Consider the following 54988-nt stretch of genomic DNA (forward strand, 5'->3'; position numbering starts at 1 on the left):
AGGAACTCAAGTTATGACTTGAGCCCATATAAATAAGTGCGATGCTTGTCATGTGACCCTCCTTTGTAGATACTTTTACACTGAGTCGGGCAGGTTCAATATCCAAGTCATCCTTGTCAAGCAAGGTGAGTGAAGCCACGTTTACGTGTAGCATTCTCCCTTGGAGTCTTTGTTTTGCTTTGTCTTTTCTTGCCTTAGATTCCTCTTGAGGTTGTTTGATCTTTTCCTTGACTAGCTCTTTTTTTTTTATTTTACTCTTGTGTGAGCATTTCCTGGGTCAGGGGTCCATAATATTTCTTAAGTTTGCTTCCGTTTGATATACCCTTCCATTTCCACTCCTTTGATAGTTTCAATTCGGACTGGCCCCCCCTTGAGGGGTAATTTCGGACACTCTAAAAGGCCCTAACCCTCTGTATTTTATTTTCTTTTTCTTGGTGCTTCCCACACCATACATGAGGATGAGGTTCCCTGTTTCCAGTTCTTTGCATTTCAGGTTATGGTCAAACCAACGTTTTCTCCGTAGTTTTTCGACCATAAGCCTATGTGATGTAATCAGCCGGGTTTCATCGAGTTTCTCCAAGTCAACCAACCTCTCGGCTTATGCATTTTTAGTGAACCTTTTTTGCATGAAAAATCGTAGGCTTAGAACTAAAAATTCCATAGGCATTACCGCATCAATGCCATAAGCTAGACGAAATGGAGAGTATCCCGTTGCTACCTAATATGATGTACGATAGGCCCATAGTGATGCCATCACCTTGTGTTCCCAATCCGTACGACAGGATTCTAGGGTTTTAGTCAAGATAGCACATAAAATCTTGTTTGTGCTCTCTACTTATCCATTTGCTTGTGGATAATAAGGTGATGATTTGCGGTGTACTAGAAGGAATCTTATAAGTAATTGTTCTATCACCTTGGCCGTAGTCCAAGAATCGTCTCTTTTAGAGGCTCTCGCCTCTTCCCACTTAGTGAAATAATATGTAACCACAATCACATAACGGATACGCTACTAGACTAATGGGTCCAATACAATCAATACCCCATTTCTCAAAGGGCTGTCTCACAATCACAGGGGTGTGTAGCATCCTATCCTTTTGTTGTAGAATAGCAAATCGTCGACATTCCTCACATCTCTTTACAAATTCTATGGTGTCCTTGAATAAAGTAGGCCACCACAGTCCCGCTTGAAGCAATTTCTCCTGCAAAATGTCCTTCGGCTATTCTTGTGTGTGCTTCTTCTAAGATCGTGACAAACTCATCTTCTCGCACACATCTCTTGAGGATATTGTCCGTGCCTAGCTTATATAATTCTCCAGTAGTCAATTGATAAGGTGTAGCCAAGTTAATAAGCCAACGCATCTTATCTTTGTTGTTTGAGGGGTCGATCTTGTGGGAACCCCCATGAGCTAGATAGTCGGATATTTCCTCACTCCACTCAAGCACCATGTCAAGTTTGAATAGACAAGCATCTAGAAGGTCATCTCGTCAATGCATGTTGCCGATTCTCCATTAGGAATTCTAGACATATGGTCTGCCAAAACATGTTGTGTTCCTTTTTTCACCATGATCGCAAAGTCAAATTCTAGGAGTAGAAGCAACCATCGTGTGATTCTTCCTATGGTGCAAGGCTTATTCACCAGATATAATAGGTCTTGATGGTCAGTAGGTAATGTCTGTATTTCTTTATAGCATAAACCATGGCCAACCCTTCACGCTCAGTGATGGTGTAGTTTATCTCTGCATCATTCAGTCGTCGCTCGCGAGCGATGATTAGTAAAGCAAACTGGGTAATCCAATTTGAATTCCCTAGGTTGCGCCAATACGCATCCTATAGTAGCAAAGTTTGATGCATCGATGTGCACATGGAATACAAGATTCCAATCGAGTGGGATTGATGCACTAGCCAGTGCATTCTTCAACTTATCATAGGCCTCTTGGTATTCCTTATTCCATTCAAGACAATGAGTAGTCTCTACAATGGCCTGTCAATTCCAGCATAGAATATGATGAGGCATCGATAATACCCACCAACGTGGCCTATAAACCAATGTACACCTTTGTAGTTGGTTGGCGGGGGTAATTCCAAGATCAATTTTACCTTGCACTCATCAATGGAAATACCATTTTCAGACACAATGTGCCCTAAGATTACACCATGCTTGACCCATAATTGACACTTTAAAGGGTTTAAGGATATACGATATAATCGACATCTTTCAAACACCTTCCTCAAGCAAGCCAAATGCTCAGTCCAGCATGAGTGTGCACACAGATTGTCAATGAATACCTCCAACCACTTTTGCAAGTAGTCTTTGAAGGTCATACACATCAGTCATTGGAAAGTTGTTAGGGCATTGGTGAGACCAAAAGGCATAATCTTATAAGCATATGTCCCCCACATCGTATTGAAAACTGTCTTGTGATGGTGTTCTAGTGGTATGGACACCTGATTATAACCTGAAAACCCATCTAAGAAGCTGTAGGCTTCTTCACATGTTTGCTACCTGTTTTAATACATGTTTTGTATATGGCAGCAGGTAGTGGTCTTTTCTGGTGGTTGCATTGACCTTTTTGAGATCAACACAGACTCTCAATTTTTCATTTTTATTTGGGACAATTACAATTAGTGAAAGCCAATCTGTGTGCTCAATTTCATAAATGAAATCCGCAATAATGAGTTTATCAATTTTCTCCTTTACAATTGCTGCATATTTTGAATTCATTTCATACGGTTTTTTCCTGGATGGTCTCGATCCTTCCATCGGAATAGTGTGTTAAACCACCTCGGGTGGTACACCCTTCATTTCCGTGTATTTCCAAGCAAAATAGTCCTTGAATTCTTTTAAGAGAGTAATGACCTCTTCTTCTCCAGCCATAGTTAAGTCTTTAGCAATGTATACAGGTTTGGTATCCTTCCTTGGCTTTGCAATATCAACCTCCTTAACTTCAGCTGGACCATTGTAAGACATGGATTGGCCATCTTCCTTTACTCTTTCAGCCGTTAATTGGACCATCTTTCGTTCATCAATGGTGTATGTTTTGGAATGGTCTGCACTGGCTTGTCCTCCTCATCTTTCATCTCTGAGCCATCGCATTATTTGCCTCACGCTCGGCTTCAGCTAGAGCCTTATTTCGTTTTCTACGTCCTGCCTTAGTGAGTTTAGGCATTTTCAGCTCTTTTGGCATAGCCTTTTTCTCTTGTTTTCCTTCCAGGGTTATCTTAACTCCTTACCCCAATTCTTAGAAAACTCCTCGTGCACCTTAGTGACCTCAAGATATCTTAGCTACTAGGCATCCGTGGGCTTGCTTCGTAATACGGCATTTCATCAAGCGATATACCTCTTTTGTTTATGCCATCTCCTGAGGTGTTGGGTGTTGTTGTGGCCTTGCAACCCAGACCCCTCTATGTTGGAGGCTTCATCCTCAGTTTTCTCTTGTCTTGGTTTGCACATCTACCATGCGCACTGAGGTGGTAGGAATGCTTCCCGATTCAATGGATTGGGTTCCTCTGGGGGGCAACACATCTATAGTGGCAAGCATATGCATCCAATTTTCACTAAAATCCAAAGGTGGAAGCGACACATACATTGCGGCCTCTTCCTCTTCCCCCGTGAATTCTCCTCAAGTTGGCAGACTTGTAAGGATGTGGTTTACTCAATGGTGATTGAATCATTTCCAAACAATTGCCCTTCCATGGGGTGTGCCTTCCATGTATGTAGATTGATTTTCAAAATCTACGAATCCTTTCAAGCATACACCTAATCTAACACCCAATCATGCACCAATTTGGCTTCTCTCATAAAGGGTCTGCCCAAGATAATGTCATATGAATCCGGCTAGCACAAAAAATCCATTATTACAAGAAATGTATGATGGTGTACGTTTTGAAATGGTCTGGTGCTGAGAGTAGGTCCGGTTTATCTTCATCCTCATTTTTTGTTTAAGCCATTGCCTTTCTAACCTTGCGCTTGGCTTCAGCCAATGGCTTCAGCCAGCAGAGCCTTGTTCTGTTTTAGACACCCTGCTTTAGTAAGTTTAGGCGCTTCTGACTCTTGAGGCCTCTTGTTTACCTCCCAGGGATATCTTACTCAACTCTTCACCCCAATTCTTAGAAAACTCCTCGTGCACCTTAGTGGCTCTGAGATATCTCAACCCCCACTAGGCGTCTGTGGGTTTACTTCGTAACAAGGCATTTCATCGAGCAATATACCTCTATTGTTTTCACCATCTTCTGAGAGGCGTTGAACACTGGTGCAGCCTTGTGATCCAGTCCCTTCTGTGCTACTGGAGACTTCATCCTCCGTATCTTCTTCCTTTGGTTGCACATTTAACATGCACAACGAGGTAGTAGGAACATTCCTTAATTCAACATATTGGGTTCCTCTGGGTTGCAACACATCTATAGTGGCAAACACATGCATCCAGTTTTCACATAAATTTGGAGGTGGAAGCGATGCATACATTGCAACCTCTTCCTCTTCTCTTGAACTCTCTACCATGGTTTGGCAGACTTGTAAGGATGTAGTTCGCTCGATGGGGTCACCGAGTCATTGCCAAACAATTGCCCTTCCATTGGATATACCTTCCACATTTGTAGATCAATTTTTAGTATTTGAGAGTCCTTTCGAACATACACGTGATCTAATGCCCAATCATGTACCAATTTGGATTCCCTCATGAAAGGTTTGCCCAAGATGATGTCGTATGAACCAGTTGGCGCAGAAAGTCCATCATAAGAAATGTATGACAGTAGCGAAACGAAAAAAGCTTAAGTCTTACGTTTTTCAATAGTCCCATACGTCTTGAAGATGTTATGTCTGTCATTTTAACAATTAGATCTGCTCTTTCCAAATTTGGTTTACCCCAGTTTTTCGAACATCGTTTCGTAATGATGCTCACCCCCGCTCCTCCATCCCCTTTGTCCCCTTGTTTTTCTCGTGCTCGTGTCCAGACATTTAGTGGCATGATCTTACATGGTTGCACACTTATGGTCCTGATAGTAGCATAGTTAGAAGTAGAAGCAGAACCACTAGCATAATATGGATAGTCTTTCATCGAATGATCAACCCCACACTTAACACAAGTAAATGTTGGCATGTCATTAAGCTGTGCTGCCATTCGCTGAGCTTGGTGCGTATGAACCACATTCTTATTAGGACAGACTATTATTCAATGAGGTCCACCACAACCAAAACACTGTAGTGGCCCCCTTCTCATTTATGTCTGTCTTTCCATTGTACCATGGTTTGGAACACTGGTACGGGTGTAATATTCTATAAAACATAAAACTCTGATGTAACCTCCGCGGCCTCCTCATAGTAATCATTATTGATATTTCTACCTCACACATGACTTCACCCTTGTCCAAGGTCTCCTCAATCAACACTTGATTGATTTTAGCCTGTGGTGGTTGTGGTGGTAGAACAAAAAAGCAGTCAGAGGAGGTAGCGGAGGGAAATCAGAAGAGTCAGAGGAGGGGAGTCACCGAGAGAGAGAGAGAGAGAGAGAGAGAGAGAGAGAGAGAGAGAGAGAGAGAGAGAGAGAGATTGCATTGTCACGTATAGAACCCGTGAGAGAGGAAGAGAGATTTACCATAAGTCTAAGAGAGGGAAGCTAGATTTACCACTGAATTTACCATAAGTCTAAGAGAGATAGAGAGAGGAGGGAAGCTAGATTTACCACTGAATTTGAGAGACAGAGAAGATAGATGTACCAGTGAAAATGAGTCTGCCACCACAAAGGACTCAGAAAGAGGGAGCAGAAGAGAGAAATCCACCTGTTATGGCTCACCCTAACCCTCCTTGAAACACATCCAAAAAGAGATTACCTGGTGAACCGCAACTGTCGTGAGGATCTTTCCAATGGCTGAGCTCGTAACCCTTAAGGTCTCCAAGCTCTACAACTCCTTGAGAAGCAATTCCACCGCGTCTCCCACCGCGAGCGTTGTCACACCGCCATGTTGCAATACGGGTCCTCGTCCCTCCTCTCACCTCACTTCACTCGCACACACTCACTAGCGTGCATTAGGGCGAGAGATTAGCAAGAGGATTAGCAAGAGCAAGACTCAATTGCACAATGGGAGAGTATCTTGTATTATGAGAGAAATTCACTTATATACATGGCCATAAGTGTTCACACTCACTTAAACTGTGGCCGGCTGGGCACTTTAGGCTCATAAAAGGCCTAATGCTGTTACAATGACTACTCTCATAATATATCCATGAAGTACATCACTTAGGACTTCATCCTAACTTGCTACCACACGCTCTTGAAGCGAGAATCCCCACCATAAATACTCCGTCACACCATTACGGGCACCCATCCAAGCTATAGTTTTGGACACTATTACTTCATATCTTGAATGTATGACACTTTGGTGTATCTACCGTGACTCCTTGATGTAAGATAATGGTGGTAGCTCTTGTTAATCCCAGAATTGGATTAACATCCCCCCTTCCTAATGGCGATTGCATCCTCGTGATCGCGTTGAAGACCTTTATGTGGAGAGAATAAACAAGCTTTGGTGATGTCTTTGATGTTCAATGGTCTTTGTTCCTCCGAAAGAAATAAGAAAATCTAGTTACTGAATGAAGAGGTTAGTGGTGTATTGGTAATTCCTATAACGGGGTGGTGGGTTGGGGTTTTTTGCGAATGATTGTATTTTTTTAAATATATTTAAGTGAGTCCCCATTTTTTGGGCTCAATCGGCAAGGTTACATGTGATATTTGTTAGTGGGGATACTAAGAGATGTTAATAAGGGGAGAGAAGAGAGAAAAGGATCCGGAGGAGCGTAGACTTAATCATCAGAAAACGAGATGGTGATTTTCAGTGCCTCGTTGGCTTTTCATGATGTCCCTTTGTGTGGCAGGCTTCTTGTCAAATGTTGTTGAGTAGGACCTGATCCTGTCTTTTTTTATCCATGTGCTTTTTATGTTTTTATGTATATTTAAGTGCTCTTATGAAGCAGATTTACATGAAGTACAAGAATTGAGTCATATAGACTCTTATTGAATTGCTCTCTGTTGAAGTAGCCACTTGTTGGTGAGGATTGAAAGAATTACGTCGACTTGCGAGGCTAATATAGAGATCTTCACTAGGGATTGAAAATCATTGAGTTGTGAAGATGGTGGCATCATTTGGAGAGGTTTGTAATTTGAAGGAAAATTTTAGGCGATGGGTTGTACCATTGACTAGGCTTTCGCCCACCATGGCCCCCCATCCAGAGATGTACCTGGAAGTTGTCGATGGTGAGGCTTTGGTGTAAATGTTTTCCAGTGCATGAGTATGGATATGTACTCATGGAGCAGCTGCTACATTAATTTAGACAAAAGAATAATAAGCAATAAGCTTAACAAATATATAGTAGCTATTGCGTGATATGGCTTAATTCGGTGAAGTTGCAGATTTTGATCCCGAGGGTTTTTTAATTATTATTTTATTTTATGGGTCATGTAGGTCATGATTTGCAAGCAAGAGCTTCTTGTGTGCTCATTTCTCACTTCCAGAGGGATGACAAGAGCATTGTTATTTTGTTCTTGATGTGCTCCTCGTAAGTCTCCGTATTTGATCTTGAATTTGTTTTTGAAATGATGTTGAGATAGTAGGGAAGACTGCTGATTGTTTGCTTGAACAAACAAGCTTTTGCATTGGTGCTGAATCCACGAGAGTGATTGAGTGATTTGCTTGCTGTTTCTTGGGCCTCAATTCTTGTTGAACTTTAGGTGAAGTTGTTGGGGTTGAAGTCGGTGATGAGATTTTCTTCACAATGTTAGAATTTGGCAACCATATGATGGAATTACCATCATAGTATCCTTGTTGTTGACGTACATGCACAGACACCCATCTTTGACGAACACTGTAATTTGGTGGCTGATGTGCTTGGTGTTGAGGCTTTCTTCTTTGTGCAAGCTTAAGGGACTTTGTGATGCACTTGGGGACCCAAGCTTTGGTATTTCTTTGGTAGTACCCTTGTGCTTGCAGCAGTGTTTTTGGTACCCACACTTGTTGCATTGGTGGAGTTTTTTAAGGAACTCACATAGGCTTTTGTGGGGGACGATGTTGTGGAGTACTTTTCTTTTTCCTTGGCTTTCGAGTGCTGTGTTGAGGAAGAGGTTTTGACTGTCGAGGCACCCAAATTTGATTGGCACCTTCATAGTAGCCTTGAGCTACAAGTAGCTACTTCTCCACCCACATTTTGATACTATTAAGATATCTTGATTGTGGTTGTCGTGGTGGAGTTTTATTTTGGGTTCGTGTGGAAGGTTTGGGGCCCTCCTTGACTTTGACTGGTGCTGAGGCTACAGGTTTGGGGCCCTCCTTGACTTTGACTAGTGCTAAGGCTACATGTTTGAGACTCATTGGCATTGTTGATGATGAGGTTAGAGTCTCTTGTGGATTGGCTATCGATGACGAGGCCTTTGAGCATGTGGTTGTCTCCTTTGGTGAGGTCTGTCGATAAAGATTAATAAAATCCAGGGCCTTTCCTTTGAGTTCCCTATTATAGATAGATGGTTTGGCTGTGGGAACTTCTTCAAGAATAGATGCTAATTGCGAGGTTCTGGCATTGAACTTTGTAGGTGAGGATGGGTTTGAAGGAGTAGAGGCTTATCGGAGTTGGTTGTTAAAGCAGATGGTAGGTCATTGTGTAGAGGGGCTTTTGTGGAAGAGGCTTGTATCCTTTTACGTTCAGCATCATAGATATCCATTAAAGTCGGATCCTCTTCCTGGTAGTATGGTATTATCAACTTTTTGTCATTGACCATCATGATAACTCTATCGCTACTAGCAAAGCACAGTGGTGCTTGGGCAGCAAAACTGTCCATTTATGCCCCAAGATCAAATCTGCTTCCAACACATAACCACAAAAAAATTACAAGTAAGGGGGTTAGTTTCAATATACATTGTATGTTCAAAGTACCCCAAACATGGCATGTTCAAGTCTTGTGTACAGTGTATTCTTTTAGGATGTGTCGTGAGTGTTGGTTGACCTAACAAATCCCATAGCTCAAGAGTCATGAAATTGTGTTCTCGTGTTGGATAAAGTTGTGCTTGAGTTGTGGTGATTTTATTTGAAATGTCCAGGTCAACCAGAATCCTAGGAATCTTCTCTGTAAGATATGTTGGAAGTTCCAGATCATGCAAGGTTTCTTCCATGGATTCATCTCTTGAATACAACAATTTACCTATCCAAGTTCCACCAAGGATGACATCATACTCAAGGGAATCTAGGGTAACATGGAATGTAAATTCCATATCGCCATTGATTGTTTGAGTAGTGTATCTAAAGTAACCTGGAACTTCAATGTTTTGTCCATTGGCTCCTCTTGTAAGACTATTGCTTGCAGGGATGAGTTTAGGCTGTCCCAATGACACCCAAGTGTCTATTGTCATGATGTTATGACTAGCTCAAGGGCTAATCAATGCGTGTTTGCGCTTAACATTATTGTCTGTGTAGGGAAATCCAACCATGCCATGATAGAATCTTCCAAAGGAACCATGGATATTACGGTTATTGACTCGGTTTCAGATCCCGTTTCTGTTTCATATTCTCATTCACTTTCATCCTCTGTTTGGGTCTCAACTTTTTCAAGAGTACCCAATACGTACACTGGCACACTTGTCCCTCTGACAATTCTTAATGAGGGTTGTTTTGAAACTTGCGAATCTTCACAATCCTGTTTTATGGAGTTTGTTATGTCCTTGTATAACTCAGGAGGATGAGCCATTAAAGGTGCAAGTGCTGATGTGATGCTAGCTTTATCATGAGAGAAGAGCATTCCTCCAAATGAGGTTTTGAGAGACTATTTTAATCTTGTAAGGGAATTATTGAATTCCTCACGTGCTTTCTCAGGCCTATAGTTTGTACAATCTATTTCAAATGACTCTTTTGTAGAGAGTATGTCTTCCTCTTGAAAGGGGAAACGGTACTCCTCTAGGCTTTGTATCATGGTTGCACTTTTAGGATTGGCATTATGAGGCTCAATCACAACCGGTGACCCTATAAGACATTCAACCAAGCTAAGCATGCTCTCTTGAGCTTGCTTTTTGCATTCTGCATATGTCATGTGATTATCATTATCCATTTGGGGTGGTTGGGTGGGTTCTAGTTTCTTGATTAGTCTATGTGGTGCATTGAGCGAAGAGTAAGAACTTGTTTCATCCTCACTTAGCGATGTACTAGAACTTGTTTCATTCTCTGAATTTCTTTGGTTTGTCAGTTTTTCATTATGTTTACCCATGCGACGAGATCGAATTTTCTTTTGGGTTTTTGTATCCTGTGTCGTACTTATGGGTGTTGTAGTTTGTGTTGTGTCTTTTGAGGTGGATGCTTCTGTATCATGTATAGCTTTTGTCTCTTTTGTGTTTATGTCCCCTTTTGGGTTTATGGCCTCTACAGACTCCTTTTCTTTGTCTTTTAACTCGACCTTGGTTTCAATAGTTTTTTGTCCCTTGTCTTTCTTGGTTTTAGAAGGTTTTACTCCTTCTTTTGGGTTCTATTTTGAAGCATGTTCTTCTACCCATGTTGAGGTGTTATCTTTTACATTCTTTTTGACTGTTTCTCGTGCCTTGACTTGTAAGCGTGTAAGAACATTCAAGGGCACCATGAACAATTGCCCGTTTTATACACTTAAGATGTTAAGAGTTGTATTTTGTGAGACAAGTTGCATTGAAGCAACTCGTCTTGGGCAATCTTGGACACATCGTTCACACATTGGTCGCAAGGTGTCAATGACTATGGACATGGAAGTACTCCAAACTGTGTAGTATGCCACCTTGTGAGGTCTACGACAATAGAAACACTGAAGTGTTCAATTAACTACCTCCTGAGCAGTTTCTACCCTTTGGACTGTTTCTGTTTGGTGCACGGGAGATGGAGGTTTTGAGTCTCTAGTGTGGATGAAGTGAGACACTTTTTAGTATCATGGTCAAAGGTTTTACAATATATGTAGTATAGAAGGATAGGTGCCTTGTATGCACAATGAGGATTGGGATGGTCGTAGTAGTGATTGCATTCGACACACAAGGCATTCCGCTCCTCACTTTTAGAGGCATTAAGGATGTCTGGGTTTGAAGGTTTTCATCCTCTCTTAGAGATGTTTGATGTAAGGTTTCAAGCAAGGCTGCATAAAATTCGAGAATGTCAATTCCAAGATCGATCTTTTTTTTGCCATTGCTTTACTTGGTTTAGATGAGGAACACCTCGTAGCATGATCATCTTCTAGCATATTGTCATCTAAACGTAATAACATACAAAGGTCGGTCCATAGTGTGAACTCAACTTATGAGCTGGCACTATAACTATGCCATAACTCTAGTACACCAAAGTGGCTATTACACAACTTGTAAAAACCATTAGCGGCATATCACCCATAATCTCACCAACCATGCTAGTGGCATAAATGTGGAGCTTTCATCTTGGCATGCCACCCATATTCACACTAGTTAATTTTTTATATCTCAACAAAATGACACGCTATTGAGTGTAGAAATATTATTAGCAGAAATGTAGAAATCAATGACAATAATGACAAATGCTATCAAAGCTATTGATGATGAACTCAAAGATACGATGTCATGCCAGCCTTGTGCACACCCATAAATGCTGCTGCTAAAGTGCTGAAAACCCAAAATTAAATAAAGATAATTTGAACTTAAACTCCCTTGGGATGTTTGCAGAAAACTTAAAACATGCAAAGGAGCCTTGAAATACCTGAATACATGTCAAAACTTTATTAACATAGGTTACAAAACACTATAGGATATACCTTCTCTAACTAAGAGGATAACTCAATCTAAGACAATCAAAAGAGCACCTTCAGGAGGAAATAGGGGGTGAGGGCCAAGAGAACCTGCTCTGATACCAATTGTTAAAGTGGAGATAAAGGTAGTAACAAACACAAGATGGAGCAAGAACGGGAAGGAAGTCACTTACACACACTCATAAGAGTGCATACACACGCTTGGGGGAGCAAAGTACCCCAGCCCATTATTAGCTTATGTCCACACATCACTACCATAATGGCCACATAACTAATGTAAGTCTTAATCTAATTATATAAGTCACTAAGGAGGGGGAAAGTGCTTGGCCCATTATTAGCCTACATCCACACATCACTAATTTAAGTCTTAATCTAATAATAGAAGTCATCACTAAGGAGGGGAAAAGTGCCTAACCCATTATTAGCCTACATCAACACATCACTACCATAATGGCTACACAACTAATATAACTCTCAATCTAATATAGGTCTCAAAGCTAATATAAAAATAAAATCCTTGAGCTATAGAATGATTATATAGATAGGTTAAAAATGCCTCATTGTCATGTGCATACACATGGACATGCTTAATCTCAGGCTAATCCCTAATTTAAAATAGATAAAAATTAGGATTAGGGCACCAACCAGGCTTAGACAAGCTCAAGAAAGGCTTAGTTTGGACACAAATAAAGTCATCCAAGCTTTTTCAAAGATTTACCTTAGGTTGGTGGTGATTATATAGGTTTCAGTGTCCATTGAAGCATCGACAGTAGAGTCGGCCAGTTTATTAAATGTGCCAAGAGCCTATAAAAGGCATTGTCTTGTGCATTGTAAATTATCTCTCTCCCCTATGGAGATTGGTCATTAGATAGTCTTTTGGGGTTGCTAAGGTAGCCAAATTGATGTATCTTTTTATACATCTCCCCTATGGAGACTCGTCATTAGATAGACTTTTGGGGTTGCTAAGGCATGCAGATTGATGTAACTTTTTGTGCTATATGAATATATTGAATATACATCCATCTCTCTCTGTCTATTCGTGTCCATGCTAATTGTTCTTGCATAAATGGTTCCGATGCAATTCTTAGGGCTGAAAGAAGACTAACCAGAGTTCAAAATGGTATTAGAGCATTAGGCTTAGCTATGTTAAGTGCTATTGTTAGTGTCCCACAAGAAGTGCAGAAGTCCACAGAGAGAAACATAACATCATGTGTCAAGACTGCTAAAAACTAGTTGGTGTCAGGCAAGTGTCAGGCAAACCCAAGGGGAGGGTTTCATGAGAGTTGGTAGCATGTTAGGGCTGCCCCAGAAGCTGATGAAGCACTCCAAGGGATGAAGTTCATCCAAGGGGAGGGTTTCATGAGAGTTGATATGCCAGTTAGGGCTACCCCTGAAGCTATTATATGGAGTACTTCAAGGGATGAAGTTCATCCAAGGAGTGGAGCCAAGGGTGCCTGGATCAGTTATATAAGAAGAAGGATTCATGTTTGTGTCATTATAAGTCTCTTCAAGATATACATAGTCTAATACATTATAATCATTTTCTACACCTTGACAAGGTCCACTTTCGTCCACTGTATTTACCTTTTGAGAATCCCACCTCTATCTCAATTGGTATGTTTGGTTTATCTTTAATTAAATTATCATCAATATCAACATAAACACCACTCATCTTATTTGCACCCAACATAAACACCACTCATCTTATTTGCACCCAATGAGGATGTTCCTACTTCAAGGTCTATATATTGGTCACCATCTTTGATTTTAGAGTAATTTATAGGTTTCTTTCGTGCACTTTGTTACAAAGGTTCCACATATTTCAAGGTATCCCAGTACGAAAATGAATCGTCCGAGTCTTCATCCATCTCCTTTTCATAAGGGGAACTTGTCCCACCTCTGTAACATGCGCTTCTCAAATAATATATGTACTATCACATACTTATTTGATAGGGGAGACTCCAAAACATAATATTCATTCCCTTCCACATCCCAATGTGTTGAGGCTTACACCTCCAATGAATTTTCTCCTTGAATAATTGCATTAAGGTAAACAAACTTATGCAAAGGGGGAAGAAGGTTATGTAGAAAATGAGAGCTTACAATGACTCTTCCATCTCTAAAATGAACATCCTTGAATATGGAGGTCCCTACAATCGTCCATTCAATCCTTGCAGTTGTAGCCATTCCCTGGAGGAAGATGGAAAACTTTGAATGTAAACATGTAAACTCAGAGAAAGGACTATAGGAAACTTTGGAGGAAGGTGTTTCACTAGAGAGTACTACTCAAAAAACAACGAAGATGGATTGGATTGTCAAAATATTACTTGATACCAACCATTGAAAATGAGCATATTTTTTTAAACAAAAGGCTTCACGTTGTCACTATACAAAAATACATTTAATTCAGAGCTACATTTATATATATGAATATATGAGATTAAATTCAAAACTAAACATATACATATATATCTATATTGCATATACATATATATATATATATATATATATATATATATATATATATATATATATGAGGTAATATATATGTAGCCTTTACCATTTATTACAATTCAAATGAATATATTCTAACATTTAGTGCAAAGATGGCTAGCAAGAGAGAATTCCTATGTATTTATATATATGAATATAGGAGGTATATACTCCCGAGGTTTTATTTAGAACTCCACACACACACACACACACACACACACACACACACACACACACACACATATAATGTATATATGTACATATTAGGTTACATATATGTTTAGTTTAAATATATATATATAGCATATAGTATCAATAAATTCAAACATGCCTTCACCATTATATATTCCATCATTCATACATAAGATATCTGAAGGTGGGAATTCTAGTGCATTTATATCTAAAAATATATACAGTGCACTTAAATCTGGGCCGGCAAGGATTGAGAAGGAAATTGTCATAATCTTGATAGATGTTATGACAAAGTTAGATTTTTTGTTTGCCATAATCTTGATAGATGTTATGATTGCAACACCCTTTTATACTGTGTCAAAGAAGCGGATGGAAGTATGTCTAACATGTATGTATGGATGGTTACAAAGATGCCTAGAAAAGCTAAGCAGCCATTGTACAATGTGAATGCCTTGCATTTCTCTCTATATATGTCAAATATATGAATGAAAGTTGATTTCTTACATTTATTGTATATTATTTTTAGGTTCAAAGAGTTATGGGTTACGTTCTAGTTGATCTAGTAGAACTACAAGTGAAAGAATGTACTTCCAAGAGGAACAAAAGCATTGATACATATGTTATGGCTTCCATTGTTTGTCCTGCATTGATGAATGTCAATCCATCATCTCAGATAGTTAATGAGGCTCATGTTGAGCGATTAATAGAAGAGCAGGACAATGTTATCAGAGAGAGAAAATAATGTTGAGGGTACGGAAGAGCAGGGTGAGACCATTGAGCAAGGGAGACACGAGGTCCAAGATGGACAAGCACAAGACGCAGATGCTCATTCATGGGTCCTAGGGAAAGAGATTCACATTCATCTCTTGCAAGACACAATGCAAAAATTTAGATTGAAGCAGAGTACAAAGCCTCCTCTGATTCCATTGTGTAGGCTAGTTTCTAATAAGGCTATTCAAACGGCCTCTTGCCAAGTGGAGACCTTGAGGAGGAATTTTGTATCGAATGGTTATACCTTGGATAGTACCTTTTTTTGGTTTCCCTATAAAAACCAAATGAGGATGACATGCTAGTCTCACTGACATCAATCTACAAGGATGGGGACCAACATGGATTGTTTTGAATGTAGCTTTTGAGAATGAAATCAATGATGAGTTTACAAAATCTTGGCTGACTTTATCTTGTCCACACTAAGCCTTTCCTTAGCCTATCTGGGCTTATCTAGTGCCCTAACACTAATGTTTATTTGTTGTAAAATTAGGAATTAGCCTAGGATTAAGCATGTCCATGTGCATGCACATGACATCCCCTTCTACTAAACTTGATGATGGGATTCCAACCTTTGACCTTGGATGATTGCCATCATCTCTTGTATCCACATATGGTCTCCCATACTTGTCATCCTTTCCTTCTTGGCAACCTTTTCACTAAAAAACCTTCCCTTAGGTCTCTGAATCCACTCCAAATCTGATGTAAAGATCTATAAATCTATTCCACTTTGTTCACTTTGCCTTCTTGCCCTATCCAAACATGGTGGGTGAGAAGGCCATGTAGGTGAAAACAATATCCCATCAATGGATATATGGTTGAGTTTGTGGGAAGTGTGGGTTGCTCATTAGGGAATCTGATGTCTGTGGTATAAGTCACGACCTTCTTTGATTACATTGAATTTGTAGTTATTTTGTGCTAATATTTTTTTTTTTGTAGGTTGCAAAGAGTCCGTTAGAAGAGGCATGCACTCCAATGGCAAATCTAGCCAAGAACATGCATGCAAGTTGGCTCATTTTGCAGCAGGTTACAAGAGTAAGATTACTTTATATGATGCATGTATATCAAATATGGCAAATGCATTGCTACAAAGTGCAAAGCAACATGCATATATGACGGGGAAGCATATTGGGGATAGTTCTAGTTTAGAAACCTTGATAAATATAAAATCTTCAAGGACCATACCCACACCACCTTAGGTTGCATCAATAGTACACAAAGAAATTACAGGGACACCAATGTTTGAAGGTGAATGGCCGCTTCATGGAGACAAAGAAACTATGCAAAGAAAGCGATGCAAGTCCACAAGAATTGATCTAGATAGTATCTCATACCAACCAAGATATGTGATGGGAAATAGAGAACGTAAGCAAAGAGGACAACCAAGGAAAATCAATTTTCAGTCTCCAAATGAAGGGCAAGCTTCAAACCATGGCACGGCTTCATCAAAACAACTTGAAAGAGAGGGTGCAAGAGAGAGACCACCCAATTCTAAAGACAAAGTTCACAAAACTTGGTGGGCAATTCGAAGAACCCTGCTTAACTCCAATGTGAAAAGTTTTGGCCTAGTAGACGGCAAAGTAAAATGTAGCAGATGCATTCAAAATTGTGCAAGAGGGGTACCAGCTCCTTGCTTCTTCTTTGAAAGGTGTCACCCAAAATGAGGAGGTCCAAAATCACAAACGATGTGGTTTTATAATGATGACATCACTCATACATGGCATGTGGATCAAACATTGCAACAAAAAAAAAAAAGCTCGCATGAGAAATCTCGTGGTAAAAATTTCCCCTTTTGTAGGTGGTTCTATAAGCCCATAAAGGGGATGAGAGCGTCTTCTCCCAATCCATCCTCAATGCTTCGATTTCCTTTGTAAAGCATAGTGCATAAGACCTTGTTAGTGCTTTCAGCTTGTCCTTTTTTTTTGTGGTGGATAGTAGGGGAAGACTTGTGATACACTTTTTCTCAGAGACACTCCACTACGTCACTTAAGAAATTATTCCCTTGGTTCACTAATTAGCTCCAAAAGACATCCAAATCTAGTGATGATGTGCTCATAAATGAACTTAGCTGTCATTCCTACATCAAATTTTACTATCGCCTTAGCCTCAACCCACTTGGTCACATAATAAGTAGCCATGATGATGTGGCTCCCACAAAGTTAATGCCCTATTTGGCGAAAGGTTGTTAGCCTAGGAAATAACCCACCAATTAATCTTATATCCTTAGCTTAAGGGTAGTTTAGGAATAGTATTCTAATAGTCACATATCGTTCTAATTCTCAAAGCCGGTAACTATATAACCACTTCCAAGAGCTCATTATAATCTTGAATGAATGAAGAACGGATAATTAATTATCTAAGCATTGAGAAATATATAGTCTATTTTTCGTCTTCTCATTATCTGTGCAATGTCATCTATAGTATGTATTAATCAACTGTTTGTTGTTTGATTCTACTATCATGTTTAATGTTAAATCTTCTTCTGATGTGTCAATTTATCTGCCACACTTTTGGCAATCTTACTTAATCGATTTCCTACCCATGCTCTGGCTATATGATCTAATCATTATGCCATTGCTGCATGGAGTTGGCATGGGTGGATTCTCTAACCTCGTTGATTAAGTGGTAGATCATTTGTTGTTTGTTACACGTAGTCCCTCCATCCGTCTTTCTTCTCCTTTAGATCAGGATGGAGTCTGTCATTTAGTTCTGCATGTCGATGTGTTTTCTTTATGTGAAGAGGTTTCACCTAGTCCACACACCGATGCCTTTCTGCACCACTTCTAGAAGGATAAGACCTGTTCGCAGGTCTTGGAGAAATTTCCCCATATAGAATAGAAGAACTTGCCAGTGGAAGACTATGTGGCCAAATTTCATACTCTGTAGAGTCGGGTCAATCCCACTACGGTCGGCTTTTGGAGGCCCTCATGGGAGGATGGTTTGTCTGGGATCTATGGAAGAAGTTGAAACCTACAATGGCATCTGTGGATCTTATAATCAACGAGTTTGATGGGTTGTTGGAAGTTTCTCAAAGATTAGAGCGTAGTTTAGGGAAGAGTTCCACTTATTAAAAGAAGGGGGTGGTTCGGTTTTCCACTTCATAGTTTTTGAATTAAGAATGGACTTGTTCTTGATCATTGGTGATTGGGCTTGACGGCTCGTCCTCTTTCTTGACTCTCCCTTCCTTTATGGCCTTGTTTCATTTTCTCCATCCCCATTCCAAACTTAGAAGTTTTTTGGAGTCCATCAAAACTGCATCATAAGAGTAGTCATGAGAGCTAGCACTTCAGCGATCTTGAGATCTATTTTCATGGCATTTACACTAGGTCTTTTCATTAGATCCTTCTAGCTAGAGCAAAATTCCTCAGTTGACTTCAAGGCTTCCACAAATTGTAAGTATAGTTCTTCCCCCTTAAGTTTTGGTGGGTTTTTGGCTCTAATTTTTGTTGGTTTCTTAGCTCTCTTAAGTAGATCTTCTCTTTTTTCAAGGAATTCTCTGCGAGAAGGGCTTGTGTCCTAGGCGACACTTCTTCATCTTCACTCTTAGAGGAGCTACTTGGTACAAGATTTACACTTAAGCCCGTGATTGATGTAGTTTTTAGATCTTTGGAAGACATTCCCTCATTCTTTATTCCTCCTTCCTTGGTGGAATCAGTGTCTCTATTTTTGGAGAAGCACTGGGATCACAATCCTAAGTGGGATTATGTCTCTACCCATGAATGGTCTCCCAAGAACCATGTCGTAGTTGGTGGGCCTTTCAACGTTGATAATAGAAAATGTATACTCATAGGTCAGGCCACACGATGTTACCTCCACATCCTTTAGGATTCCCATAGGGATTCCTAAATTTTCATCAACTAGCTTGAGGACTATTTTTGCCCTTTTAAGGGGCTTACTTCCCCATTTTTTCCACATGTCTTCTTTTGTTACAATGCTCACTCCTACTTCCCTATCAAGGATCGCAGTGGTGGTCACTCCTCCCAATTTGATTAGAATGGTAGCATGCATATCATCCCCCATCAAGGATCATAGTGGTGGTCACTAATCTTGAATGTCCATCATGGGTTATCTATTTTAGTTTGGTATGTTCCCTAAATTTTCCTGATAGGTTTAAGCTTCTCTTTCATCCATTGACGAACTTTATCCCAAGTTTCTAGCTTGCATGCCAAGTATTCGGCCATGGTTATAGTGATTGGGGCTGAGAGGATTTATCTCAAGGCTCCCATTTCTCCTTTCAATGCAGGCCTTAAAGATGGCACATTTGCAACTGTCATCAACTCCTCATCCGCAGCAGCCAAGTAAGAAGGTGTAGTCGGTAATGAGCTAAATTTAGATTTACATGGCACCCATGTCCATTTTAAAGGAAGTCTCTCAATGTATCCTCCCATTAGGGATTCTCTGAGAGCATATTTGCCTCTCTTGATCAAGCCTCTCTTTTATGATGTGCTCATGGAGCAATCTTATGTTCTATGTTTTCGTAAGATCTTGGAGTTCTTCCAATGTCTTTGTTTCATTTTTGAGCTCTTCATAAGGCTCTAACATTTCTATAGCCAATTCTTGTTCCTTACTTGAGACACTCCCCTCATGTGATTCCTCTCTAATAGGCTCTAAAAAATGGGTGGGAACATGAAAATTGGTCCCAATGGCCCTTCTATTTTTGGTTGGTCTACTGCACCAACTCTTGCGTGCCATTCAACCTTGAGATTTCCTCTCTCGTATTAGAGTAAGCTTGTAACTTTTTGAGAAGGGGTTCTTTTAATCCTCTGAATTTCTTTCCATGGCTTTCTTGGCAATTTTAAGAAGCACGTCCTTTCGGTCCATTATGATTGATCCTTTCACAATCTCCTTGAGCTAGTGCTCTAGTCTCTAAGGGAGTGGTTACCCTTGTTCTCTCGAGAAGTGTTACCTCTCTTCGGATGGTACTATTTTCCCTCATCCTTTGTTCTTTGATTGGGTCCAATGAAGAAGAAATCCAAAAGTTGGTGTCCTATATAGAATGAGAATTCTTACTCCTCCTCCATTGGACTATCTCTTCTTGAAGTGATTTCCTCATGAGAGTTTTTCACTTCCTGTTGCCATATATATAGGCAGTGATGTGTGTGAACACACTTAGGACCGCTGGTGCACTTTTTCCCTCTTTAGGAGGTTTTTTCCCCCGGCTTGTATATACGCCCCCATCATTCTAGGGCTAACTTATCTTTTGTACATTGACACAATCTAATACATTGTGTGTTGTGTGCATTCTTGCTTCTTCTTCTCCAAGCTTTGTGTGCTTTCCTGCAACCCTAATTCCAACAATTGGTATCAGAGCAGGCATCGGCTCCCAGGGCTACGCCGCCAGAGCACCCTCCGACTCACGTTCTCCGATTGAGGTGAGCTTTCACGAGCGCTTGCAGGTCCCTCAGATCATAGTTTAAATTTAAGCTTAAAAGTAGATCTTCTATCATATTTTCATTACAAGGTTTTATTCTTTTAGAAAAATTGAAAATTATCAGTAAAAGCAGCGAAGCTATGGTAAATTTTTCTGAAAAAAATATATATCTTATTTTTATGCATAATACTAAAAGAGGAACTCCTACCATATTGTACGTTTAGAAATGTAAAGCAAAAAGAAAGATTTTACCATATTTAGGAAAGAATACTTTTTTTGTATTTATGCATAATTATTTAATTAAGAAAAAGAGAAATTGGTGATAAATTTATGCATAAGAATTTTTAAATGATAAAAGAGGAATTCTCATGACATTTGGAATTCAATCATTTAAATGCAAAAAGAGGAATTTTTGACATATTCAAAACAATGGATATTTTTATTTAATTTAAAAGATGAATTTTTGATAATTTTATTTTATGCATAAGAATTTTTAAATGATAAAAGAGGAATTTCCATGACATTTGGAATTCAATCATTTAAATGCAAAAAGAGGAATCTCTCTACACACAACAGTGGTAAGTTTTACATTAACTATGGAGTGTGTATGGCTCAGACGCCTTTTGGCAGATCTTGGTATTGGATAGCGATTCTCCACCTCCGTCTTCACTAACAGCTAGAGTGCATTGGTAGTTTTGCAAGGAACCCACTGTTTCATGCTCACACAAAGCACATTGAGGTGCATTATCATTATGTAAGGGAGAGGCTCATTAAAGGAAAGATTAGCCTGGCTTATGTCTCTACACACGACAATGTGACAAATATGTACGAAGGCTCTCTTATGTGAGAAGCTAAAAGCTTTGGACTTATTGCCATTTGGGGATCGATAAGCCACATGATCCTTATACATTTTCACATCATCACCCGTAGTAGGGGTATTTGTAGCTACTCATATGGTAGTGATGTGTGTACATAGGCTATAATGGGCCAGGGTGGCTTTTCCCTCTGTTAGATGTTTTTTTACCCCGAGCATGTGTATATACTCTTACGAGTGAGTGTGTAAGTGACCTTATCATGTCATTTCAATTGTAATTGTGCTTCTCTGTATTCCTGCTTGTTTGTTGCATGTGTGTGTGTATGTGTGTGTGTGTGTTGATACCTTTGTCTCCACTCCAATAATTTCAAGAAAATTTGGGATAAATAATAATAATGGAAATTCATCATGTCGATGTGTTTTTCCTTCATGCTTGAAGGTGATCTCAACTTTAATATTCTTCAAGAAATGGGTGAGCAAGGAAAGTGAGAAATCTCTCTAGCTGATTGTGATCTTCTTAGCTCTCTCAAAGCACCATGTATGCAATTCAAGTCTCCCAAAGTCATTTTTAGAGATTTTTAAAAAATATATTTATCTTTAATAAACCTTACTTAACCATTTTTATATAAGTAGTACAGAGTTAGACAAAAGTACATCAAAGAAAGTTGAGGAGATAATAAAATGTTATGATTATGGAGCAAGTGACTTGATTACTCACTGTCACGGGACCCATTTAATCTTCTTGAAGAAATAAATCAAGAACTCATAAATTATATCAAAAATAAAACAAAGGCTTTGAATTGAATTGAAAAATCAAATCACATATGCATAATACAAAGTAAGAAAGAAAGAATAACATCACCATCAACACAAGGCTGGGTGCAATCTCCCCCCCAACTTGAGTGGCTTCTTCTCGCGTGGGTATTTGTGATATATTCCAAAAGTAGGCTTTGAGCCAAAAATAGAGTACACATCCATATTTGGACTTTTCCATTTAATTAGCCTTTGTCCTCAAGCCTTCTAAGGTTTGCACAATTTTCTAATACAATAATCTAACTTGTGCACATATGCACATTACAAAATAAATTAACTAGTACTTGCACGCACACTGTACAATAAATTGATGCATGCGCACACACACACACATCACAATGATGTCAAAATAATATCAAACGCCATCATACGGCCACAAAATATTGTGAATATAATAATGAGATCTGTCCACACACCACACGGCTCAATCCACCATCCGTGCAACACCTAAATCGGTACCCTCACATTGTGCAACACCTAAGTTGGTACCCTTGCACACCTCATCACCTAAACTCATAAACATAAACCACGTTAGTAACAATCAATTGACATCGCATCAATCAATCCTAACGCGTTCATGAGAAATAGGCATCATAAAAAAAAAATATAAATCAAATACCAAAATGTCACCAAATACACATGGGAGTCCACCCGCACATGGAAATCCATCCATTAATGACTAGTAAAAATCCTCGGGCGTCCCCGTCAAATAATAAATGAACATGACTATCATCCATCAAATAACATGGATCATAACACTCACACAAGTACCAAGGCTTATAATAGTGTAACATATTTTGACATGTTATGCAACTATATAAATGACCAATAGATTCCAACTCTTGTATTTTAATGGTTTGCACATACACTATGATAGGATGAAGGGACATGTGGTCCTTATATATAGTTGTCATAAGCTGTGACTACACAACCCTAAAACTTATGTGTGGGTCACATTTATAACCCAACTTAATGTACTTTTTTGAACTACAATGTATGAGAGTCCTTCACAAATTTTATCATATTAACCTTACCCTATGAATAATACCATTCCTTCCCCATGATTCAATATATTTGGTCTTTTGTAAAGCTACCTCCATATTAATACTTATAATCCCTCCATAATAATACTTATAATTTGGCCTTTTGTAAAGCTACCTCCATAATAATACTCACACTCATCTCTCTTAACATAATACTGAATTGTCATTATCTTCAATAGCACATAAAGCTACCTTGCTTTAAAAAATGAGGTGTGTTTGCCCAATAAATCATCTAGCCTTGAATAGAGTGAGGCTAGCCTAAAGCTATGCCTTAGTCAAATGTTCATGTTGCGATATCTACTTTTTCATACATTATAGTAGGTCAAAAATAATTGATGAAAAGAGTGATCAACTAACTAGAGGAGATGCATTAGCTCATCCTTAACTAAAATAAAGAGAAAAGAACAATGCACCTCAAGAGAAGAATCACACATAAAGAAAGTGCAAGCATGGAGATTTTACATTCTTTATGTTGAGAGAATCTTGAGCAAGCAAAGAAGTGTGACCTAGTAATGGCTTTCAATTGAAGGATGTTCACAACATTATGTTTCCTTAAAGGACAAGTTGTACAAAGATACTTAAAACTTTAAAAATGACATTAATGATGACATAGATTTCTAACTTTTTTGTTATGGGGATAGATTTCCATCTAAACAAAGTCCACATAATTGAGAACAAATATGAAACTAATAAACCTTTCAAAGGCTATTGAAGGCATGTATATGTGTCACAAAATTAATGTGTTGTGTGTATATAAAGTTGAAAACTAATTATTTATTCTTGTTTGGGCAATTTCTACATGTCTTCCAACATGGATTGTTGAAGCTTTGAATTTTTTTTAAATGTAACTCTTACAAGTTTCATAACCACCTTTTCCATTATGAAAAAGACTCAAACTCAAAGTGTTCATGATGAGGGTAACTCTTAATACATATGGCCTAAGATGCATTCTCTTGGTCTCCCCCCTTTCCCTTCCCCCTCCCCCCTAAATCTCTCTCTCTCTCTCTCTCTCTCTCTCTCTCTCTCTCTCTCTCTCTCTCTCTCTCACACACACACACACACACACACAACAACAACAACAACAACAACAACAAAATCTAATTCCTTATCCTCCTAAACAAGTAGAGCTTATCATCAAAAGTAGAGAAACCCAATCAAATGTTGTGTATTTTAATTAAGGCTAGAGCTCTTTTTCTTGCCCTTTTTGTTGAAAGTTAGAGAGGGTTATTCCTTTTACTATAAGTATATGTCAGCCTTTCTAATCACCAACTTTCAAACACTCATATAGTCATTAGATGACCTAAGTGATCCTAAAGGTGCTCCTTGTAGAAGCAAGAATATCCGTGTACCCCAAGTCTCTTTATGTGGGTTTCCTTTTCAAGATTTAAGAGCTAATAACATACATCACTAATTTTTAAATAATTTACAATACTAGTAGGAAAAATAGTCAAGGTTTGCCAATTATAAGTATGATGACCTTCTTGATTTTTCCTTCAAAACATTGCATGGAGTTTTAACAAAAGAGTATCAAAGGGGCTCAATTTATCAAAAACAAACTACCACTAGTGAGTATGGACAAGGTAATGAGATATCCTTAGCTACCATTAAAAACCTTAGATCTATGTCAAAGTAATTTTAACTCAAGGAATAAATGATGCTAATCATTTATTTGAGTTAGATTCTTTTCTATCCTTCACTAGTACAAGTAACTAAAGTATCATAGTAGTAAACAATCAATGTAAATTTCTTTTACATTGTCTTGCACTATTTAATTTATCATAAGGAAATGTAATTGAAGTATCATAGTAGCAAACCATTGCCTCATACTCTTTAATTTACCATGAACATGCACACACACACACACACACACATAAGTGGTTCATCTCTCAAGCCATCCCTAGTGTATAGCATTAGTATTTACTTTGTTTATAAACCATGTTTTATATGTCTGATACCTTACAATATTTATCCATCATCGGTTGGAAATGGAAGATATAAAAAAGAATGATAGGTACTTTGAGTCAAAAGTCCTAGTGTATCAAACTTTGTCATCATTAAATCCCACTTTGAAATCCACTTGTCTAATGATGTGTTATAGCCCTATATAACATGAAAGCCAATAAGTAAATATATTTAAAATAAAATACATTCAACAAGGTACATTATGCACTTGCACTCATGCACAGAGAGAGAGAGAGAGAGAGAGAGAGAGAGAGAGAGAGAGAGAGAGAGAAAGGAAAGTGACTTTTTGAAATGTCAATAAAATTTATATAAAAGTGCATGCACTTCGTGAGGCTTTGACCATTAGACTAGAAGAGAGGTGTGTGATCTTGGTTTGTGACTTTTAAGGGGTTGAGAAGTTTTTTCAATAAGGGATGTAAGACTCGAGGTGTTTAAATTTCTTCTTTAAAATGTTATGTAAAATAACGATGTGCTCGACTTATGTGAGAACATTAATCATGGCAATGTTGGCATGTTATCTCTATTAACAATGATTGAGCAGCTTGGTGAATTCTTGTTACCACCACACAAGTGTTGTTTGGGGAAGAAGGGGGATAGAAAGAGAGAACATAAGCTTTAGTTGTGAGAGAGTTAAGCGTGATAACATTCTCTATGTGCTACGCGACAGGAGAAATGTGAGATAGTCAAATGACACTCTCCATGTGCTACGCATATCCTCTCTTTCATTGGTGAAAAATGCATCCCTTCTTTAGAAGACTTGACTAGTTTGTAGTAGACTGCATGCCCACTAGAGAGATGTAACGCTTTGGAACTTTGTTCTTTAAAAAAGGGTATCCTTCAAGGAGGAGTTATGACATTTGGTAGGTGAAGAAGATGGCATGTACTCTTGATGAGATGAGTTTGAGTTGTGTGTGTGTGTGTGTGTGTGTGTGTGTGTGTGTGAGAGAGAGAGAGAGAGAGAGAGAGAGAGAGAGAGAGAGACGGAGACGGAGTCGCTTAACGTCAACTTTATTGATCTAGAGAGAGAGAGAGAGAGAGGACATGGAGGTTAGTCGTGCTTTTGGTTGGGGCCAGGGTAATGAAGGGTAAGGACTATGGAGATGGGGAATGTGTACCTAGGTTGCTCACAACTTACAAGTGTCTTCATTGAACATGAACACAAAAACGGATCGAGTGAAGGAGAGATAGAGAGAGAGGAAAGAGACAAGTTCAAAAAGAGTGGAGCTTTTTGATAAGGACATGCATCAACTCATCTCGTGAAAAGATTGAAGGAGAGGAACTTGGCAATAACAACCACGAGAGTGTACGATGGTTGAAAAGGTCTCTATACCCCCACCCGTCTTTTTTGTAGGTGCCAAAATCTCATTTAAATTAAAGCAAAAAAGGGAGTGTATATAAGAAGATTAAAAGCCACGTGTATAATTAAAGCGAAAAAGGGAATGTATATTACATAAGAGGATTAGAGCCACGTGTCCCACTTGATGCAACGAGCTTCCATGTCAGCCTACATCAAACGACGCGCATTGTCCACGTGTCCTGGATGATAATCCAGCTGGCGCTCTAGGTGTGTTGCCATGTCACCTCCACGTGTCTAGCATGATAATCCAGGTGGCGCGCCAAAGGGGTGGCGTAGTTCTAGCCATCATACACGATGGTGGTGGTGGTGGTGGTGGTGGGGGGCGTTGATTATTATATGATGCGGATGTCATTGAAGGCAAAAACGGCCCCCAACTTCCAAGTGGCAAGGGCCAAGGGGAGCGTTGATGAACTGAACTCAAGTCCAGTGAACTGGTTTTTACGAGCACAAAAAGTCCATGCCCATGGTTTGCCAGTGCTGTCAACTTCTTTCGTATTCGTATATTTCTGGACGGTGAGAGATATACGTAGAGAGTATATAATAGAGACTCGAGAGGTAGGGGAAATGCTTTTCTTCAATAATATGGCCGACAGCTAGGTGGGCACAAAACAGGTATTTTAAATAATAGTTATCCATAAAAGTATATTGGCATAGTACATTGTAGGGTGTGGTAAAATCGGAAAATAGTTCGTAAATTAATAAATAACTCGTAGACTGGAGGACCTAGGCTAGGTGAGTGACGATTCTGTTTGTATCGTAATATGGGGGCTTGCTTCTTCGAAGGTTGCGAAGGTGGGCCCCGGAAAATCTCGCCGGCTCACAGTAACGGCGCCGCGCACGCTTTCCCGGCAAAAAGAAAATGTGATCACAGGGATCATTCCCACGCGCTGCGAATCACGATCTCAGGCGTCTGAGCTGCAGGCGGGGTGTGCTGCCGATCACGCTAGCGGGATGCAGGCAGCGGGTACCACATGTTGACGCGGAGCAAGCGGCGAGTCATACGAGGACTGTACGATGCCACGCAAGACGGGCATTGTGTAGGGACGTAGCGTAAATGGAAAAGAGTGTCCCGTGAGGGGTGAGGGCGAGGGTGACGGGGCAATTTCATGCGGATCATGGGCGAGCTGTGGACGCGGGGCCCGCCTGGGGCAAGCCGTGTTTAAAACGGCAGATAATGTAAGAGCGGTGAATGCGCCGGCGGCCGGCCCATATATATACATAATACAAGGCCTAAATCTGAAAGGGCGTATGGAGTGGGCACTGGGAAGGTTGGTTTGGTCCGACTTTTCTTGAAGCCTGAAAGGGAAAGGAGGAGGAGGGGTGGGTCCCGCTTTGCATGCGCTTTGGATAGTATTTTGTGCGAGCATTGGAAGTACTCTCGTCAGCTAGTATTAAATTATTTGATCGTTTTCAGAAAATACTTTTCTTCGAATTCTTTATAAAATTGTCTTTCGTCTGGTTGGTTGGAAGCTCGGAAATTTTCGGACGCACGGGTAGATGCTGCTGCTGAGTCAGTACCGCGGTGTGGGCCCGGAGAGCGCCGCGCCCTATTGCCCGGTCACTCATTGGGATGTCTAACCGGCAGTTGCCAGTTACCAGGTTGCCAATCATGATCTTTATTCTATTTTTCCACATTTGGGGTCGCTCTTATTTTTTTTTCTCTATTTATTTTATTTTCCCCCCTTCTATGTTGTTGTTTGCCTTTTGCCTTCTCACGCTGTCCCGTCCGAACCGCCTACCAACCCACTTTTCTCTCTCTACCACTATCTCTGCCTAAACTCAAACGGCACGCCTAAACAGCCAACAACATGGGCCAGTAGTGTCTCTCACGAGGCCCAATTTTTGCCCCCTTCTTTCAATGCTCTGTGTGTGCAATCCTTGCGTGCTCTTTGTCGAATCATCCTCCTCCCCAATATACTCTTCACCCCTTCATCTTGCCTTCTCCATCTCTCTTCATCAGATCCCCTCCTCTCTCCTCACAGTCTATGGCGACTGAGTTCTCTCTTCTTGGCCTGCGCCTGGATTTCCTCTTTTCTACTTTCTCCCCCTCTTGGTTACAGATTCTTCACCGCTGCAGTGGGCAAACCTAACACAATAGCAAAACAAAAGCAGAGCAGATCCAACTATAAACCTGCACAAGAAGAAGCCACCTACAAGAGGGTTAACTTCTCTGTGAGCGCGCTCTCGCGCGCGCGCGCGCGTGTGTGTGTGTGAGAGAGAGAGAGAGAGAGAGAGAGAGAGGCCCGGCGCTCCACAACAATGGAGTACATGGAAATCCCCACCATCCCCAAGACCGTGCTGGACAACCTGCTGGCCACCATGGCTAGTCCGGCGCCCTTCAAAGAGCCTGCCCCCGTCAGAAGCAACAACGGATACAGGCCTTTACACGTGCCGCTCTTTCACAGTGCGCCCAAGCAGCAACCGCCGCCGCCGCTGCCTGCCGGGCACCCCAAGGGCTCGGGCACGTCTCTACCACCTCTTCCAGGTACCACACCACCACTCTCTGCATCCAGCTTTATAGTTTTCTATTGAACTTGGATAGTTTGTAGAAAATCGAAATTGGATTTTACCTTTTTTCTGCCTTGAATGTGATGTTTTCATTTCACGTTTAGTATCATTATCTGGACAGCATTTCGGTGCTATTATAATTTGGGATTCGCATTAGCATCTTGTAGTTACCCAATTTTTGGGTTGCTGGTTGATTCCGTCTGTACTGCTTTGCTGTAGGTGGGGTTCATAGAAGAGATTCATCATTTCCACCCTTTACAAGCCCTCCCGAGAGCCCTCTTATGGATCTTCCTGACGCCTCACCAGCTGGGCCTCTGAAGAGTTCGGGACCAGTGCCTCTTGCCAATGTAAAGGACAAGCCGAAGCGTGTGAGAAAGAGCAGGGCTGGCGCCACTCCCAGGAAGAGAGCTAATCCTGATCCTCTTGCTGTGAATTCAGATGCAAACCCTGTCGGAGCAGCCACCTCACAACCTCAAGCTGTACGCCCACCCCCTCCGCCTAAGCGCAAGCGGCCCAATGCCAAGGCAATTGGCAATGGTGGTGAGACCCTTATTGCATGGTTACCATTTGTACACATATTATCCTAGTTTTCAAGGCTGACTTTGACAACTCATGAACGGCTCAATTTTACAGAGAATGCAGAGAAGGCACCCCCTAGGAAACGCATCCGGAACAAAGGGAAAGCTAAAGAGGGGCATACCCTGTCATCGTCAACTAATGAACCAGCTTTCAGTCGGTCGGACCCCACTTCCTCTAAGGGTATTTTAGGTAAGCAGATTCATAGATTTAATTGTGCATTTTCAAATATATGTGCATTTTCCAACATGTGATTCGGTGTCTCTTGTAGGTATATATGGAATAGATGCCAAAACATTGGATTTGACACGATATATGAAAGACATTTCATTAGAAGGTCTAATGTCGGGTGATTTCAATGTGGGTATTTTCCCCCGCAAGCAGGATCTTCCGCCCAGTAGCATTGTCGACAACTCATTTGGAATGCAAGTCAGCTCGATACTACAAAATCTGGCTCGGCCTTCCAATGCAGATCCCCCCCCTCAGCCAAGACCCACTTCTTTTTTTGCAAAACCAGTGGAGAGCAAACCTCAAAAGTTCATGCTAGACCTCGAGTCTACTCCACTTGATGAGAACGAAGAGAGCCTTTGTGGTGCATTGCATGATAGCAAAGTCAAGGTATACCCAATTTATATCATCTTACATGGAGCCGATTCTCGCATATCCGACAGATTCTTTTGTGAATTGCATTTGTCTTTGAGTGTGTCAGCTCTAAATGTACTCTCTTAATCGTGCTTGCAGCCCCTCTCTTATGGGTCTGATACACCTTTCTCACAAAGCAGAAATCCACAGGAAGCATCATCTCTCTTCCCAGTTAAGAGCTTCCCTGTGATCCCTCCTGCAGAGTTTTGGAGTATGTTACAGCTTCATCCAAGTGAGCCTTTGGACTCTTTGCTAACCCAAGCAGCAGCTTCTTTAGAAAGCAGAATCTCTCCCCTTGAGACAGGGGCCAGGGCCCGAACTTGCGATAACAAGACCGGCAGTCTTCCTCCTTTTCTTTTCTCCTTCAAATCTGGTCAAGCACCTCAAGAGAGTGCATGTGATAGATTCACAAGTTCCAGAATAAATCACTGGTTTAGGGCTGGATCAGAGAAATGGGAGTCATCCGAGGCTGGGCTCGATCATGTAGTCAGAGCCTCTCAAGGGATTAGATTTCCGTTCAAATTGGATTTTGAGAAAAGTCCTCTGCCAAAGCCTGTGGAGAAACTAGGGCAGAAGGAGGGTCTGTTTGACATAGATTTGAACAAACAGTCACCGGAGGCAGTAGCTGCAGAATCTATGGCACATTCCTTCCGCATCATTCCATCCAAGTCTGAAATAGCTAACGAATCACCCTTGGTTGTTCAAGCAAGGATTGAGATAGATGGTGGTGGTGGTGGTGGTGGTGGTGGGTCCCAATCTGAGTGTGGGAAACAGCAACAGGTTGACACTGCCACTTCCATCAAACAGGCAGAGACTACATGTCCTGATGTCGACCAGGTGATGGATGATCAGGTCATGAACTGTGAATCACAGAAGAATCCAAGCTCACCACAAAAAAAAGTGAGTAAAGGAGGACAGAGTCAAGAGTTTGAGTCTTTGTCGGTGTGTGATAATAAAGAGGAATGGTGCTCTGAGCCACTGAAAGTTGCCCCCACAAATGATTCGAGCAGCTTGCCTCTCTTGTCAGTGCAGGCTGGTCATGACATTCAAGAGACACGGAGCGGTATGTTTTTTCCATCCCACTTGAATCCTTGTCTTCCCCCTTTTCCCTCCTGTGCCCCCCCCCCCTCTCTCTCTCTCTCTCTCTCTCTCTCTAAGAGTGGGGGTGTGGTAAGTGTGTGTAGTCCATTATTATCGTACATTTACCAAATTGTTGGTTTTTCTATCATTTTCTTTTACAGATGTCCCATCCTCTCCTGGAGTACAAGCTACCGCTCGTCTCCTTTGCAAAATGGCTAGCTCATCAAGCCCATTCTATGTTGAGATGGATGAGGAATGGGGACAGGTTACCACATTGTGCAATGACGATTCCGTTCAACGACCTGCTAAAGCCACAAGAATTGTAGGCCCCATTGAAACGGATGTAAGAGCTCACAAATATCCTGCTGCTCATGAGAATTGGGATGAAGAACGATCATCTAAGGTTCAGAACAGGAATGGGAAAGAAAGAACCTTATCTAGTCAGATGGTTAGCGCCTGTACATCGGTAGGCGACAAGGCCACTGGTTTGATTCAAAGCCTTGAGCCCTGGGCTTCTACACCTCCCAGAAATGCACCTAAGAGTGTTGCTAGTCACATGTCTGGCAGCCAGTCTTCTGAGTCAGATAGAAGCCCTAATTGTGGTGTCAGGGAGCATACTAGCAATGAAGTACATGGAAAAGCCATTAGGATGGAGACACATCAGCAGTTAGCAGCTGCTGCATCAAGCAAGATTTTAAATCCCCACATCAAAAAAGAAGGTAAGGGTAGCCACACAGGAGTATCGAAAACAAGTTTTTTATATACAACCCCAACCAAGGGCACATCAGTCTTTCTTCAGAGAAAGACTCCAATGATTTGTGAAACAAAACAGTCGGTACATGGGGAGGGACTTGCAAAGCTGAGTCGCCCGCGCTCAAATTGTGGCAAAAGCTACCCCCCATCACGTAGAAGTGCAAGTAGCTATCCTGTAAAACCTAGAAATACGAATGGGTATTCGGTGAAGTCTCCAAGGCAAGTGTTACCCTATGTGGGAGAAATCAGGCATGGATCGAAATAGTGGATATATGCAGATACCCTGGGAGAAATCAGGCATGGATCGAAATAGTGGATATATGCAAATACCCGAGTATTCCTTCATCTTGAGAGATACCCGAGTATTCCTTCATCTTGAGAAGGCTCTTCTCTCCTCTTGATCTTCAAATGCTTCAGGGTTTCGCTTATAAGTACACATTTATTAAGTGTAACATAGTAACACATTATTTGTTCTGCCACAACTGCCCCTCCCTTCTCTAATGTGGAAGGCGATGGCTGCATTGTTTTCAATGACAACTCAAAATAGATTTTGAAGAGCAATAATTGTCCACAGAAATTGTGTTCTAAACATTACTTTCACCTGTTCCTTTTTTTGCTCATGATGGAAGCATTGCTTTGACTGAGAAATGGCCCCCTTTTGTTGAATTAAAGAATATCTTTCCCCAGGTTTGTTCATTAACCAAATGATTTTAAGGAATTTGTAATCCTCAAGTGCTATGGCCTTGCGAGGTGAATAGAAGATGCTTCCCTTCCTCTCATCTTCCCTTCTACCCTCAAACTTTGCTTCTCTCTTGTGCCTCTCTTTTGTACTCTTCTCAAACATGTGGAAAGTAATTACAGTCAAGGTTGACAGCACAAGGTTACTCATTGGCAATGAGCTTGTGACATGGTGCATATGGTTCAAGTTACACACTACTTTTATATACACCTAAGACCGAATGGAATTGAATTGTCACCTCACCTAAAATGTAGGATTAAAAATTGGCTCATGTTATACCCTTGTTTTATACACCTAAAATGTCGAATGGAATTGAATCTCTACATCATGTTGTACAATCCTTTTACACACTTGAAACCTAGTCTCCTACACCTTGAAGACTTAGTGGAGTTGAAAGATAAAGAATTGGTTCATCCCATGGCCAAGTTAATTTGGCCATGGGACCTCGAAATGCTCACTTTTTGTGTTGAATGCCCTTTCACTTTTCACATCCCAAAGAGTTATTTTCATCATAATGACATAGTGGTCAAGTTTTGCAAAGGAAATGTAATTGTGCCCATTTTGGCATAATTATATTTCGAATAGCCAAACTTGGTTTTATTGCTACCATGCCCAAGTTTTTAAACTTGGTCGTGGAAAAAAGCCTTTAGAGCAGAGTTGAATCCCTACAAGCCAAAAGCAAAAAGGATAAATAATTGATAGACCATTGATAAACAATCTTAGTGTAGTGTAAAAAGAGGATTGTGAACTCCTAATTTGTAGTTCATGTGTGTTAACCACTCCATTGGTCAACATGGTTTCGTCTGCCCGACCTCCTACTATAAGGTGCTTTATCTTACCCTTACAAACAAGCACTTAACTTTTGTAAGACAGTGCTCGAACATATAAAGCAGCCTTACTATGCACTTAATGTATAATAGGGAAAGTCTACAGACTTAGTGTATATAGCTGCTTAAGACTAGTAATAGAGGTCGAGCCATTTTTAAGTTTGGTTGGCCTAGTGTGAAAACTAGTCATTTGTTATCTGAGTCTATTTTGTCGACAAGCAAGGCACAATCATTTCCTTGCAACAGTTTTCCTATGAACTTTTCATCTTTTCTCTTCTTGCTTGCTTACATGCTATTGGTGGATTCTTACATGCTAGATGGATGCTTGTTTTTTGAATAGGTGTGATTGTAAGTTTTCCTCTTTCATTAACTTCTTAATTCCCCGTCTTTTGTGAGAGAGAACCATCTCGAAGGACCATCTCTTCTCACCTCCATCCAGGGATTGAGAACTCTACCTTCATCCCATTGGTAAAGGAGCATTCCGGTGTGACAATGGAGTGAGCAATGGATGAGCTAGCACACCTACATTGGGAAGTTGCATTTGTGACTAATGCAAGACCCAATGACACATCCTTCAACAAGGCTAAGATAAGCTCTTGACTTGAACATATTTGGTGCCACTATCAAGGACTAGCCTAAGGCTTAGCTCTATGTATCTGTCTATCTTGGATGTGTGTGTTTGTTGCTTTTGATTCTTCTTTGAAGTTTGTTTGCATGAGGGCATTGTATTTTCATCTATTAGTATTGTTTGTTGTTTTTTATTCTTCTTTGAAGTTTGTTTGCATTAGGGCTTTGTATTTTCATCTATTAGTAGGGCAAAACTCTAGTTCTTTGGTGATTTGCATGAAATTAGAACCTAAGAGGCTTAGATTTCATTCATTTGAGCCAAGGATTAGCTTAACAATTGTGATTAGGAGTGGAATCCACCCTGAAAACATGAAGATTCAGCTCCATTAGGGTGAATAAGAGTGGGATTATCAATTTTTGTTCATATATTTCATATTTCGTTTATGCATTGTTAAATTAGTATATTAGAAGCATGTAAATCTATCAAAAATAATTAAAAATATTTAATTACTTGTATCTCCTCGTCTAAGTCCACGTGCAAGCGAAACTTTGATTGCTTGTTGGTAATGTCCCGTAGAGCCATTGTACCTAGCAAATGGAGATGGAGGAGATGTAGATGGATACAGAGATGGAAATGTGGATGGTGATGGAGATGATGGAGATGGAGGATGGAGGTGGAGGATGGAAATGTGGATGGTGATGGAGGAGATGAAGATGGAGATGGAGGTGGAGGAGATGCAGATGGATACAGAGATGGAAATGGAGGCCTTGAGGAGATAGATATGGAGAGCTTGCTAGTGATGGAGATGGAGAGCTTCAGTTTGCAAGGATGTGTAGATCTGTACCTTCACAGGAGGGGATGGTGAGCTCTTCCATGAGATTTTGAGATATGTTAAATACGTAAGGTACGTTAAAACAAAAAAATATACTATATAGTGTATATATATATAGAAAAATGAATGAAAAATTGCAAACTTTAAATTTGAAAAATAATTCATTTCTGAACAACAACACAATTGCCAAAATGAGAGCTATCAGTAAACAAAAGCATAAACAGGTTTCACGAAATGGAATCACTCAAACATTCAGTACCCATGACTCAAATGCCAAGGGTTACATACAACAAGCAATCAATCAAAATTTAAAAGTTAAAAGATAGTTAATTATCTAGAGAAGCCAAAAAATAATAGTTCTAGCCACTAGTGTCACTATCACTGCACATTGCAGAGCACTCAATGGTCAATCCACTTCATCACCATCATATGATGAAGAAGATGAAAATCCAAGATCTCCATCTGTCAACATGTTTCCTTTGCTATCATACTCTTAGCTCTGGCTCTACAATGGCGGTGACTGTAGCAGCAGCGGGGCTGGCACCACGTCATCATCATCTCTTTGTTGCATTGTCTGTATCAATGAGAGGAATGGCTACGTTCGTACTTCGCATAAGTTGGCTAAAATTGGCGGATGGCCTAAGGTTTTTTTTTGGCCCAAAATGTTTTTAAAAACTACCACGTACTTGCCAATGAGGCGATAGCTCAAGTGGTGAAGGTGTTTGCTAGGACCAAGAAGTCTTGAGTTCAAAAGCCCCCTTGGTGCTTCCTCGGCGGCATCACCTACAAATGGATAAATAAGCGGCTACAAGTGGGCACCTATACGGGCAGTGAAAAATCAGTTACTATGGTAGGATCTTAGCCCAAATGCCTCACCGCGCCGGGGGGGGTACCATGTACGGATCCGTACCGTACACTAAAACGTACCTTATCATGAGGTACGTACGTACGGATGCAACCTTGCCCATTAATCACACCCTAACAAGTCCAAAAAATCTTTAAAGCTACTAAAAACCAAGCCAAATCAGCTCTCAGGTAGGGGACATAAGCCCAGAGTCTGGGGCAAAAAGACGTGAGTCTGTAGACGTAAGCTTGGACATATGAACCTCTACACGTAACCCTACAGACTCGACACGTAAGCTTGCAGACTCGACACGTGAGCCTGGACATGTGAATCTAGAGGTACGTATACCTAACATTATACAGACCAATTATTAATGCCATAAAGACTCATAACACACACACTTACTCATGTCTTTGGAAGATTTTCTTGTCATACACCAACTATAAAAATTCTAAGGAAAATTCTCATCCTTCGTAATTATTGGGGAATTACAGTACAGTTATTCCTATAAGTGCACACCATCCCTGTTAGGCCCAGTTTCTAGATTTATGTACCCCAGATAGACTTATTTCATACAAGAGAAGTACGTGAGCCGAGTTCATGTAAAAAACACATAAGCCTAGAGATGTGAGTCTAGAGGCATGAACCTAGAAAAGTAAACCTGCATACGTGAAGCTGGATATGTGAACTTAGACATATGAACCTACATATGTGAGCCTACAAGCGTGAGCATGCAAATGCGAGTCTATAGGTGTGAACTTCCAAATGTGAGCCTGTAGATGTGAGTCTAGAGGCGTAAACTTGTAGACGTGAACCTGCACACGTGAACCTACCTAGCAACAACACACACATATATATACACAATGAAGGAGTGGGAGAAAGACCAAGAACCTTAAGGTTCGCTCCCATAGGAAGTGGTCACACTATATCCAACACCACAATGTTTCAAACATTTGGTGTCGATTCCCAAGCAACCCAATAGTCATAATTCTAGTAGCAAATGGGACATGTCTCTTTTTGTTATGCCATCAGGGATAAATTTTCCAGAGTACACGAGCAAGGGCACACATCACAACCAGGAGTCCTGCTCTCCATAGGAGCCCATTATAGAAGCACCTTTACCACTAAACCAAGTTTCAATTCTTCTCCGTTTGGAAGAGGAACATGGAACACGAGGAAGGGTAAAGAGCCAATGTCTAGGACCACCTCATCGCAAAAGGATCCACACGAGCATTCACAAAACATTTCCTCAACCGTAAGTGGGCCTGCAAACTCAAGGACAGACCTAAGGAGAACAAGTGTCATTGGAACAAGCACTCCAAATCCTATGTAAAATCCCAGCATGATTCTTTACAAAGGCACATGCTATGAATATGGATTCATCCATGCTTACAAATATTGTCCCAATAGAGTGAGAAGAGCATCATCCCAGGAATGGGATGGATCGTTTGCATCGTCACTGCAGAGCTGGCAAAGAAGGATTGCAAAACGCTCAAGCTCCCGTACGGAATGGTTATCTTTGGGATAAGGACATCCCAAACCTATTAACATTACAAGCCTCATCCCTCCACTTACATGCCACCACCTTAGGTAACCTCTAACACCACACAAAACCACCTCCAACTCTATGAGAGGAGAAAAAAAAACCTCACCAACAACAGAGACAAAGACCACCCCCTAAGCCTTAACCTTAGTAATCCTTTAGGGAGGTCTCCCAAGAAGGAGTGGGAACCCAAGAGTACTCTTTGGCTAGCCAAGGAAAGTACGATGTGCCCATGCAAGGACCTGGCAGCCACCATTTGACCCAAAGCTAACCATGAGCATCGGAGATCTGCCAAGTGAGAGCCCCATGCAATAGAGTTCTACCCAAGCCCTAAGCCTCATGTTGCTAGAAGCATAAGGCTTCCATAAAGGAAGCCCTCTAGTTTGGTACCCAAGAACCTCGCCATCTACATAACCTCAAAAGTTAAAAAGAACCAGACAACAACCTCAATACCCAGTACCACCTCAAAAGTCAACTCTGTGTTAGATCCTGACAAAATTCCTAGAAGCACAAGGATGCCAAACTCAAAGAAACCCGTGCCACGAACCCCTACAAAATGCACCCTCGATTATCCAATCTAAGTGGGTGTGGAAGGCTTAAGGTCCCTATCTCCAATACTAAAGAGAATGCGGGGGAGAGAGATAGAGGGAGATTAGTTCCTTGCAAGCAAACACACACACACACACACACACACACAAGAGAGATCAAGACACAAGAGAGATGAATGGCTGATTTTTCTTTCTTTCTTTTTCTCTTCTCTATATCCATATAACTAAAAGATAAGAGTACATACATAAAGGGAAAATACACTCCTACAATAACATACAATGGTCTATATGAGCTGGCGCTATAACTATGCCATAACTCTAGTACTCCAAAGTGCATGTCACACAACCTATCATCCACTAGCGGCATATACCATGCCAGTGGCATAAGTGCAAAAGCTATCACCCAGGCGGGTCATCAATGTCCATTGTAGCAGTAGTTGAGCTCGATATCTCAACACTCCCCCTCTCAACTCCACACAGTACACTCTAAGTAAGTTCCTAAACCTGTCGAGCTTCGCTATGCCCAATGCCTTTGTGAAGATCTCAACCACCTGATCCTCGGTGCTACCATATACCATATCTACATCACCTGCTAGAACCTTCTCCCCCACAAAGTGATCATGCATCTCAATGTGCTTCATTCTAGCATGGTATATTGGGTTACTGGCCAATTGTATGCTACTCATGTTGTCACAATAAATGACAAGTGCCCTATCCACGGGCTCACCCATATCACTAAAAGTAGCTTCTGAAACCAAGCTACCTCACAAGCTCCCATAGCAGCACCCTTGTACTCTGCCTCTATACTCGACCTCGGGGAGTGCACTACTAGAAAACCCTTGGTATCACATGCATTCAAGAGGTATTTAAAAAACCCCTTAACTAAAATTTTTCCCCCAATAAAACAACCCCTCTTTACTTATGAACTAACAGATTTTTTTCTAAAGTTGAATTAAAAAACCCCTCCTATTAATGTAATTCTGTTAATTTTTCTCAATGTATCTAATTAAAAAGCCCCTCCTGCTGAACTCACGTGGTACACTAACATTTTTTTAGGTGAACCTCCCGAGTACTCGACAAGGCCACTGTTGGCTGCTTCTTACTACTCCAACTCACAGAAGCACTCCCAAATGAGAACATATTACCACTGGAAGATCTCATGTCTAACACTACTACCAGCCCAATTAGCATCTGGGTACCCATGTAGTTGTATCTCTATACTAGTCTCATAGAAAAGTCCATAATCAATTGTGGACTTTATGTACCTAAGAATATGTCTAGCCGCATCCAAGTGTGGCTTCCTAAGGGCCTACATAAACTAACTCACAAGTCCAATAGCATAGCTCAAGTCTGGCCTAGTAATGGTCATGTAGCTCAAGCTACCCACTATGCACCTGTACGTAGTGGGGTCCTCCAAAAGCTCACCTATATCTACGGAAAGCTTTGTGTTCTGCTCCAATGGCACTGAAATAGGCGTACAACCTGTCATACCATACTCGGACAACATGTCCAAGCCATACTGCCTCTGAATAACAAAATGCCATAAGGTGATCTCACCACCTCTATATAGGCCCAAGAAATATAGCAGCTCACCCAAATCCTTCATCTCAAACTTTTGCTTCAAAAGCCTCCTATATGTCAGCATCACTATCACCAGTGATATAGTCAAGTCATCCACATAGATAACTAATAGCATAATCTCTCTATCTATCTTTTTCACATAAAGTGAAAAATTTACATTGGATATCTGAAATCCTATGGTAACAAGATACTCCACAATATTTTTTGACCATGCTCTGGGTGCCTGCCCTCAAGCCATACAAGGCTTTGTGTAACCTGCACACAAAATCTGGGGGTGCATGACTCTCATATAACCTTGTGGTTGCATCATATATACTTCTTCCTGCAAATCACCATGCAAGAAGGCATTCTTTACATCCATTTGATGTAAAGGCCAACCCTTTGCTGCAGCCATAGCAATGATAGCTCTCACAGTTGTAATTCTTGCAACCGGACTAAATGTCTCCTCATAGTCAATGCCATAAGTCTACGCATAATCTTTGGCAACTAATCTTACCTTATACCTGCTCACTGAGCCATTAACGTTATTCTTGACTTTATACACCCATTTACATCCAATTGTCTTCTTTTCCTTAGGCAAAGGCACTAACTCCCATGTCACATTTGCATCCAATGCTGCCATCTTCTCATTCATGGCATCTTCCCATTTCTTATTTCCAAGTGCCTCCTCAAAACAAGTAGGCTCCAACTCTTGTATTTCTTTAACCATGTAAGCATAATGATGGGCTATATATCCATCATATCTCAACCTATCACAACAGGGTACCTAACCCTTGTAGACCTACGTACACCTGGATCACTACCAGGTGTCAAAACAACTCTAGTTCTCCTTACACTAGGAGTAACCACAGACGGAATGCCAAGCTCCTCATCAAGGCTCTGCTCAGAGCCGCTAGAATCACCATCCACATATGAGTGACCTACTGAACAGATCAAGCACAAAAGGTTGATCTACCTTTTCCTTCCCTTTACGCGATACATGTGTACCTACATTTGTCCCTCAACCTGCCTAACCATGGACTAACATTGGATCCACTGCAGGACACTCCAGGTCCACTAAGCATCTATGATTGATGCTCTACATGTGGTGTAGCATCAGCACTTCTTACATCTGCATCTTCTATTGCCTTCTGTGCTGCTAGTGCATACTAGCTACTCATATCGTCAAAGACAGCATCTCTACTTACTCGCATCTCGCGAGTGGTAGGGTTATAACATCTATAACCTTTTTGCTCCATAGCATAACCAATAAAGATGCATTTCTCTTCCTTTGGATCCAACTTTGTTCTTACTTCATAAAAAACATGCACATATGCAATATACCCAAACACTTTCAATTGAGACACGTCTGGTCTTATGCCTGTAAACTTCTATTGGGGTGTCATAACATGAACAACTTCAGTGGGTGTCTTGTTCATAATGTACACATCAGTTGTTACTACTTCAGCCCAAAAAAAAATGTGGCATATTCTTTTCAACCATCAAAGGCACATGCCACTTCTGCAATGTGCCTCTTTTTTCTTTCTGCAACACCATTATGTTGCAGAGTGTACCTGCATGTAAACTATCTCTTGATTCCTTGCTTTTTCAAGAAATCGCTAAACTCATTGGAGAAATATTCTCCCCCGCCATCTGATCTCATGCATTTTACTTGTATGGCTTTTTTCTTCTTGACCAAGGCTTTTAATCTCTGAAAGTGAGCAAACACCTTACTTTTTTCTTTCATGAAGTAAACCCACACTTTCTTAGTGTGGACATCAATGAATGTAACATAATACCTGCAGCCTGTAATTCAGTCTTTGGCTGGTCCCCATACATCTAAATGTATATTATCTAATGGCCTTGCACTTACATGATTTTCATGTTGGAAAGCATGTTTGGCCTGCTTACCAAGCTACCATGCTTCACATACTTTATGCATACCATCAACCTTAAACTTTGGCAAACCTGGAACAATATTTTGGGCCTGCATAGACTTTAGCCCCGCTGTATATTCACATGACCAATGCACCTATGCCATATGTCAATATCTGCAATGACACATGTTCCATGCACAAACATGGTTGCCTTTACCTTAGGCATGTTCACATCCAAAGTAAACATCCTGCTATTTATGTTACTCTTTGACCACGACACTGATCTTTGAAGTCTTCCACAAAACATCCTTGAGAATTAAATCTCACTTTGCAGGCCATGCTCAACTATATATTCAAAAGAAACGAGGTTCTTTGTAATATTTAGAACATGAAGCACATTTGCCAAGTACGTCATTTTGCCATCCTGCATAGACAATGGCACTTTACCAACATGCGCAATGGGATGCACAATATCATCACCTGTTTCTACATAAACTGGTTTTTTTATTTTTTGCATATCTCTAAACCACTCACCATGACTGGTCATGTGGTTAGAGGCGACAGAATCCACATATCGTCATATATCTTGAGATCCTGACAGATCTCCTGTTGTTGTGGAACTAAGCATGTGCTGCATCACAAATAGCCATTCACCTCTGTCATCACCACCCTGTTTACTAGATGATGCATAGTTGCCTTGCTGTAACTTTCCACTTTTAATGTCATTCTGCTTTTTATAGAAATCATTTGCCATGTGCCCTGGTTTGCGATAATAATAGCACTCTATGCTATTTTCACTTTGATTTCTTTGCCAACCACCTTGGCCTCTTTGGATCCCCCTGCCTCTAGACTAGCCTCTTCCACCTATGTATGATTGTTGCTGCTTTACGAATCATTGGACTATTGTTGTCTAGAATTTTGGTTTCTTTGTCGGCCACCACCTTGACCTTGACCACAACCTCTACCTCTACCTCTACCTCTACCTCTACCTCAATTAGCGTAGAAGGCATGTTCTGATGTGTTCTTGCTTTGTGAAGAAGAGTCCTCACCTAGAGACTTTTCTTCTATGATCAGCATAGACACTAAGTCCCGAAAGTTGAAAATATTCTCTCTAACTAGAATGGAGGTCTTGAATGGCTTGTATTCTTTGCTAAGCCCATTCAATCATACCCTCACCAAATCATCATCATCTTACACCGCTACATTGATAGACCTAAGGGATTCAATAATGCCCTTGATCTTTAAAGCATACTCATTGATAGACATGCTTTTCTTTTCTACAGTATGCAATTCTTGTTTTAGCTGCAGTTTCCTTGCCTTTGTATTGGTTTGGAACAGCTGCACCAGGTTCTTCCATACAACTGGCTGGAGTGTTGGCATCGTGTATATGTTCTATCATTGTGTTTATGACACTGATCGAAAGCCAATACATGACTTTTGATTCCAATCCTTGAATACCTTTATGTGTGCTGGAGTGGCATTCTCTTCAGACAACTTTGGAGGTTCCTCATTGTCTCCTTCAACATAGTCCCAAAATCCTTTATCTATTAGGAAATTGGTCATTTTGAACTTCTAGGCATGGGAGTTATTCTTGTCCAGCATCACTTACAATCTAATTGAGTCAGTTAGACATGTTTTCCTGCAATAAACAAAAACCTACAAATAGACAATTTTTGTATGCAACCTATAACACAATAGCCTCTTTTGTAACTGATACAACGGTACTTCAGCACGACCTGTATGTCACTAGATCTAACCAAAGTATATGTACATACACCCAATGTTAACAATACATGTGCAAACACTGTTTGCAAGTAAAAAATGCAACTATAGTACAAAGTACTGCGTACCACACAATCACCTCTAAGCGTGCGAAGACAACTCCCGGAGCTAGCGAGAGTTGTTGTACCTAAACCAAAAAGGGAAAGAGATGATGATTCTCTTACCCGTGTACCGCTTCCTTGCTTTCTTGTTCTTTCCTCTTGTTTGCCTCCGAACCGAAGCTCTGATACCATAAAGAGAATGCGGGGAGAGAGAGAGAGAGAGAGAGAGAGAGAGAGAGAGAGAGAGAGAGAGAGAGAGAGAGAGAGAGAGAGAGAGAGCTTGAGTTCCTTTCAAAGCAAACACATGACATAGCTCATTTTTTGGTATTAAGGAAACCCAATAGGGTGGACTCCAGCACCATGATAGATGCTCCCCACCATGAAGGCAACCATTGGCCTTGCTAGCCCCACTGGTCACTCCTCAACAAGCACAACCTCTAGTGCCTACATATCAAAACCCCTTATTAAGAGGTATGTATAGACCACCCAAGTTGCTGTACCAACCTTTAGTACTACCACGCTAATAACCGATTCCTCCAAGAATCACACCAGTACAATGGTACTACCTTTAGTACTACCATGCTAATATCTAATTCCTCCAAGAATCACACTAGTACAATGGTACTTGATGAATCTATTAGTAGAGACATAAAACCAAGAATAAGAGAGCTATGAATCTTATGTGACCAACAAGACCCATATGAGCAGCAATAGTATAACCCCTATGGGTATTATTCTCAATAGGCTCTACCTCTATTTGAAACCATGGTGCAACAAAAAGCAAGAGATCTTAATAATATGGTATGTAGGCCACTAATGCAAATTCCCACACCACATTGTGGAGTGACCTTGCACCAAATTCCCCAAGTGCTCCAGGCACCCCGAATCTCGTTGCCTGACCCCAACATAATTCTTTACACAGAGATACATGCTATAAGTGTAAATTCAACCACGCTTATAAGGATTGTCCCAATAGAGTGACACAATCAGCCCCATGGAAAAATCATATACGACCACTTCAATGAGCCTTAACTTGTTAAAGCATACAAGGAGGGCTTATTCATGCATTCCCCCTTAATGCCATTACAAGGATCCAAGCTAAGACAAGGGTGGCAACAACCAAAGGAACATTCAAGGCTACCAAAATAAGAAGAAAGTCCAAGCTTCAACTAAAGTAAGCAAACAAAGAGCCAAAGGCACAAGACCCAAAAGCAACAGTAGCCCCTAAAAAGACCAATGTACTAGAGCAAGAGCTCCAAAAAGAAGATCTCAAAGAGCACGAGTAAACACAACATGCCAAGGGAAACGATGTTGTGACTATTGAAAGTGGTTTAGATAAGAGCTCCAAGAGGCTACCTCCCTTTTGTGGAGATAGCCAATGATCTCTCCCACTCTTAAATCACTCTTTCAAAGGAAAAGAAACCCATAGACTACAAAAACCTTTCGAAGAAGTTCAAAGAAGTACCCCAACCCCATGTTGGAGAAAGAAAGAATGAAACAATTTCATAACCTTAAAGCCAAGCCAAGCCATCGAAGGACAAGGCCATTGGAAAACCGAATAGCCCAACCCTATAATGTAAGAGATCATATACCCTAAAATAGAGGGTTTTACACTGCCACCTCCATACATTCCCCTGCCATGTGAATATGTTGAAGATATGCTAAGGATGGCGTTTGAAATGGGAAGGGGGTTGCCAACATAGCACCTAGAGGCTCATAATTGGGCAAAATTAAGCTAATCAACATCTCAACGATGATGACCAAATTCGATACATCTGGAGATCCCTTTTCAATATCTAGAAAAGCTCAATCAAATTTATGAGGCCATGCATGGGATGGATTGATGATCCCACCAAGATCTGTTCCTTTGGACTTTGCCTTAAGTAGGCCACTGAAGTTAGATCTTTAAATTAACCTAAAAAGGCTAGCTACCAGTTCTTGAGACACATTTTCATTGTTGGATTCTCACCCAATGGAGCCAGAAGGAGCTCCATTGCACTCATATATAACCTCAAGTACGAGGAGGGAGAAACAATACAAGATTGCATTGCTAGAACCAAGTATCTAGATGATTTGTTGCTCATTGATTGATTTATATAATCATTCTTAAAGAGCAAGAGGCTTCATGGCCATCTCTACAGGTTTAGGCACTAATCTTTGATGAGTGTTGTCTCGCACGAAAATAGTAGTAGATAATCTACAAGATATGGATATAGAAGTTGTCCACTCAAACTAAGAGATATGGGATGCATCATCTAAAGCCTCATCAGCTAAGAGACCACCACAAGCTGCTCAACCATTTAGGCTAGCCCTAGCCAACACCTCGAGGAGGATACCTGCATCTATTCCCATGAAGAGATATAGTTTGGTGCACCATTTACCACTAAAATAAAACAGATTTTCCAATGTTAAGGCCTAGACAACAATAATTTTGTGCTCATTGTTGCTAGTGCCATGTGAACCATGACATAGCTCATTTTTTTGGTATTAAGGAAACCCAGTAGGGTGGACTCCAGCACCATGATAGATGCTCCCCACCATGAAGGCAACCATTGGCCTTGCTAGCCCCACTGGTCACTCCTCAACAAGCACAACCTCTAGTGCCTACATATCAAAACCCCTTATTAAGAGGTATGTATAGACCACCCAAGTTGCTGTACCAACCTTTAGTACTGCCACGCTAATAACCGATTCCTCCAAGAATCACACCAGTACAATGGTACTACCTTTAGTACTACCATGCTAATATCTGATTCCTCCAAGAATCACACTAGTACAATGGTACTTGATGAATCTATTAGTAGAGACATAAAACCAAGAATAAGAGAGCTATGTTCTGAGTGACACAATCATCCCCATGGAAAAATCATATACGACCAATTCAATGAGCCTTAACTTGTTAAAGCATACAAGGAGGGCTTATTCATGCATTCCCCCTTAATGCCATTACAAGGATCCAAGCTAAGACAAGGGTGGCAACAACCAAAGGAACATTCAAGGCTACCAATAAGAAGAAAGTGCAAGCTTCAACTAAAGTAAGCAGACAAAGAGCCAAAGGCACAAGACCCAAAAGCAATAGTAGCCCCAAAAAAGACCAATGTACTAGAGCAAGAGCTCCAAAAAGAAGATCTCAAAGAGCACGCGTAAACACAACATGCCAAGGGAAACGATGTTGTGACTATTGAAATTGGTTTAGATAAGAGCTCCAAGAGGCTACCTCCCTTTTGTGGAGATAGCCAATGATCTCTCCCACTCTTAAATCACTCTTTCAAAGGAAAAGAAACCCATAGACTACAAAAACCTTTCGAAGAACTTCAAAGAAGTACCCCAACCCCATGTTGGAGAAAGAAAGAATGAAACAATTTCATAACCTTAAATCCAAGCCAAGCCATCGAAGGACAAGGCCATTGGAAAACCGAATAGCCCAACCCTATAATGTAAGAGATCCTATACCCTAAAATAGAGGGTTTTACGTTGCCACCTCCTTACATTCCCTTGCCATGTGAATATGTTGAAGATATGCTAAGGATGGCGTTTGAAATGGGAAGGGGGTTGCCAACATAGCACCTAGAGGCTCATAATTGGGCAAAATTAAGCTAATCGACATCTCAACGATGATGACCAAATTTGATACAGCTCGAGATCCCTTTTCAATATCTAGAAATGCTCAATCAAATTTATGAGGCCATGCATGGGATGGATTGCTGATCCCACCAAGATCTATTCCTTTGGACTTTGCCTTAAGTAGGCCACTGAAGTTAGATCTTTTAATCAACCTAAAAAGGCTAGCTACGATTTCTTGAGACACATTTTCATTGTTGGATTCTCACCCAATGGAGCCAGAAGGAGCTCCATTGCACTCATATATAACCTCAAGTACGAGGAGGGAGAAACAATACGAGATTACATTGCTAGAACCAAGTATCTATATGATTTGTTGCTCATTGATTGATTTATAATCAATCTTAAAGAGCAAGAGGCTTCATGACCATCTCTACAGGTTTAGGCACTAATCTTTGATGAGTGTTGTCTCGCAAGAAAATAGACGTAGTAGATAATCTACAAGATATGGATATAGAAGTTGTCCACTCAAACTAAGAGATATGGGATGCATCATCTAAAGCCTCATCAGCTAAGAGACCACCACAAGCTGCTCAACCATTTAGGCTAGCCCTAGCCAACACCTCGAGGAGGATACCCGCATCTATTCCTATGAAGAGATATAGTTTGGTGCACGATTCACCACTAAAATAAAACAGATTTTCCAATGTTAAGGCCTAGACAACAATAATTTTGTGCTCATTGTTGCTAGTGCCATGTGAACCATGACATAGCTCATTTTTTTGGTATTAAGGAAACCCAGTAGGGTGGACTCCAGCACCATGATAGATGCTCCCCACCATGAAGGCAACCATTGGCCTTGCTAGCCCCACTGGTCACTCCTCAACAGGCACAACCTCTAGTGCCTACATATCAAAACCCCTTATTAAGAGGTATGTATAGACCACCCAAGTTGATGTACCAACCTTTAGTACTACCACGCTAATAACCGATTCCTCCAAGAATCACACCAGTACAATGGTACTACCTTTAGTACTACCATGCTAATATCTAATTCCTCCAAGAATCACACTAGTACAATGGTACTTGATGAATCTATTAGTAGAGACATAAAACCAAGAATAAGAGAGCTATGAATCTTATGTGACCAACAAGGCCTATATGAGCAGCAATAATATAATCCCTATGGGTATTATTCTCAATAGGCTCTACCTCTCTATTTGAAGCCATGGTGCAACAAAAAGCAAGAGATCTTAATAATATGGTCTGTAGGCCACTAATGCAAATTCCCACACCACATTGTGGAGTGACCTTGCACCAAATTCCCCAAGTGCTCCAGGCACCCCGAATCTCGTTGCCTGACCCCAACATAATTCTTTACACAGAGATACATGCTATAAGTGTAAATTCAACCACGCTTATAAGGATTGTCCCAATAGAGTGACACAATCAGCCCCATGGAAAAATCATATACGACCACTTCAATGAGCCTTAACTTGTTAAAGCATACAAGGAGGGCTTATTCATGCATTCCCCCTTAATGCCATTACAAGGATCCAAGCTAAGACAAGGGTGGCAACAACCAAAGGAACATTCAAGGCTACCAATAAGAAGAAAGTCCAAGCTTCAACTAAAGTAAGCAAACAAAGAGCCAAAGGCACAAGACCCAAAAGCAACAATAGCCCCTAAAAAGACCAATGTACTAGAGCAAGAGCTCCAAAAAGAAGATCTCAAAGAGCACGCGTAAACACAACATGCCAAGGGAAACGATGTTGTGACTATTGAAAGTGGTTTAGATAAGAGCTCCAAGAGGCTACCTCCCTTTTGTGGAGATAGCCAATGATCTCTCCCACTCTCAAATCACTCTTTCAAAGGAAAAGAAACCCATAGACTACAAAAACCTTTCGAAGAAGTTCAAAGAAGTACCCCAACCCCATGTTGGAGAAAGAAAGAATGAAACAATTTCATAACCTTAAAGCCAAGCCAAGCCATCGAAGGACAAGGCCATTGGAAAACCGAATAGCCCAACCCTATAATGTAAGAGATCCTATACCCTAAAATAGAGGGTTTTACGCTGCCACCTCCTTACATTCCCCTGCCATGTGAATATGTTGAAGATATGCTAAGGATGGCGTTTGAAATGGGAAGGGGGTTGCCAACATAGCACCTAGAGGCTTATAATTGGGCAAAATTAAGCTAATCGACATCTCAACGATGATGACCAAATTTGATACAGCTCGAGATCCCTTTTCAATATCTAGAAATGCTCAATCAAATTTATAAGGCCATGCATGGGATGGATTGATGATCCCACCAAGATTTGTTCCTTTGGACTTTGCCTTAAGTAGGCCACTGAAGTTAGATCTTTTAATCAACCTAAAAAGGCTAGCTACGAGTTCTTGAGACACATTTTCATTGTTGGATTCTCACCCAATGGAGCCAGAAGGAGCTCCATTGCACTCATATATAACCTCAAGTACGAGGAGGGAGAAACAATACAAGATTACATTGCTAGAACCAAGTATCTAGATGATTTGTTGCTCATTGATTGATTTATAATCAATCTTAAAGAGCAAGAGGCTTCATGACCATCTCTACAGGTTTAGGCACTAATCTTTGATGAGTGTTGTCTCGCAAGAAAATAGACGTAGTAGATAATCTACAAGATATGGATATAGAAGTTGTCCACTCAAACTAAGAGATATGGGATGCATCATCTAAAGCCTCATCAGCTAAGAGACCACCACAAGCTACTCAACCATTTAGGCCAGCCCTAGCCAACACCTCGAGGAGGATACCCGCATCTATTCCCATGAAGAGATATAGTTTGGTGCACGATTTACCACTAAAATAAAACAGATTTTCCAATGTTAAGGCCTAGACAACAATAATTTTGTGCTCATTGTTGCTAGTGCCATGTGAACCATGACATAGCTCATTTTTTTGGTATTAAGGAAACCCAGTAGGGTGGACTCCAGCACCATGATAGATGCTCCCCACCATGAAGGCAACCATTGGCCTTGCTAGCCCCACTGGTCACTCCTCAACAAGCACAACCTCTAGTGCCTACATATCAAAACCCCTTATTAAGAGGTATGTATAGACCACCCAAGTTGCTGTACCAACCTTTAGTACTACCACGCTAATAACCGATTCCTCCAAGAATCACACCAGTACAATGGTACTACCTTTAGTACTACCATGCTAATATCTGATTCCTCCAAGAATCACACTAGTACAATGGTACTTGATGAATCTATTAGTAGAGACATAAAACCAAGAATAAGAGAGCTATGAATCTTATGTGACCAACAAGACCCATATGAGCTGCAATAGTATAATCCCTATGGGTATTATTCTCAATAGGCTATACCTCTCTATTTGAAGCCATGGTGAAACAAAAAGCAAGAGATCTTATAATATGGTATGTAGGCCACTAATGCAAATTCCCACACCACATTGTATAAGGATTGTCCCAATAGAGTGACACAATCAGCCCCATGGAAAAAATCATATAGGACCACTTCAATGAGCCTTAACTTGTTAAAGCATACAAGGAGAGCTTATTCATGCATTCCCCCTTAATGCCATTACAAGGATCCAAGTCAAGACAAGGGTGGTACCTACCAAAGGAACATTTAAGGCTACCAATAAGAAGAAAGTCCAAGCTTCAACTAAAGTAAGCAGACAAAGAGCCAAAGGCACAAGACCCAAAAGCAACAGTAGCCCCTAAAAAGACCAATGTACTAGAGCAAGAGCTCCAAAAAGAAGATCTCAAAGAGCACGCGTAAACACAACATGCCAAGGGAAACGATGTTGTGACTATTGAGAGTGGTTTTTAGATAAGAGCTCCAAGAGGCTACCTCCCTTTTGTGGAGATAGCCAATGATCTCTCCCACTCTTAAATCGCTCTTTCAAAGGAAAAGAAACCCATAGACTACAAAAACCTTCCGAAGAAATTCAAAGAAGTACCCCAACCCCATGTTGGAGAAAGAAAGAATGAAACAATTTCATGAGCTTGTGAGGAAGGTGCTACACCCAACGTGACAGAGCCTTAGAGTTTACCTAAGGCCTTAGATAGACCCATAACCATTTCTTAAGAGGCCACAAAAAGAACTAGTTCCAAAGCCTTTGCCTTTGGAACCAAGCCCCACTTACTAACACAGTGGAAATGACTCGGTGATAGAGGTTGGCCTTATTCCATGGGTCACAAAATAGTCACTATGGGTCACCAGTGAAGGGAGGACTCAGTGGAAGGTGAAAGTTGACCTTCCATGGGTCACCATAGCCAACACAACGTTTTCTCCAAGGTGATTGTCAATGAACGACTTTATCTCATCCCCTTCAAAGAGCTTCCTCCTAGGGAAGGATCAATGCACATCACCTTACACGTTGGTAGATCCTACCCTACCTCATAGTGAATATGAACCCAGTGAGTGCGAGTATCAATCACGGGACATAGCAAGCCTCATAGCCTTCTTATCCTCTCAATAAGTTCTCTTTTGTAATAAATTTTACAACTTTGACGAGACTTATCCAACTAAATGAATGGGAACCTAGGAGCCTACACAGTGAACCTGAATCTAAGGAGGAGGAGGACATGCCATACTCCATTAAGCTTACTCCCTTCATATCCAAAACTAAAGGATAGCCAAAAGTTCCCATAATAAGCTTGGACAACAGTACTTTGAAAGCGATGAAATTAATGCCATGTTACATGTCTACAAGGACCTTACGATCTTTGCAATCTTGGATGGTGGTGCTAGTGTCAGCATAATCACCAAGGATTACTGGGAGGTTTGTGAAGCCCGCCACTCGTAGGCACAAGCCTTATAGTAATGAAGCTTACCAATAGGAACACAACCAAACTTTTAGGCATCCTGCAAGATGCAAAGATCCAAACCTTTGAATAAAGCTCGCACCACACATTTGTGGTGATGGATTTTCAGAAAAGAGGGTCATACACATTGATCCTTACATATGAGAGAAGAAACACTGGTTCATGATTAGGAAACCAATCACATTTATATATGCAAAGGCAACTAGTCCTTGAAGAAACACTGGTTCATGATTAGGAAACCAATCACATTTATATATGCAAAGGCAACTAGTCCTTGAAGATAAACTTGAATACATGGAAGACTCATCCCATGGGTGGGGGCATTCTCACCAATGAGTCTGACATAACTATTGAACCACTTTGATAAACATGTGTAAATATTGCAATAAGTTCTCATTGGGTAAGATATCATTGAGGGTCCAATGGTTCAACAGATAAGAGTGGTAGGGGCAAGGCAAGGGAGCACTTCTAGGGTAGGCAATAGCACAAAGTAGAGCTATCACTAAAGAATATTAAGGATTTCCTCTATCTATAGGATGAGGAAACAAAAGAAGACGTAGATTATAGCACTGAAATGCATTAATGTGCATCTTTCTTGATTAAGAAATGCACCTTTCTCAAAGGAACTTTGCATCAAGGGATGATTACAGATTCTTGGAGCCTCTAGTTATATGATGGGTGTCCTATCAAATACCTGCACTAGTATCCCAATGAAGGGGAATGGAGCGATGATTTTAACCCATTGAAAAGAATTCCCTTCTTCAATTACATTGTGCGGAATGCCAGACAACTGGTTTTAGGACATATCGAGAGAGTCCCTATTCTTATACCTCCTTGACATTTAGAGAGATTTTTGGTGGAGGTCATGGCACTCGTACAGGGAAAAAAATTTCCTCTTTTATTCGGCTTTCTTTAGATGGGAGATCATTGCTAGCATCATAGCTTGGCACATTTGGAAGGCATGATAAGTATACAATTAGAAAAGAATCAATTAGAGGAAGTATTAGTAGGGCATGATGAGGACCCAAAAAGTCACACTAAGTATACAACTAGATGAGAATCAATTAGAGGAAGTAATAGTAGGACATGATGAGGACCAAAAGTCACGGATAAGTATACAACTAGATGAGAAATTCAGAGAAGAACTCATTCGGCTGCTCAAAGAATACAAAGGCATGTTTGTATGGTGTTATAGGAATATGGAGGAAATTGACCTAGAATTTTATCGACACATAATCAACCTCAAGGAAGATGCAGTACCAATAAAACAACAAAGATACAAAATGAATCCAAACTATGCAAAGCAAGTAAAGGAAGAGATTTACAAGCTACTAAGAATATGATTCGTCTACCCAATTAAGAGATCAAAATGGATATCCCCCATTACAATTGTCCCCGAGAAAGATAAGGGTAGGTATAGATTACAAATAGCTAAATGCTGCTACAATACTAGATCCCTTCCCATTACCCTTTACAGTCTCACTATTGAACGCAATAGCCGGGAAGGAAATGTGTTCATTCATGGATGGCTTTAGCTGAGGCCATGGAGGGCACCTTAGTTTATGACACATAGTGCATTTGCAGGATTTGGTGTGATATTATCCACACATTCATGTCCACTTGGACCAGGATTCAAGGATCTTTGAGGGCTGAGTGGGATCATGTGAGATCATGGCACCTTTTTTACTATAGCACAAGGCACCAGATTGGTTGAGATTTCCTCCCTACTTGATCTAAAATCTCCCTTTTTGTTCAAAAATAATCATACTTAATAAAAGTATGTTTTTTGAAAAAAAAAGAAGACAGAAACCTAGACTACAAGCCTCTCCCAAAGCTTGACAATTTGGAGGACTGTGTCAATGTCTTGGCAACCATGGACTCTTCCGCAAAAGCTTGGAACAAGGTTTGCATGATTGGATGATGTACAAATCCCCTCCTTTGTTCATGTTTAGTGCATCATCCCTTTTGGGAGCTAATAGAGATTTCAAACCATGAGTAGCTAGTAATTGATCTAGCAAGGACTCCTTTATAGAATCAACTTTTGTGCTGCTCACGATCGCCCCCGATAAAAGAAGAGCTTAAGCGTATAGATCTCTATACATACAACCAATCTCCACCAATGGTGCGACCAACATAGAAACACCCACCATGGAACCTGCTTGCCTTTAGCTCTGAAGTTCCCCCATGGAGACCATCTAGTGGCATGGCCAACCCTAGTGGACAATGGGGCTAGCCAAAATGTTTTGTCTTGGAAAACATAAACCTCGTTAGGCCACCTTCCCCTTACACCTTTTGCAAAAACCATTATAGAGCAGTAAACAATTCCCAGTCCATAACAATAAGTTATTTTGAAGTGGAGTTGCTTATTAGATCTAAACATGTCGTGCATGTTTTATGTGACCCCCGGATACAATGAGAGAGAGCATTACCCTTGGAAGGAGGTGGATCATGGCCATGGATTGCATCATCACAATTGGCCAGGAAGGACGATAATGCTTGAGCTCCCCTACCAACAAACCTCACTATCCAAGCCTATTTCTCAGCCTACACGTTGTAAAAAGGGGTCACCATATGAGTAGACACCTATCTCATCTCATTTTTTGTTGTTTCCACCACACCTTACCACCTTAAGTTGTGATGTTAGCACTAGGGGGGGTGGTGTTGGCACTAGGAGGGATTATGACATATTGTAACCAAAACTTACCTCCTGAGAGTAGTAAGTCAAGCACACCTAGGGGGAATATTGGAGTTGTAAACCTCACATCCAACCACCTTATAGTAGCCTAAGAATATGGCACCAAGGCGGGGTGTTGAGAAATATGGTGCCATAGAGCATAAGGAAGGTAAAAAGTGTAAGTCTAGCAAGTTGACACATGAGCAAGCAGGAATTGTCCCACATGAGCTAACAAAGCCAAGATGTACCCCACCTCATATAAAAGGGGTCACTTTCAAGCAATCAAATCAAGCAAGCTCTCAAGTCTTTATGAGTACAAGTCTCAATGTTGTAAACTAACTGAACTTGAGTCTAAAGCAGCTTAATTAGTTTATCTTTTTATCATTATGTGTGTACTTAGGTAGCATCTACATTAGCTTAGGGCTTTTTATCGTCTCTTTAGCCCGCAAGCTTCCATAGCCATAGCTTGAGGTACTCATGTTTTCTAATGAACACCCGCCACACCAAGCCACCCAGCACTCCAAGCCAAGCAACCGACATCCAAACCAAAGCCTCGGAGGAGTAAGCCATCGACAACACTCACACCAAGCACCATACACATCGATAATTTCAAGGTACTG

At 40.7% G+C, this 54988-nt stretch overlaps 1 protein-coding gene across 2 annotated transcripts; it reads left to right on the top strand.

Annotated features, from left to right (window-relative positions):
- The first annotated feature begins 28258 nt into the window (after positions 1 to 28258).
- On the top strand, positions 28259 to 32709 carry LOC147616678 (uncharacterized). 2 transcript variants are annotated; one of them, XM_086777749.1, is made up of 6 exons: positions 28259 to 29058; positions 29301 to 29621; positions 29715 to 29849; positions 29929 to 30275; positions 30399 to 31362; positions 31541 to 32709. In XM_086777749.1, exons 1-6 carry the CDS (start codon positions 28833 to 28835, stop codon positions 32395 to 32397), a joined length of 2850 nt encoding a protein of 949 aa, XP_086633875.1. In that variant the 5' UTR covers positions 28259 to 28832; the 3' UTR covers positions 32398 to 32709. The 2 variants fall into 2 exon arrangements, with proteins under 2 accessions (XP_086633875.1, XP_086633876.1); XM_086777750.1 differs by having other exon boundaries at positions 28393 to 29058; positions 29301 to 29618.
- The last annotated feature ends 22279 nt before the right edge of the window (positions 32710 to 54988 follow it).

This window comes from Cibotium barometz, chromosome 38 (assembly GCF_041138505.1).
Source record: "Cibotium barometz isolate CiBa-2024 chromosome 38, ASM4113850v1, whole genome shotgun sequence".
Classification (NCBI taxonomy): domain Eukaryota; kingdom Viridiplantae; phylum Streptophyta; class Polypodiopsida; order Cyatheales; family Cibotiaceae; genus Cibotium; species Cibotium barometz.

Bases quoted from the DNA above. Each gene is read 5' to 3' on its own strand.
- LOC147616678 (XM_086777749.1), top strand. From the start codon at position 28,833: ATGGAGTACATGGAAATCCCCACCATCCCCAAGACCGTGCTGGACAAC. The intron at 29,059-29,300 runs GTACCACACCAC...GCTTTGCTGTAG, and splicing joins GTCTCTACCACCTCTTCCAG to GTGGGGTTCATAGAAGAGAT. The intron at 30,276-30,398 runs GTATACCCAATT...TCGTGCTTGCAG, and splicing joins TGCATGATAGCAAAGTCAAG to CCCCTCTCTTATGGGTCTGA.